This window comes from Conger conger, chromosome 6, assembly GCF_963514075.1.
Source record: "Conger conger chromosome 6, fConCon1.1, whole genome shotgun sequence".
NCBI lineage: Eukaryota > Metazoa > Chordata > Actinopteri > Anguilliformes > Congridae > Conger > Conger conger.
In genome coordinates, this window is record NC_083765.1 from 46337920 (window position 1) to 46410008 (window position 72089).

At 43.2% G+C, this 72089-nt stretch overlaps 2 protein-coding genes across 5 annotated transcripts; one reads left to right on the forward strand and one right to left on the reverse strand.

The window, feature by feature from the left end:
• The first annotated feature begins 4214 nt into the window (after positions 1-4214).
• On the forward strand, positions 4215-17068 carry clgn (calmegin). Its single transcript, XM_061247052.1, has 15 exons — positions 4215-4292; positions 7137-7315; positions 8125-8198; positions 8289-8347; positions 8516-8657; positions 8997-9078; positions 10178-10370; positions 10727-10916; positions 11664-11777; positions 12156-12312; positions 12748-12963; positions 13479-13595; positions 14054-14173; positions 14915-15094; positions 16123-17068. The coding sequence occupies exons 2-15, from the start codon at positions 7142-7144 to the stop codon at positions 16204-16206; spliced, it is 1902 nt and encodes a 633-aa protein (XP_061103036.1). The 5' UTR covers positions 4215-4292; positions 7137-7141; the 3' UTR covers positions 16207-17068.
• A 5088-nt stretch (positions 17069-22156) lies between these two features.
• On the reverse strand, positions 22157-37787 carry LOC133130747 (short coiled-coil protein B). Of its 4 annotated transcripts, none has more exons than XM_061245561.1 (4): positions 37653-37787; positions 25178-25249; positions 24928-25008; positions 22157-24428 (listed from the first exon to the last, which is right to left on the reverse strand). In XM_061245561.1, exons 1-4 carry the CDS (start codon positions 37714-37716, stop codon positions 24286-24288), a joined length of 360 nt encoding a protein of 119 aa, XP_061101545.1. In that variant the 5' UTR covers positions 37717-37787; the 3' UTR covers positions 22157-24285. The 4 variants fall into 4 exon arrangements, with proteins under 4 accessions (XP_061101545.1, XP_061101546.1, XP_061101547.1 ...); XM_061245562.1 differs by lacking the exon at positions 37653-37787 and adding an exon at positions 26617-26773; XM_061245563.1 differs by lacking the exon at positions 37653-37787 and adding an exon at positions 26617-26763 and having other exon boundaries at positions 25178-25246.
• Between the last annotated feature and the right edge of the window lie 34302 nt (positions 37788-72089).

Below are 72089 nucleotides of genomic sequence, written 5' to 3' on the forward strand. Positions count from 1 at the left end.
ATAGTTTTAGAAAATCACTTTTGTTGAATGCTGAATGGTATCTGAATGCCGAAAGTCAGTGGAAATAGAGTGTGTTGCCATTCTCAATCAGCAGAAAGTGTCTTTAGGATGCTACATTGTGCTCTGCTTTAATGTTGTGGATGCATTAATGTTGACACTTTCTGGTATGTATGTATGTAATATTATTATTATTATTATTATTATTATTATTATTATTATTATTATTATTATTATTATTATGCTTAGCAAACCTTATTCTACCATTGGCTTACATTTCCTTATTGTACAGTTGTATTGTAGCAATTAAAGTTATTTTGAGATAATACCCCAGTGCCACATTTCTGAGTTGAACCAGTAAACCTCATACAGGTAAAACAGATGCAACTCAGATGTGCAGGGATGTTTATATAGCAGCTGTACCTTACAGAACTCCCCATATTTCAGAGATACACTAGTTTGCCTTCATTGAGGATTTTCTTGGAAGAATTGATGAAATTCTGATGTTGACAATTCTGCCACCTAATGGCTGTAGAAGACATGTGGATGATATTGGCTTTGGTTTTCCTTTTTTCCAGCAACACATCACAGAAAATTGATTGGATTATATAATCTTGGTGGAATGGTTAGTATCATTGTGAAAGGTATTTTTTAACCCTCCTATTATGTTAAGATTTTATGACCAGTTTTACATTTGGGTCAAATTGAGCCCAACAGTTGAAATAAACACAAAAATATTGTACTAGATAAATTGTGAAACATAGTGTGTCATCTTCTTCATGTCTCCCAAATTACTAGCCTTTACTCCATAAAGATGAAAAACCTGCGAGAAACATTAGAGAATTTTAGAGCCTAAGGAACAGTAAGTCAAAGTTTGGCACCTGTAAGGGAAAGTGCTACCAAAATTACAGAGGGTCAGAATAACACTGCACAACACATTTGTATGGCATGTTGGTACAGGACTTCGCATAGCATTATGTTTATTGCATTTTTACTATTTAATCCCACCAAATTTGAAAATTTGAAAAATCATCCAGTATCAATATAAAAAAGGGTTAACTGGTTTTTAAGAGATGTCAAACATTGAATTGGATCAAATTGACCCCAAACATAATAGGAGGGTTGAATGGGGGACTATGTATAAAAACGGCTGTAATTCATACATGGATTATCCTATGTGGATGTAAATGCCAATCTAAAACTAGAGCTGTCAGTCTGCACTTTAACTTCTAAATCCAGAATTTATACATGATATTTTAACAAAAACAAACTATATGTACTATTTGTATTGTATTTTCTCCCATGAGTAAATACTTGTTATATCATTTTGATCAATGAAAGCTGAACAGATTTTTCCACACACCTTCTAACATCATGGGCATTCATATCACCACTGAATTCACTTTAATTATTGGCCTACATTGTTGTTCTTTTTTTACGCTGAAGATAGTTCTTAATGACATTGGCTGTATGTTTGGAGTCGTTGTCCTGCTGCAGAATAAATTTGGGGCCAATCAGATGCCATCTTGATGGTATGGCATGATGGATAAGTATCTGCCTGTACTTCTCAGCATTGAGGAGACCATTCATTCTGACAAAATCCCCAACTCCATTTTCAGAAATGCAGCCCCAAACTTGCAAGGAACCTCCACCATGCTTCACTGTTGCCTGCAGACACTCATTCTTGTACCACTCTCCAGCCCTTTGTCAAACAAACTGCCTTCTGCTATAGCCAAATATTTAACATTTTGACTCATCAGTCCGGAGAACCTGCTGCCATTTTCTGCACCCCAGTTCTTGTGTTTTCGTGCATAACTGAGTCACTTGGCCTTGGTTCCACGTCGGAGGTATGTCCTTTTGGCCGCAATTCTTCCATGAAGACCACTTCTGACCAGACTTCTATGCACAGATGGGTGTACCTGGGTCCCACTGGTTTCTGCTAATTCTGAGCTGATGGCACTGCTAGACATCTTCCGATTGCGATGGGAAGTAAGCGTGATGTGTCTTTCATCTGCTGCACTAAGTTTCCTTGGCCGACCACTGCATCTACAGTCCTCAACGTTGCCCATTTCTTTGTGCTTCTTCAACAGAGCTTGGACAGCACATCTGGAAACCCCTGTCTGCCTTGAAATTTCTGCCTGGAAGAGACCTTACTGATGCAGCATAGCTACCTTGTGTCTTGTTGCTTTGCTCAGTCTCACCATGGTGTATGACTTCTGACATTAAGCTGTCTTACGAGTTCGGCTGTTCCTCACCCAGTTTTAACCCTCGTACACAGCTGTTTCTGTTTCAGTTAATGATTGTGTTTCAACCTACATATTAAATTGATGATCATTAGGTCCTGTTTGGTACACCTGACTATATGCCTACAAAATCCCTGACTTTGTGCAAGTGTACCTAGAAGAATTGATGCTGGTTTGAAGGCAAAGGGTGGTCACACCAAATATTGATTTGATTTAGATTTTTCTTCTGTTCACTCACTTTGCATATTGGTCATTGATAAAAAAAGAACTATTAACATTACTATCTTTGAAAACATTCTTTACAGCAGTTCCTACCTGCCTAAAACCTTTGCACACTATAAGACATTCTGTATAATACTATATTAAACATTTTATTTAACAAATGTGCTGTTTATGTCCACCCTGCCAGATGTATTTAGGGACAGATGTAAAACATTTTTTCGAAATTAGTTTTAGATTTGTGCAGGGGGGAAAAAACGAGAATGGGCTCCCTCCCATGCACACACAAAGTACACACAAACACAAACACTCACAAAGTGTACCCATACACACAAACACAAACACACACAAAGTGTACCCACACACACAAACACAAACACACACAAAGTGTACCCACACACACAAACACTCACAAAGTGTACCCACACACACAAACACAAACACACACAAAGTGTACCCACACACACAAACACTCACAAAGTGTACCCACACACACAAACACACACAAAGTGCACCCATACACAAACACACACAAAGTGCACACACACACTCAAACACACACAAAGTGCACCCATACACACAAACACACACAAAGTGTACCCACACACACAAACACACACAAAGTGTACCCACACACACAAACACACATAAAGTGTACCCACACACACAAACACACACAAAGTGTACCCACACACACAAACACACACAAAGTGTACCCACACACACAAACACACACAAAGTGTACCCACACACACAAACACACACAAAGTGCACCCATACACACAAACACACACAAAGTGTACCCACACACACAAACACACACAAAGTGTACCCACACACACACACACACACACACAAACCTCTAGGTGGACCCACTAGACCCTGGGAAAGCTTTCCCTGTTGTACCCCCTTAGCTCCACCCATGAGTGTATATGACCACAGGGTGGGCAATGTGGGACATTTTTAGCTAAAGTTAGCAACTGAACTCCCAAGTGGGCAGATACAACAATTTGACAGGGTGGACAGTGTCTTTATGGACACACGCATACCAAATATTTTTATTTTATAATAAAAAAAGAAACATATGGTACAGTCCTAGGCATCCTACTTTTTTAAAACATAAATTTGGTTGGGCGTTTTTTTCATTTGTTTCACACTGTACAATTTTCTCCTAATTTGGTGGCCAATTGTACCCTGTTTGTTTCAATCGCCCATGTATATCGAGGAAACTCCGCTACAACCCTGACCCCAGGTGGCCGGAAAAGATCGACACACCTTCAATCCGCATCGTCTCGAGCTCCGGACTGTTCCGGGGCAATCAGAGGTGCTCGTACGCAGCGAACCTCAGTGCCCCCCTCCCCCCTCCCCTTGAGGGCATAACCTAAGCAATAAATCATTCATCACAGTCTTTCTGCCAACACTGGCCAAGATTGTAAACACTGTTCACACATATAAGGAATACTTTCTATAGCGGATATATGAAGCTGGCAAAAACTGCTTTGGAATATAGGTTGGATGGACAAACATGACAGTTTAATTAACTTGGCATCGTTTTAATTTCAATAATTTGGTACGCAGACAAATTCGTATGTTTTACATACGGATTTGGGTACCCCACAATTTTTATTTTCTTGTTTTTAACTTATCGTTTTGATTGTGATTATATTTCACCTGACAGTTTGTCACCCAATTAACTCGAAGACTCGTTTGTCGCATATACATCTGCGCAGCCGCACTCCCTCCTTACGTGCAGCAGCAGACCATAGAGGCGGGATTTCAGAAAGTATAACGGGTTTAGTCATCTAGCTAGCACAGACATATTATAATCAAGTGGTAAGTACCTCTACATGTAACTGTAAAATATGATGCTGGTTGTTGTCGCGGTGAGATTTTCACAAAGGTAGCTCGTTTCCTAGCTTCAATTTGACATTCTTATGAAATTGCTGGCTAGCTAAGAGTCGTAGTAGCGGAAACGTTAGGTTAGCCTACAGTACGTTTGTACAGTAACATTAATAGCAACCGTGTATAGTTGTAATTTACAGCAGCTGAATGTTGATATTCAATATGGTAAGTCTGTATGTGGTATTACCAAACCTTTCCAGTTTCGTAAAAATACTTTACCAAATGAAACGCCTCAGCAAAAAGCACTAAAGATAGCAATGCTATTTCATTCATTTTACAAGGTGGTCAAGCTTGATAGCCAGCCGCATGCCCGGAGTGGTGCGCACAATGATGGAACTATTATGCAGCTATCGAATATTGCACATACAATTCGTTTATGTGTGTCGAACGCGATTTAGATATATGTCTGTATTTATTTCTGGCCTCGGATTCTCTGACTTAGCGTCCTATATTTAAGAACTCAAAAATATGTTAACGTTACTGAATGTAAGAGCGGGCATTGTAATCGACGTTGCCAACCCTGTGTGGGGCACTTGAGCATGCGCGGTTTCCAGAAGGATGATAATGTGAAGTTGGACACCTTATTAGCTAGCCATTTGATCTTGCTCTGTCTACCCTTTCCTCGCCATCTAAGAAAGTGGAGTTGCAGCCAGTGAAAGGGAGGTAGCGTGCAGCTGTTAGTATCCTAGAGATTTTGTTTTTTCCCCTTCTGCAAGACAACCAAGGTTAGTATAAATGGTATGCTTGCCATGCTGGGTAGCTCTCAATTCATTTTTCGTGCATCTGGCAGCCACATAATAACTAGCTAGCTAACTGACATTAGCCTCTAGCAAGCTAACCATATAGCTATTTGTTTAGTCTGGTTGCTAAGATGGCCATATTCGTGGTAATAGCACAATGTATGAATGACATCCTAACTATCTGCATAGGTTGTTAGCTGGGTGGCCTCCTTGATAATTTAGCAAACTAGCTTGTTGTCATTGCACAGCTTGATGTTGTTGGTCAGATTTTGCTAGCCATTTAGCTGGATATTCGATAGGTGAAAATATCTCTACATCGTGCGATCACCCCCAAATAGGGCCATCTTAGCAACCACTAAAAACAAATATCTTGCTGACAAACTAATATTATTAACATTGTGTTTGCAGCGCAGCATGTGTGTATCATATTAATGTAAGCAGAGTCAAGTTAGGTAATTATGCCATGCGACGGACTCTTGCCAAAGGTGAAATATTTTTATCGGGTCACTGTCATGCTATTTCTCATCTCTGAGTGATTGGTTGGATTTTCGGTCGAGCTAAGATTGTAAATTGTCAAACTGAATAGGTACTGTACATCTTTAGCTAATGTTATTAGACAAACACCGACCGCTGCAGCTGCATACGCATACTATTTTTGCTGTGGCTCATTTGCTAGAAGGGGTGGTTGTTCTCGCTGTTATTTGAAGAGAGACTGTGTTTGTTAGCTTGCTACGGCGGGTTCCCAATGTACACATTGACTAGCATGTTCTGTTCCGCTGAGGAGACCTCCATTACCGTTACCAGTGCTCTCACTCCCTTCTACCGGACAAACCAAAGCCCCCTGGTCATGCCTAATCGGGACTCTGAAAGGTGTGCATAGAAGGCCCGTCGGGATGTGCTACGTGGTCACCCATTGCAAAATATAATCGATAAGTTGATATACAATTCCGTTTTTCGCTTGCTTACTGCTGGCTTTAAAACGTCTTCCCCAGTTACACAGAAAGGCAATTTACATACGCCAGATGGTGTAATCAATACTATTGTCGATAGGTGAAGCAAACACCCAGCTGTGTGACCTGGGTTTGTTGTCTTCGTGAATTGGATACAACGAGGAAGTACAATGCATTTATATGTTCTTGTACAGCTGAGCGTTGGTTAAACATATATTTTAAAATTGGTTCTTAGAATATCAGCGGAGATGCCCAAAGAAAGAAACCGAGAATAGCATTAATTGATGCCTGTGTGCTAATACTTATTGCCATTGCTCCCCATTAATGTCATAGTGTTATGTTAAAAACGGGGATGGTGAACTCTTATTTTGCTCTTTTAATTAATTTTTCGATTTAGTGTCTTCCATTGAACACATGTATTTTCACAATGCATTTTCTGTCAATTATAGCTTTTAGCAGAGTTGATGTGGTGACTTTTTAAAACAGGGAAAAGATGTGACCAATGAATGTCTTAACATGCTGGGCTTGGAGGGTTGTTTCTGATTTTGGCTCATGTGAAATAGCTCCCACCTTTGTGGAAGCTCAGTGTACTGTAATTCATAATGCATGGTGCTCTAATGTTACTGTTTTTCTCTGTCTGAAAGAAAGCCATTTCCTCTGGCCTGAGGCGAAAACGCACACACGCACATGTTTTATGATAAACCTGCAGTGAGTGATGTTGAAAGATGCTGGGATCTGGGCTCTGCAGTCTCCTGTCTGTTATCATTGCTTTCTTGTGTGTGTGGCAGTGGCGTTATCTGTCTGCACACTGTGCATTTGTTACATTAACTAGGCCCTGAAGGTTGAGTGAAAACTTATCCCGGTCATCTTGGATTGTAGCTGCAGCCACAGAAGAGTACTCTCATTTCCATACAGTCTGCGAGCTTGTGTGTGACCCTGCGGTGTGTGTGTGTGTGTGTGTGTGTGTGTGTGTGTGTGTGTGTGTGTGTGACCCTGCGGTGTGTGTGCGTGCGTGCGTGCGTGCGTGCGTGCGTGCGTGCGTGCGTGTGTGCGTGCGTGCGTGTGTCTGCAATCACTCTCCACAGCAGAAATGAAGCTGAGGTGGGCTTGGGCGTGCCTGCTGCTGCTCTCTGTGACGGTGACGATGGTCTGGACCCAGGAGGAAGGCCTCTCCGACGAGGAGGACCTGGAGGCGCGGGTGGAGGAGGACTCGGAGGAGATGGAGGCCGAGGAGCCCGTTGCCGACAGCGACATCTCCTTCCAGGTTAGAGCGGAGCTGACAGGGCCCCTCTGGGGGAAAGCAGGTGGTGTGGGATCCTCCCGGGCTTCTGCATTTACCTTTGGTTGCTCGGAGTTGAAACTGCTGTAATGTGTGTGTGTGTGTGTGTGTGGGTGGGTCTGTGTGTTCGTGTGTTTGTGTGTTTGTGTTGGGCTACTTGCCAGCTTGTCTCTTTATTTATTTACATATGCATGCTTGCACTAAATGGTAAAGGCACAGATTATTTTAGTTATTAGAAAAATGATGATAACTGAAGCCTAAAACCTAAAATATGACTGAGGCTTAATATTTTGACGGATGCACATATTTTAAGAGAGGCCTATGCTTTGTGTTAAATATCAAGTCACCGGCACAGATTAAGCCTAGTCCAAGACTAAATTCTATTTTAATAGAGACTCCATACAAAACTCAATTTATTCCCGAACTAAGTCTGTGTCTGTGAAACCGGCCCAATATAGGAAAACAGTTGTGTTAGCATTGGATACCCTGCACTTCTGCAGTGTCTTCAGGTGAAGCTCATGTCAGGTCGGGTGGAGATCTGTGAAGAGCCATACAGAAGTTGTGTTCGTCTGTTCATAGTTCGTCTGTTCGTCTGTTCAAATGCAGGCTGTGAAAGGAGCTTAATGAACAACAGTGCATCTCAGGTCATTTTAGCCTGGATGTTCTTTCAGATTTACTTCAGGGCTGGTACACTGAGGAACACTAGTGACATAGAGGTGCCTGTGGGTGCTTTGCATTTATTCAGGGGTTGATTCGCTGGAACAATGTTTCTTTACTGTTTCTGAATGACGCAGGTGACGTACAAGACTCCGGTTCCCACGGGCGAGGTGTACTTCACAGCGACGTTCGATGAAGGCTCCCTGGAAGGGTAGGTCTCCTGTACAATCTGAGGGACAGGGACAGCGTGTGCTCCAGTGGGGGTGAAAATAACTCTGCTATTGCAACCTCCAACCTCCAGGTGGCAGGTGTCTAAAACAATGAAAGAAGATGTGGACGATGACATTGCAAAATATGACGGTCAGTGGCAATTAAAAAAATAATCATTTAAAAATGGTGTATATATGTATTATATATGCTTTTACAAAGCCTAGGCTATTCACATTTTTTACTGAACGGATCAGAAGTCAATGTTTCCACGGTTGATTGTGTTGTCATGGAACCCTGGGGCCCCTCTCCTCCATGCAGGCAAGTGGGAGGTGGAGCCCCTGAAGGAGAACAGGGTCCCGGGGGACATGGGACTGGTGCTGAAATCCAGAGCCAAACACCACGCCATCGCCGCCCTGCTGGACAAGCCCTTTGAGTTTCAGGACAAACCCCTGGTACTCCAGTAAGTTCTCCTCCTACAGAAGTACAGGGTTTCTACTGCTGACCCTTTCTGTCTCCTCCTACAGAAGTACAGGGTTCTACTGCTAACCCTTTTGTTCAAAGTGGCAAATGCAATGATACTTAATATTCATTATGACATCTATAGTAACTTAAAATCTGTATTATGATGTCATTTTACTGACTGAAATTGTCAGTACAGAGTATAGACACAAATAATTGCACAGGTGTCTTGCTTGGCTAATGCAATGACAAGGTTTTTCACAGTTTATTTAGAGTTCTCTTGACTGATGAAGCTTATTGAGAAAAGTACAAGTCTGAGGATTTTTGTTGTTGTTTTAAGGTACGAGGTAAATTTCCAAGATGGAATTGACTGTGGTGGTGCCTACATTAAACTTCTGTCTGCAACAGAGGACCTGGATCTGGTATGTGTTTGCGACTTATTTTCACATATTTCTCTATTTTATTTTTATTTTTTTGGAAAGCCTTTCTCACTTTTTGAGGGGTGTGGGCTCAAAATAAAAAAGGCACCTTTTCTGTCTCAGGGCAGAGGACAGATGCTTCTCAATATGTTGGTGTCTCTCCGTGCTCATAGTCTTCAGCAGACCACAGATGAAAGCAAACAAATGTGCTGGATGCTGTGGGTCAGAGGTGGGAAATCCAGGTTCAGAACGTAATAGTCCTCCTCAGCATCATCTGGATTTGCCAGTTAGCATCATTCCTAAGCCAGGAGGTAGATGTAATTAGTGAGAAAAGTGAGTTCATGAGTACTTTATGACCCCTGCACTTCGCCCCTCTGCTTTCAGTGTCCACACTCTCCAGAGCGGCTGTAATAATGATGAGCCTGGATGGCTCACAGTCAGAGCCTACCCTGCTTTCTCTGCTGTGAAACCGCTTCATACACAAGCACACAGCCTAAAACACTGCCATGGGATTATTAGCTGCAGTGACTTTCAGTGATGGAAATACAGCTCCTAGCTGTTGTGCCGTTCCCGGTTTGACTCTATTAGCTGCTGATTGGAGGAGGCTGCCCACTGGTGGATCTCTGTCAGTGAGTGAATGGCTCAGACCGGCCTGCACTGGTAGTGCTGTTCCCACCCTCGTCCTGTTCATGAATGTCAAACAAGAGGGGCAGTGTGTGCCGTTTCAGTCTCAGATATCGCTTAGTCAGGGATGGAATCCCCAGCTCCCCGGGGTCACCTCAGGGGGTTTATGCATATCTTAGGAATATCCTACACTGTAAAAACCAAAAAAAAGGTCATCTCAGCAAGTATTTTAGTCTTCCATTTAGACTTAAAATCTTTTTTACAAACAAAAATTTTTACAAACAAAAATGTTTTTCAATGAGGTGAGAGTTTGGCCATGGGGTAAGAAAATATCACTTGTCCAGTACACAGTAAGTTAAAACAAGCTAATATTTTCTACTTGACAGAGAAAAAATAAGATTAAGTCTCATTACGAGACAAAAACTCTTGCTAAGACAAACTTTTTATTAAAAACCTGCATATTCGTCCCCCTCCCCAGGAGCAGTTCCACGACCGCACGCCCTACACCATCATGTTCGGGCCGGATAAGTGCGGGGAGGACTACAAGCTGCACTTCATCTTCAGGCACAAGAACCCCCTGAACAAGGACACAGAGGAGAAGCACGCCAAGCGGGCTGACGTGGACCTCAAGAAGTTCTACACCGATAAGAAGACTCACCTCTACACCCTGGGTACGCCACACTCCCAAAATCCTTCCTGTTGTCTTCAGTGGAGGAACAGACAACTTTGTCTTTTTTCTACATTACAGGGATATTATTGAAAAATAGCAAATACACTTGATTTTTAAAAGTTTTACCACAATCACTACTCCTTCCTTTTCAACTTCATCATTATTGGAAACACTTTCTAAAAGTCTTCTTGAGAGACATTGTATAAATGGTCAGGGGCCTGGCTTTGTAACGCAGTGGCTGCAGGTTTGATTCCCTGGTTGCTTTACGTGTGCAGCTTCATGAATGGATTGTATGTTTCTAAACTGTGAGCTGTGTGTGTGGCTGTACATGTAAACGTGGTGCGATGTGTCCCTCAGTGCTGAGTCCAGATAACAGCTACGAGGTGTTCATCGACCAGTCCAGTGTGAACAAGGGCAGCCTCCTGGTGGACGTGGTGCCCCCGGTCAACCCCCAGAAAGAGATTGACGACCCCCACGATGCCAAGCCCGAGGACTGGGACGAGCGGGCCAAGATCCCCGACCCAGAGGCGGTGAAGCCTGAGGACTGGTGAGTGCTGCCCAATATTAATAAAGGTACATTATTGGGGTGTCTCGGTGGCGCAGCCTGCAGAGCACTGACCGCATGCTCATTGCGAGCCGCGACGTCGGCGGTTCGAATCCGACCGTCTGACAATTTGTCGCATGTCTTTCCCTCTCTCTCGCCCCCATTCTTCCTGTCTCTATATACTGTCCAATAAAGCTGAAAAAGGCCTAAAAAATATCTTTAAAAAAATAATAATAATAAAGGTACATTATGGTGTATTATGTACAGTGTGCCCCTGATGTTCACAATTAGCCTTTTCAAGGTTTCCCTGGTAAAACATTTTTACTCCTCTACATGCAAAAGTGGTTGGTCGGATATGCCTGTTGTTTAACTTACTCTTAGACTTCATACATGATTCACTGGGGACATATAATTTAACATTTCAGAGCTTCTTTTATTAGCAATTCTAACAAGGATTTATAAATGTAGTCCTGTGTTTTTGTATGACTAGCAAGCACTTTTCAACTTTCCAGAAGTCAGAATAACAGTGGCAGTGTAGTTAGAGAGGTTAGAGAACTCAACTTGGGTTTATACATTTGAAAAGGGTTTGCGTCTTTTGTCTTGTAGCTCCATAAACACTTCAAATGTAGGAGAAATCTCATGTACAGGATCCTTAAATAACTCAGGGTTTAGTTGGTGTTACAGAAAGGAAGTTGAGCACAGACAGGGAGAGATGTGGGTAAAATGGCCGCATCCGTGTTTCCCTTGCAGGGACGAGGACGCTCCGCTCAAGGTTGAAGACCCTGACGCCTCAAAGCCCGAGGGCTGGCTGGACGAGGAGCCCGAATTCATCGCCGACCCCAGCGCGGAGAAGCCTGAGGACTGGTGCGCTATACAATTACCCCCCGAAAGCAACATACCAGCATTTGTGCAGTTACTGTTTTAAAGGGGCCTTGTTTTGGCTAAAGTATGACTGAGATAACTATTGGAAGCACAGTATCCTGACAGTGAATACATTGCAATACAGTACTGAGGAGTGAAATGCAGGATGAACTTTCTGGAAGATCTTTTGTAAAATGCTGTTTGTTGTAACAGTCACTTTTTTTTGCTAGTCAGCTGTGGAACATGGATAGTTGCAAAATGGCTGTGGAACTAGAAAGACCCTTTTGGTTAAGTGCTGAAATTGGGTGGGAAGAGGGGAGGGGCTTTGTGATTGACGACTCGGTTCCGAATGTTTCGTGAGGTCACCATGTCATGTGACAGGGATGAGGAGATGGACGGGGAGTGGGAGGCCCCCCAGGTGCCCAACCCCACGTGTGAGACTGCCCCGGGCTGTGGGGTGTGGAAGCCCCCCATGATCAACAACCCGCTCTACAAGGGCAAGTGGAAGGCCCCGCTCATCGACAACCCCAACTACCAGGTAGAGTCCTCAAAATGCGCCAAGTGGCAACGGGACAACGAGGCTTCAGCAGGGCCGGGGGGTGAGGCTGGGGGGTGAGGCTTCAGCAGGGCTGGGGGGGTGAGGCTTCAGCAGGGCTGGGGCGGTGAGGCTGGGGGGTGAGGCTTCAGCAGGGCTGGGGCGGTGAGGCTGGGGGGTGAGGCTTCAGCAGGGCTGGGGGGGTTAGGCTTCATGGCTGGAGGTGGAGGGGAATCTTTGCTCTCCATCACAATGCAAGTCGCTGATAGCACATGATGGTTCCTTACATTTCAGGGTTAACAAAGCCTCACTTCCTTTGCTTAGGGTTCTGGTATTCAGGAGGTCACCATCCACGTAAGGTCTCCCACGGTATGAGATGGCAGATGCATCCAGTGTGTCGTCATAGTGATCATGTCTCTTGTGTCTCTCGTCACCCAGGGCGTCTGGCGTCCGCGGAAAATTGCCAACCCAGATTACTACGAGGACCTCAATCCGTTCAGGATGACCGCCTTCAGCGCAGTGGGGCTGGAGCTCTGGTCCATGACCTCTGACATCTACTTCGACAACTTCATCATCACCCAGGACAAGGAGGTGGCCGATCGCTGGGCCTCGGACAGCTGGGGGCTGAAGAAGCTTGTGGCCAGCGCCAACGAGGTGGGGCTCCCGCTAAACTAGCATCTTCACGGCTTAGACCGTGTATGCAGTCTTTATTCATCCAGCAGTTATCTAGGCTCCATGACATAATTAGTTTCATAATTATATATGTGTCACTTCTGGTCCATTCATACATTAGCTCGCAGTTACATGTTCCGTAGGCGCACAAGAACAGTCGTCAGCTGTCCTTCATCACCTTATCAATAAATTTGGTTAAAAGCAAACAAATAAAAATCAGAAGTCAGTGTTCTAGAACTCCGTTGCGCCATTGGACTCCATTACTTTCAGTAGTGATTGTTACATCAGTATTAGAATGTTCGGTTAAGAACATTCTAATCTCATACGTGTGATGTCACCTTAAAGGGCTAGATGATTGAGGGAAAAGGCTTGCATGTAATGCAGAATGGGATGCAGAAGCAGCTGTAGGAAACTGCTGTTGAAGGGTCTGGGGCGGGCGGGGATCTGCCATTTGTAAAGGTCACTTCGATAATGAGGCTCCCGCTCTTGTGCCGCAGCCCGGGGTGATATCCCAGCTCACCATGGCAGCGGAGGAGCGGCCGTGGCTCTGGATCATCTACATCCTGACCGTGGGCCTGCCGGTGGGCCTGGTGGTGCTGTTCTGCTGGCCCAAGGTGAGACAGCGACCCCTAGTGGAAAGGAGGCGAAAGGCTTGGAGTCTCTGTTTATGACTTCCCTATTCCCTCAGGCTTGTGTGTTGTACATGTGGTGGTTGTACAGCTAATGAATTGATGAATACATTAATTCAGTGTTTCCCAACTCCAGTCCTCGGGACCCACTTGCCAGAAGGTTTTTGTTGTAACCAGTAGCTCACACACCTGATTTAACTAATCAAGGGCATTGTTGTGGTTTGATTGGTTCAATCATTAAATCAGGTGTGCGAGTTACTGGTTACAACAGAAACCTTCTGGCATGTGGGTCCCGAGGACTGGAGTTGGGAAACACTGCATTAATTGAACGTAAGTTCATTTTCATGAATTGAAAAATAATTGACCTCAGATGTGATGAGAGGAAAATTGTGTCGGGAATGTTTAGGGTTATTTTATTTTTTTTTGTGTACCACGCACTTTAGAAATCGGATGACGACTACAGGTACAAGAAGATAGATAAACCTGGACAAGCGGCCCAGCAGGAGGAGGAAGAGGAGGAGGAGGAAGAAGAGGAAGAGGAGGCTGGACAGCGAGAGACGGAGGCCAAAGGCCCGGACACCGCGGGGGCGGCAGGTTAGTTGCGAGAGCGTCCAGTCTTACCGAAATATCCACTGCATCAGTGCCTCCTCATCCTCCCTACCATCTTAGCCATCCCAAAACCGTTTCTTTATTTTACACTAAGGGCCTGATTTACATGTGCACAACCTTTCAGCACATGCAAAACCAATAACATGACCAATGATGATGGTCATATTATTTGTTTTACAACAATCATTGTTTGTGTTAATAAGTTTTGCCAGTGGTAAAGGGTTTTGCACACTAAAGGTCTTGGGCACAAAGGGCCTGGTTTACTGTTCAGTATTCCACTTCAGCATTTTGACATTTAGCAGACGCACTTATCCAGAGCAGCTTGCACAGAATGCATGTTTACAGTCGGTCCGTTTATACCGCTGAAGAGCACTGCTCAAGAGCACTACCGCAGTGCCCCAGCTGGGAGTCAAACCTGCAGCCCTTCAGCTCCACGCCTATTTCCACAGGCGTTACGTAACACTGCCTCACCTTAGCAGGCCGCTTCCATCCTGGGTCTGTGGAGGAGTGTGTATTCCGTTTCTGTCCTCCCCTTGCACTGCCTCTGCTGCTATTCAATGGAACAGCAACACAAGCCATCGTCCTCTGATCCCTGGCTGCTGCACACTGTAGTTTCACTCCTTGGCCAGCAGGGGCTTCTTACACAATATTGTTTTTGTTCCTTCACTGTTTCAGAAGAAGAGGAGGGGGTGGAGGAGGAGGAGGAGGAGGAACAGGAGCAGGAGGAGGAACAGGAGGTGAAGCCGGCTGAGGCTGAGGCCAGCGGAGCCGGGGGCGACCACATCTCAGAGGATGAGGCCGAGGAGGAGGAGGAGGAAGAGGAGGAAGAGGAAGAGGATGTGAGCAAGTCCATTGAGACTGGGTCTGAGGATGAGGTGAGCCCATGACATGACCGGAGCTGCTGGAAATGGTCAAACAGGAGTGTCTGTCAGGAGGCCCCCACGTTAGATGATATTAGGAATATTCTCTGTATTTAAAATGGCAATTTTTGGTGAAAATACCCAAAGGAAAACATGTTGCCGTGTTACTTTGTTTGGGTTGATCTTTTTCAGCCATGATGCATTTGGCCCTCCTATTCACGTAAGAGGACTGAATTCAGCTTGGGAATTTAACACTCCCCACTAACAGTGCCTGGACTTTCAAAATATTTGCATCTTTGCCTGCTGCCAGTTTTTTGTAGTACTTGGTAGTGAAGCGTCTTGTGTAACATGCTTAACCTTACCACAGAATCTCAGAATTAGCCGCATAATTTAATATTGGGGCCAAGTAATATCCAATGTATTAGTACTGGTATCCTGAAAACTTACCAGGTTGGCTTGGTTTGTATTTTGTTTTATATTATCACCAGAAGGTAATGGGATGAGTGGAACATGGCTGCTTGTTGAAAATTGCCTGGCGAGACAAAGCTGAGCGGTCCACAGAGGCATCCCTGGCTCAGGCCAGAATTACACCGGATGCAAAGCCAGTCAAGTATGATGCATGTAGTGGGCACTCTATGCAGACGCAGAGATAGTCAAGTAGGCTGCCTAGAGTGCGCACTCTGTGCCTGACCACGGCTTGTGTAACGGCTGTAATCCACTAGCCATGGAGAGGAAGTGAGTAGCATACTGCTTTGGCTACATGAGCACTCCGTGTCAGGTGTTTAGGCCTCACACTGAGGCTGATGCTGTGTGCTGTGGTGGCCTGTAGTAGCCTGTAGCGTAGTGGTTAAGGTAAATGACTGGGACATGCAAGGTTGGTGGTTCGATCCCTGGTGTAGCCACAATAGGATCTGCACAGCCGTTGGGCCCTTGAGCAAGGCCCTTAACCCTGCATTGCTCCAGGGGAGGATTGTCTCCTGCTCTGGATAAAAGCGTCTGATAAATGGCATTAATGTAAACACTGTGTCCCTGTGTGGCTGCAGATGAGGGATGCAGACGAGGGCACCCAGAACACAGCCGAGGGGCCCAAACAGGCGGTGAGGAAGAGGCGGGTACGGAAGGACTGAGGGCCCCGGGATGCCACGGGATGCCCCGCCTTGCCCAGCGCCGCTTCTCAGCATGCCGGCTCTCCAGCCAGTGACCAACACGGCCAACCCAAGTCCCATCAGCCACTGCTCCCACGACCCCATCCTCCAGCTCCAGCCCATTCCACCCCAATCGATCAGTCTTCCTCTTCAGACATAGTTCATTTATTGGTATTGTTGGAATGTTTTATTCAAATTGAACCAACTCCTTGAGATTTTTAGAAACGTCATCAAACGTGCTCTCACAAGGTGTACCTTTTCGGGAAGGCGAAGCAGTAACCAAGCTGGCCAGGGTGTTTGTAAGGGGCACTGTTTTTTACCGTGTACAAGACAAAGGGACAGTTTCTACTGTTAAAGCCTTCAAGCAGACTTTTACCTCTAGAGATTCATAATGTTTGTTGAGTAACTTATACATGAAGTAAATGTTAGTTGAGTGTTTTTAAGTTAAGTCTTTGGTCTGGTTCTGCACTGAAGAGCGAAATGCACTGAGAGTCTGTAATATATTGTTCTTACTCTAGGCTCATTTTTTTTGTAATTATACAGTTTAAATGAATTTTAGGGAAGTTTTAAATGTGTAGTTAACCACTGTTTGCTTGTCGTGAGCCAAAAGGTTAAGGATGCAGTGGCAGGAGTCCTTTTCCTTAAGCTTGCAGACGGCGATTTCTAGGAAATTTCTGGAACTAGTACCTTCATCTCAGAGAGCTGGGCATCCTTTGCATTTACAGTGGTGTTCACTTTTTCCAGCTTTTATAATTTTAATGTTCTTGCCAGTTTATGGCAGATCCCTGTTTACAGATTTGCAAATTGTACATTGCTCTTGGAAATAAAATATTTAATACAAACATTTCCTTTGATTTATGCCTGGTCTCTACTGTCAACATTTGAAATAAACTGCATTGCTCTTCAGGTTACTGTTTACAGGTACTTGTATACAAGGCCTATAACTATGTAAGTCCATGTTCACACGGTCCATCTCTAAGCAGCCCATTGCTCATTGATTCATTTTATATTAATCTAGAAAATCAGCAGGTAATATCAGCTAAATAATATACTATCTAAAATAACTGCAGGTGCTTTTGACATGAAAGCTTTTCCTTAGTCAAAAGCATTGTTTTTACCATAATGAAGACGGGGACAGTGGAGTCTCAATGCACACCAAGTCCCTAAGCACACAAGCAATCATTTTAACAGGTTGTTACTACTTTGTAAATTAATCCCTTCTATAAATTCCCAAGTAGGTACTTCTTCCAAATAGGATGATCTAGGAAGTCACATTTGTTGATTTTACAAGCTATGATGCTAAAATGTGCAAAGGCATAAAGAGATGAGTGGGATTGTGCAGCTCTTTTGTTAAGGTACAATCTCCTGTGACAACTTCTGTTCTGGTACTCTAATGTGGAATACAATGTCAGCGGTGAAATTAGATCAAATTGTGGAGCAAATAATGAGGTTATTTGAGCTTTTGTTCAGCTGAGGTGAACCAAATGGTAGCTGCTTTTTGAAAAATAAAATTAGTGGGAAATGGATGCATCAGGTCTTTCACTAAATTCAAAGAGACTACTCTTTTCTCTGTTTTATACTCCCTTTTTCTTTCACTTCAGAATTCTGCACTGTGCTATGTTATAAAGGTGTAATATTTTAATGTGCTAAACTCAACAACAAAATATGTGATCCTTGAAAGTGTGAGATTTCAATGAGATTAGGATGTTCAATCTTACCTGAAGATTCTAATGCTGATGTATCAAACACGACCGGCTAACTAAACAACTAATCTTACTTCCTGTAGGCTATTAATTAAATAGCTTGCTACCATAATACACTTTGTTATAAAAGCAAAATGCTGGTTACTGCGCGCTGCCAAGATTAAACAAGTTAACTCATAAATTAACATATCTGTTCCAGAATTGTAATTAGATCGCTAGCTAGTTAAATAATACTTGGGTGGTGTTGTAAAGTTGTGTTCAAATAAATAGCAGTGTGTTAAAAAAAAAGTGAATAAAGTGCAAATATTTTTTATAGCTTTTAGTTCAATATTTCAAATGCAGTGGAAACATTACACATACAATTCCAAATGAAAGCATGAGCAAATTATTTTTTAGGCCTTTTTCAGCTTTATTGGACAGTATATAGAGATAGGAAGAATGGGGGCGAGAGAGAGGGAAAGACATGCGACAAATTGTCAGACGGTCAGATTCGAACCGTTGACGTCGCGGCTCACAATGAGCATGCGGTCAGTGCTCTGCAGGCTGCGCCACCGAGACACCCCAGCACGAGCAAATTTGATCAGGTTGCATTATTATTTTAAAGGAAGCAAAAAATATATATATATTGATCTGTTTAAAAAAAATGGCAGTGTCGATATTTTTCTCTTCAAACTCTCTTCAAACTGTATAAACTGAAGAATCTTTTCAAGATTTAACTTTAAATTACTGAACTAATATTTAATTGCATAACCATTGTTTTTGATAACTGCCATGTATCTGCATTGCATCGAGTCAACCAACTTCTGGCAGCTAGAAACAGGTATTTCAGCCCAGGATGAACAAACTACATTCTACAGTTTCTGTGAATTTTTGGGTTTTGCTTCAGAAGCTGCATTTTTAATGTCACCCCACAAGTTTTCAATGGGGTTGAGGTCGGAGGATTGAGCTGGCCACTCCATTACCTCAATCCTTTTTGTCTGGAACCAAGATGTTGCTCGCTTACTTGTGTGTTTGGGGTCTCCAAGTATTTTCATACTTGATCCGATCCATGATCCCTGGTATACGAACCCAACACTGTAGTATGAAAAACATACCATGATTTTTGCTCCACCATGCTTCACTGTCTTCACAGTGTACTGTGGTTTGAATTCAGTACCCTGGGTATGTCTGACATACTGTCGACGACCATTAGACCTGAATAGAATAATTTTACTCTCATCAGTCCACAGAATGTTACGCCATTTCTCTTTGGGCCAATCAATGTGTTCCATGGCAAATTTTAACCGATTCTGCACATGCCCTTTTTTCAACAATGGTGTTTTACGGGGGTTTCTTGTGGATAGCTTAGCTTCGATCAAATGTCTTCTGACTGTAACAGCACTTGTAATTGTAGATCATCTTTGATCTTTCTGGAGCTGATGAATGGCTGAATCTTTGTCATTCTGACTATTTTGACTATATGGTTTGTGTTGAAGTTGGCGTGTGTGTTGATGTTGGCGTGTGTTGATGATGGCGACATGGCTCAGGCAGTAAGAGCAGTCGTCTGGTAGTTGGAGGGTTGCCGGTTTGATCCCCCGCCTGGGCTGTGTTGAAGTGTCCCTGAGCAAGACACCTAACCCCCAAAATGCTCCTGATGAGCTGATCGGGGCCTTGCATGGCAGCCAATCGCCGTCAGTGTGTGAGTGTGTGTATGAATGGGTGAATGGAGAAGCATCAATTGTACAGCGCTTTGGATAAAGGTGCTATATAAATGCCTGCCATTTACCATATTCTTCGATCTGTTTTAACAGTAGCTGCTCATTTTCTTCTTCTTGTGTGGGTTTTTGTTGCCATTTTAAAGCATTTGAGATCATTTTAGCTGAGCATCCTATCATTTGCTGCGCTTCTTTATATGTTTTCCCCTCATCAAAAAAACGTTATAATCAAATTACGTTGTTCCTCCAAACAGTGTTTGGAATGGCCCATTTTACTTAGCAATTCAGAAGGAAATATATTTTATGACAATGTGTGAAACATTTGTTTCCCTTCTTCCTTAATAAAGGACAATTAATGACACCTGTTTCTTCACAGAATGAATTAATTCTCTTATTAAACTCCACACTGCTATTATTTTGAACACGTCCCTTTCAATGACTCAGAACAAGCAGCGTGCATGTCATGACAGTTGGGTGTGTTGTTTTTCTATTACACTACTACATCTACAAGGAAAGTATTTGCCATGCAGAAATATCACTACGACTGTCACCACGACAGTGGTTCATCAGGTTACTGATGTTGTACTGCTATTTAAGGGACACATCAGATCTTGATGAACGATTTATTCAAAAGTCTTTACTGATGTGCAGAGTAGAATTTGTTGAGAACAAAATGATGTAACAACGGTCAAAGGAAACCAAAATCATCAACCTGGGTGGATGGATTCAAAATCATACCGAAAATCAACGTAAAAAATGTAAATCACAGGCTGATCCAACTTTCTGTATTTTCTCAGGGCAACGCATAATGTGACTCAGTAATGTGTATGGCCCCCTGAGTGCCTGTACGCACGCCCAACAACGTCTGGGCATGCTCCTGATGAGTTGGTGGATGGGGTTCTGGGCGATCTCCTCCCAGACCTGGATCAGGGCATCAGTGAGCTCCTGGACAGTCTGTGGCGGTACTTGGGGCGTCGGATGCACCGATACAAAACGTCCCATAGGTGCTCAATTGGATTTAGCTTCGGGGAACGCGAGAGCCAGTCCTGATCCAGGAACTGCCTACACACTCTGGCCACATGAGGCCGGACACCTTCACCAGGAGGAACCCAGGGCCCACTGCACCAGCGTAAGGTCTGATAATCGGTCTGAGGATTTAATCCCGGTACCTAACAGCAGTCAGGGTACCGTTGGCTATGACATGAAGGTCTGTGCGACCCTCTTAAGGATATGCCTCCCCAGACCATCACTGACCCACTGCCGAACCGGTCATGCTGGATGATGTTACAGGCAGCATAACGTTCACCACGGCGTCTCCAGACTCTTTCACGCCTGTCACATGTGCTCAGTGTGAACCTGCTCTCATCTGTGAAGAGAAGAGGGCGACAATTCTGGTGGGCTCTTGCGAATGCCAATCGAGCTGCACGGTGCTGGGCTGTGAGCACAGGTCCCACGAGAGAAGAATCAGTCAGGAAGGATAAGGAGAGAGCAATTGTCTATGGCCACCACATGCAAAACCATTACCTTTTGGGGGGTTGTCTTGTTTTTGCATCTCCATTGCACCTGTTGTCACTTTCATTTGCACCAAAGCAGGTGAAATTGATTCACAATCACTTGTGCTTCCTAAATGGACAGATTGATATCCCGGAAAGTTTATCCGACTTGGTGTTACACTGTGATGATTAAGTGTTCCCTTAATGTTTTTGAGCAGTGTATTATATCTGTTGGTCAGAGTTGTAGACAATGCGTTTATCTAAGATAATTTTTCGTTCTGTGAAGGAAATCCCTCAGGCTTAAAGAAAGGGTCGGCTGTTTGAGTTGCAAGCTTTCTGTCTCATCTTTTGTGTTGCTTCCCTATAAAGAGAAGCCAAGTTGAAATGTATTTAGCCCTTTGCATATTACAATAGCCTCCATATCTGCCCTCACTTTGTCCAAGAACGAATCCATGCTCCCAAGACTGAAACTTATGAAATGTGAAAGGGGAGATGATGACATCATATGAAATTTAAGTAAATGTTTACTTAAGTTGATCCCCCCCCCCACTCCCCACAGTTTATTAAGCCTCCAATGTTAAGATTGTTGTTAACTACATACAAAAGCATTTATTTTAATGTTGACATTGCTTTGTCTTTCATTGTAATTATAGAGGTTGGAGGTGCGGACTGGTGTGTGTCTGTGTGTACATGTGTGTATGGCGCCCCACCCAGGTAAATGGCCACCAGCCTCTACTGAAAATTGAAAAATTGAACACAAAGGACCAGTTTCACAGACGCATATTAAGTCTAGTCCTAGACTCATTTCTATTCTGAATGGAGATTCTCCATACAAAACTCAATTTAGTCGAGGACTAGGCTTAATCTATGTGAAACTGGCCCTTTGCCTTAAAATAAGAAAAAAACCTACTCTTGAAAGGGTTAATTACAAAACCTTTTAATGTTCAGAGGAATGGATTTGTGTTTCATATACCGATGCCTGAACCCAGAAGAACTGGTCCCTGTCACTCATCGAGGAGGACCAATCAGAGGACACCCCAGCTCACGCAAAACCAGTAATGTTTTTATTCAAACAAAAACTGTTAAAAGGGCAACACAGTTGTAAAATTTACACAATCTACACACAAGGCAGTCATGTTTAGGATGTGTAAGCATACTTCACATGTCCAGAGGAAAACAAATATGACTGTAATCATATTATATGGCCAGTGTATTAGAACAAAAGCAGATGACAAGATTCTCTTACGAGATCATCCCAGGTTCTCTCCTCAAAAAAAAAGCACCACGGCAACAATACACAGGAAGGCTATTCCTCTCCAGACTATCAAGACTATTAAGACTATTTTTCAACATAAGAGAGGGCGTCGTGAGATCCTTAACCCACTACTGCAATAAATGGAGCCTACACACCCCTACTCCCACTGTGTAAATGTATGTTAATGCACAGGACCATCTGTAATGCTAGCATGGATCAATATCACTTTAAGTCTTTTTATTTATTTATTTTTAAAGCAGTCAATGCCGGGTAGTCTGGAGAGTAATGACCAGAACTTAGCCCAGTCTTACTTCCGCAGAATGTTTTCATACTGTGCTGGCAAGACCGCTACAAACACTCAGATATTATTGTGAAACACTGCTGAAGTTAAGGTCACTCAGTCTTCTGTATGAAATAAATGAACTTTTAACAAGTGCCAACCCTCACTAGTATCCAAGGTTTGGTACATCCAGCCAAATATCAGACTTAATTGTCAAGATCTTATTCTATTCCCACTAAATATCTATTCATGTGGTCAAATTTTATATAAAGGAGGTAACACTAATTTAATACTTTTCCATACATAATTGATAATTATTTTAGAGACCAACTATAGTTAATTCAGAGTAAAGAGTCTGCTTTTCTTGTGAGACTGTGCCAACCTAGTGATTGAGGAAGTCTCTAATAATGTGGACTGAAATAACAGGCAGTTGGGGGTAAAGTTAAACACTATTGACATTTTTGATTGAAACTCAAAGTAAGCAGGGTGTTCTGCAGAACCACCTGACTCTTTTCTAGTCGCTATGATTGGATCTTATACTTTAATAATGAGTACTTCTAGACTTGTGGATCAGTGTTGTTCGGAGAGAAATTAAAGGGACAAATGAACATTTTAAATTCATACGCAGGTACACTTTTGACACTTATACATAAGTACGAGCTACTCTGCCTCACACTGACACCAGTTAAGACGGAGTGTTTTTTTTATTTACTATTTGGCTTTAGAAGCGGTGTCCCCTCCCAATATGTGGCTGACACTGGTGCTGTTGTGCTCACGCTGTTACCATCTGCTCGAACATTCCCAAACTCTCAAAATTTAGATGTTTCACAACAGGAGAGGATGTAATCAGTTATAACATTTTCTGTGCTTTTTCCATTTAGCCACTCACCCCAATACATGAACTTACAACAAAATAAAGTCAGTAATATCACTAGCTCCTAAATACAGCTTAATTCAATTTTATATCAGGTCAAAGGTCTTTGTAAATGTAAAGTCACTCAGCAATAGAATTACAGGGAAAAAGTGACATTTCATTTCAGCCATTTTGTGACTAGCAGAGCAGTCTCCACTGAGTACTTTCGAACAAACAATGACAATTACATACATAGGTTACTATATAACAGCAGGGTCCACTTTGTGTTTACTTTTATACAACTTGGATTGCCTGAAAACAGTCCTTTCCCTTCCAGTTGAGCAGTGTGGCAAAAAATTAGGACTGAATACAGCATGCGTTGAACAGTGAATGCTAAGATTGTTTCTGTATGGGACATAAGAAGTTGTTCATTTTTGAAATTTTATTTTACAGTCTTAAAAAAGTCCCCTGTAAAAATTCTGCCCGTGGGGAAATTTGTACAAACAGAATATTTTTGAGATGACAAAAGAAAAACACATTAAAATCACAGTACCCAAAAAAAATTAACAAATAATTACAAAATAAACAAACAAACTGTAAAGTAACAATAGTCAAAATAACTTTAAAGAAGCTTCATGTGCATTTGTTTAATGAGGGAAAAAGGAGTAATCTGGGGGTGGGGTGGGGGCAGTGGGCTGGATCAGGGTAGTTAATGGGCAGGGAGAGACAGGATGGGGGAGGGGGAGGGGGGGTTGGGGAGGGGGGACGCTGTAAGGCAGCCCCTTACTTTCGTTTGCTTTTTGTGTCGGTGGTCTGAAAGACGCTGGAAGCGGACATGAGGTTCTCGATGTACTGCCCCAGCACCTGGTTCTCAGACTTCAGTTTAAGATTCTCCTCCTTCACCGCGTCCACCCGCGCAGACAGGTCTGTTAAAGGAATGACGGCACAAGGAAGAGCAAGCTGACAAATGAGAAAACCTTTTCCAGTTGTTTGCTTTCCTTTAATATGCCCACTGCTGCGCCAGCTTCCCAGATAATCATTACAGTGAAAAAACTCATTCAGTATTTCCCCAAAATCACAAGAAGTTTTTGCTTGAAAAATGCCCTCAGCTCTCAGAAGGCTGGGAAGCACCCCGTTAAGAGGCCACTGCACTGGGGGCATTTGGACATTTGGTGTGGGCGAACAAACACTTTTCTCAAGTGTTATTTTCAGAGCAGAACCTCTAGTGCCTTTTCAGACCAGACTCACAAACTCAATGTTGCGCAACTGCATGACCAGGTTGTTGCCGTTATACTAATTGCTAACTTAATTGCTACAATCAGATGACGGACTACAAATCACATTCAGACGACAGACTACAAACTGCAAATAGTCAAGAGATCAAGAGAGGGGGGTCTGCAGTTTTGGAAGGGGGCGTTCACTCACCTTCCAGTGTGTGCTGCAGTTCCAGAACCTGGTTTATGAGCCTCGTCTTTTCCTCCAGCTCCACCTGGTTCTCCGTGTCACCTGCACAACAAGAACACACACTCTCTGTTTGTCACATCATAACAGGGCAGGCCTGCCAATAATTCTCCTTTAGTAAGGAAGCACTTAGGCTCTGGCTCGACACAAATGGGGTGCGTTAGCATTAGCCAGCACACAGCAGCTAAGAGGGAACGTCTGAGCGGTCCATTACCGTCCATGTCGCAGTTCATGGCGAAGTACTCGTCCTCCTTTTTCGAATGCAGGGTTGCAGTTCCACCGTCTGCTGTTCGGAGCAAGGGCACAACATCAAGCATTAAAAAGCATCACAAAACATCTAATATTGTATGGATTTACCATTGTCCCCTCTCCAGAAATTCAAAATAGGAATGCTTGCAACTATTAATAAAGAAATTACTACATTATTACAAGACATACTAAAAATATATACACGTGTAAGTTTGAACACATGAACCGTGAACCCTGACATGGGTCTGCTCTTTTACTCGACATTTTCCATTAGCACCAAACTGCTGATGCAGACAAGCAACATGTTTACATTTGACTAAAAAATATGCAATATTTTCTAACTGTGTCTAATTCATAAATAATGGAAAAAACAATGATCTTATGCAACACAAGCATTCTGACCATACACTGTCACTACTTATCCTTGCTGGTTAGCGGCTTGTCCATAACCACGTTTAAACGTGTCTTATTGCTATAACTGTTAACTAGTTAGTAGACTACTGGCAGGTTTGTAATCCAACCAGCACAGCCACAAGCTCAATTGCTCCGACGATAAGATAGCTGGTTTGTTAGAAGAACACAATCAGTAGTAACGTACACACTGCTTTCATATAGACGAAAATATTTATTTCAATACCTTTAAATTATTTACAAATAAAAAGACACGACCTAACCAACAGGGATGTTTCTCCATCACCAGCTGATCAACTTGCTAAACAGTTAGCTAGCTCGCCAAAGGACAGAAATGTCTTCAAATCTAGCTGCCAGGCTACTTTGCCCTTGTTTCACTGGTTACACTTGTTAACTAGGTAGACTAACGGCAATTATCCAGTGCTACCTCGAAATTAATTTGGTTTCTTGGCGATATCTTAGTTTAATGTTCGTGATGATGCAGCACTCGTTCATCAATCTGACAAACGTTAGTGAACAGTTACCTAGCTAGCTATAGTTAGCTACTCATCAATCAGCTAGCACCGTACACCAATGTAATTTTAAATGTAGTTACAAAAACAAAGCAAAACATCAACACAAGGCCCGTGTGCCCTACCCGGGGACCGTAGCTAGCTTGAAATATTGTGAAGCTTTCATTTATAACTGATGCTAACATTAACTAGCTAACGTTAGTCTTGCAATACTCTTAACATTACCAACCATTGCTAGCTAGCTAACGTGGCAGTAACAAATAACGTTGCATGGTCTGTCTGTCTAGCTAGCTAGGCTTACTTGCTAAGCTTACTAGCTATGCGCATCCCAGAACTGCTGGGGATATACATTTTCCTGCTAACGTTAACTTAGAAAGGCCAACGTTAGCTACCAAAGGACATTAAATGTAGCTATATATAATATATGCAGCGAATATACGCTATTTAACGTCACTGTATTAAAATAATTGGTGTTACTTACCCTTCACAGTCAATGAAATGTTAAACAACTGCTTTGGTTGAATCAATCGAAATTGTTACTACCCCGACACTGCGGATTTCCCTGATTCACACACAGGCGCTTCCCACACAGTCTGAACGGAGGTACTCATCGCTCCGCAAGGGGGAGGCAGGGAGCAGTGCACGCAAATACAGCCCGAGAAATGCGGTGCCAAAACAATGACGACATAGCTTTCAGCCACTGGATCACACGCGCCAACCTTGGATGCTTTTCTCCTTTGTTGAATGAGAATGTAGGAACCAGCATTGCACGCGATTAAACCGTCCATGGTTGTAAAACCTAGCTCTACACCTTCATCTATCTATCTCTACGGACCTAATTGCTATTTAAATTCAGGGGAGACCGGGTAAACACAGCCCCCAAAAACACAATACAAAAGTTCAATGTCAAAACAACACCTAGTGACAGCATGATGAAACAAGGAAAATTAATCCAACATCCCATAGAGCACCACCTCCTACAATCCAAAACCATTACATAGTCAACAACCTTTCACTCATGAACATTTATGGAAACAGTATTGCACTTTCTATTCTCTTTACAGTAGTTTTGGTTCTCACTTCTCTAGCTACCTATCCCAGCTCAGCCTGCTACTTCTCCAAGACAAAATGCCTGCCTGTACTGTCTGTCTTCTAATGCAGACTGAAGATGAGTCCTCTTCAGACTGTGCTTTAGTTCCCTTCTCTCCTTTTTTAGAGATTTTGGAATCAGTATTAATTCCAAGCCATGCTTTATTGCCTTGGCCCTCCAATCACAGCCTGGCAATCACTGCTATCCCTTGGAAAAAATTTTCATAGTTTCAGGTTATATTTTTATGTTATGGGTATAGCTGATGGGCAGAAATTGTATATAGTCTGTATTTACTTCAGCATTTGGTTAGCATCTGGTTAGCAACATGCGGTGGTTCTTTAGTCATGTTGCATCTTCACTTGCAGATCTGGGAATACTGTTAGCCATGTCTGGTACTACTGCTCATATTAATCTGGGGAATATACGTTTCTGCCACAGTGTAAGCTGTTCTGGAAAATAGCATCTGCTAAATGTAAAGTAATGCAATGCAAAATAACATTTAATTAGAAGAGAAGCTTATTGCCTGGTTAAATTTTTGATGGAAGGTCTATTGTCTAACCCACAGCATAGAAAATGCACTGGTATACACTCAGTGAGCACTATTCACACCACTCTCTGCAAACTCAAAGTCACTTAGGTCACATTTATTCCCCATTCTGACATCTAGTCTAAACAACAGCTGAACCTCTTGATCACATCTGCATGCTTTTATGCATTTAGTTGCTGCCACATGACTGGCGAATTAAATATTTGCATTAACAAGTTGGTGTAGGTCTACCTAATAAATTGCTCACTGAGTGTATATCATCAATCTTTATTCTTATTCTACGTGGCATGTTTTGAGCACTTTCTGAAGTACTCAAGCTACGTATTTAACAACAAAGGCCTGTGTACCTACAAAACCCTGCTCTAAATCTACTGAATCTATTCAACCAGGATAACTACTCAACCTTTAAAAAACTATTTATTCTGGCAGGATATTGTACCTTTCAAATCAATTTATCCAGGAAGTCAATTTAAGTCAATTTATTGAGGTTATCTATTTTACCTTTCATACAAAACTTTCCAGGTAGGAATCTTTTCTGGTGTGGCACTGGTAAACTAAGTGCCTCATGTTGACATGTTCAAATGATTTTGTGTCCTGATATAATGGGACACTTTCTAAATAACCTGGGAGGGACACAAACAGTTCCTGAGATATTCTAGTCCAGTTCTAGTCCAATTATATTTTTTATCTTTCCGGGTTATGCATTTACCTGACAGAACCTTTGCCAGCCTCAGTCAAATAATAATAATTTCCATTATGTAAAAGGAGATCACAGACCACTGTCACTGCCTTGGTTGAGGATAAACCCAACAGCACCATCTGGTGGACAATGATTTTCAGTTTCAAGGGATGTGCAGTGACCAACATGTACAAAGTGGTGGTGAACATCTGTGTTTCATTAAATGCAAGAAAATTCTGTCATGGAGGTTAAAAAAACGGTGACTAAATTGCTTTATATCACAAAATTACTTAATTGAATTTTCTGTAAAGAATAAGAAATTGGAGAGCTCCAAAGAGGAAAATGATCTTAAATGCTCAGTTTAGGTAGATAAGTATACCTTTCCCACACAAACCTTCAAGTCAGTGTGGAAAGGTCAGTATTCCATTTTGCCAATCATAGTGCAAACAAGCAGATGACAAGAGGGAGGGAGATCAGTAAAATAGGAATTCTGATCCCATGTTTGGATTTAAATATTGCACAACTGGCTGCAGGCCTATGTCTGAATGGAAGCCATATGCCAAAATCAAACAGGTAGCTACCCAATATGGCATCATGCCCACAGGTAAGCTGTGCATTTTGAAGGCAGGCAGGAAAAATGAGAACTACTACAAAAAACAAGATGTCTGTATCAAAAGGATGTCGGTACTATGGTAGCTATACCTTTTGCTTAATTGATCCACCTCGGCAACGGCCTGTACTGTGCCGTGGTGGTCATCACCATCACTTTCAAGCTCACTGAACACAAGGCTGGAGCCAAGGTACTATGAGAGTAGGGGCTACTGACCACACAGGCCTTCATTCCATCATATACTGGGAGCAGCATCATCATCAATAACGACGGACAGCCATAAACAAGCGACTGGGGTGGTCCAATTTCAAACCGCGCTGAGATCATGCCCTCAGCTGACAGATGGCAGTGCTAGCGCTCCCCTTGGAGCCAGACTGCATTATTGACACCGCCCCCCCTCCTCCTTTCGCTGGCGCATGTAGGTACACCACCGCAGCGGCTTGCAGCGGATGTCGCGGACAGCGGCTCGCAACCAGCGTGCTGTAACGCAGCGCTGGACAGATGCCGGGCTCCACTCCCCTGGCAAAACATATTTCAGCAGCAGTTGGTGGCACCAGATTAAGTGATGCGGAAGGCTTAGCGCACGGCTACGGCAGCGCCGTTATGCCGTTTCGAGGATCCCATATGCTCCTCTCTGTGCGAGCAGACTGCAGCGGCGGCGGCAGAGCCCAGCGGATTCATAGAGCCTCGTCCCACCGACAGCACGGATCACTGTCGCGCTGGCAAGTAAAACGCTGTGCCGGATAACAGCATCAGTCAATTAGTGGGTAGTATTTCACCCTATGCCTGTTGAGGTTTATTTCAACCAAGAGGAAGCTGATATTATATATCTTTTTATACCAATTTGTGGAATATTACCTTCTCCCAGAACTAACGATGTTGAATATACAGGGGCTAGTATAATGTTTCCTACAAACCAGAGCTTTTTTGTCTTGGGAAAGCCAGCAGTTTCAGATCGAAGTGGTACCCAACTGTTTGGTGTAGTGCTGTATTTGCTCCCCAAGCAACATGGTCTTCTCTGAAAAGTTCCCAGGAAATTACAATCTAGCGCAATTAAATAACAGCCATGCAAATACTGATAAAGTCTACAGTACTATATAACAGAGTATAACCAATATAAGAAAGCCTATTTATTTAATAGGATGCTACACGTTTTGTTTACATTTTATTGTATTGATGAACCTCACGAGGTTAAGGTTAATGTTCTCAAGAATAGTATTATTTATATTTTTAGTTTATTTTCAAATATCCCACTCCCAAAATTCTAATTTGATCAAAAATTAATTTCAGTTCAATCACTGGATTTTCAGCCTCTTGTTGCGACATCAAGCTACAAATAGAGGGCGACAAAGCACATATTAACTTCTCACAAACAGCTCTCGAAGATAATCGCACGTTTTCCGTGCTGGTCTTTTACCTATAACATTGAACATACCCTTTCTCATTATGCAATCGATCGCAGTGTCTCGGGGGTAGGGGAATGAAATTCTGTTCATGCAGAGCCCTGCAACTAGGCCTAATCATTGAAGATAAAACCGATCATATCATATTAAAGATAGGATACTACAGAATATCGCGTGAAAGTAGCCGACATTTGCTTCCGCTTATTGTTTGTGTGCCTTTAACACGGAGCAAAACAACATAGCAAAGGCATCTGCATAACAGTGGGATACCAGACAAGAGAAGCCAAAGTGCGTCTATGGTCGCGACATTTTCATCGAGCTATTTGTCGACCTCTAGGCTATATAGTTTTGTTTTCATGGTTGTTTACAAACGGTTCCCTTCTGTCAGCGGTTCTTAAGATTGGCGTCTCTGCACTTCACACACCCACGTGGTAGACACGCCTGGTCGCCTCTCTTAAACCTCTCCTAGCGCCCCGCGCGACTTGAAAGCTTTCCCTCGCCCCCACGTACGTAAGAAATAGCGGGAAAGCAGACGTTTGGCATTGCAGTGAGGCGGACCTTTTTATACGCTGAAATATACATTCAGTGGTGAGCACTTTATTAGAGAATTAGACTTACTGTTTTTAGAGTTATTAAGTCGTCTGCTGCTGTAGGCTGTCCACTTAGAGGTTTAATGCATTGTGTGTTCAGAGGTGCTCTTCTGTATACCACTGTTGTAATGCGTGGTTATTTCCTTTACTGTCGGCTACTTGTCAACTTTGACTAGTCTGGCCCTTCTCCTCTGACCTCTCTCACTAACAAGGCGTTTCTGCCCGCAGAACTACTGCCCATGTTTTTTGCACCATTCTCTGCAAACTGTAGAGACTATTGTGTGTGAAAATCCCAGGAGATCAGCAGTTTCTGAGATATTCAAACCACCCTGTCTGACACCAACAATCATTCTACAATCAAATTCATTTAGATAAAATTTTTTCCCCATTCTGGTGTGAACATTAACTGAAGCTCCTGACCCGTATCTGCTTGGTTTTATGCCTTGCACTGCTGCCACACGATTGGCTGATCACATGAATTGCAGGTGTTCCTAATAAAGTGCTCAGTGAGTGTATAAGCAATGAAACCAAACCAATTCCCTGTTTCTCGAGGTGGCAATGGAGAGGGCATCGTATGTGATAAAATCTCCAGAGAGTGATTAGATCAGTACAGTTGTGCGCTTAAAACATGTAAACATTTTTACCGATGGCAACTTGCCTAGGCTAGCAAAATCCTATGCCATTTGCTATTGTTAGTAAGTGGGTCTATCCTTAATCAAAGAAATGTTCAATTAGGTGAAAAATGGACAAGTAGGCCTAAATCAATTATAGCTTTTTCCAGAGGTTGACAGCAGTGTCTGCTATTTTATGTCAAAGGGAATATAGCCTACAGGAGCCACTGTTGTTCAATAGAGGTGGGTGGTAAGCACGGAGCAGTAAGTCTATTTATTTTTCTGTTGCCTGCTTCTAAGAGGGGTAAATTGATGTACAGTGAAATATGAAAAGACATTGCTGCTTTTCAGTAGCCTAACAACCCCATGACGGCTTTACACAAGCAGTCGTCTAGATTTCCTGAAAACGGCATTTCCATCCAGACTAATCCGGAGGTATTTAATCTACATCGAACAGAGACTTGAATGTGATTACTGCGATTCCAGATTTGATTTCTTGTCATGGTAAATAGAGAAAGTGAAGTGACCGCTGCATGCACTTCAAAGGCCACGTCTGTTTTCAGACTGGGTGAATCACAGGAATTAATTAGACTCCATTGAAAAGACTGGACTGGTGCAGATACATAGTACAATAATGCAGAATTCTGGGAAAGTGCTTGATTGAATACAGCACTAAAGAGCTATGAATAGATCAGTCTTATAAGTGCCATTGTGGTCTTGCTGTAGCTTTTCTAAACGAAACTCTCCTTTTGGGTCCTTTTCTAGTTGTTATCTTTTGACCACCAATTTCATATTCTAATTACATGCACAGACAGTTGGTCATGTTAACGTCATGAACAATTTAGACATAACATAATGGATCATTTGTAGCATGGAGGAAAACAAAGCCCCCTTGATTCTAGAATAGAGTCATTTGCCCACAGAGCACAGCTGAATTCTTCTGAATTCAACATTGGCCAGGTATCTGGTGGGCTCAAATTAGATGAAAAGGTTCAGAGCTGGTTTCAGTCCAGTGCTAAACCTGAAGGCCCATATTTGACAGTCAGGTCAATAACCACAAGACCGCATGATGTGGAACACAGCCCAAACAATTCCTAGTCCTAGAGTGGCTCAGCTGCACCGAAGTCTGTGGCTATATGGGATCCTGAAAATTTAAGAACGACTAAAACCGGAGAGAGTCTGGCAGCGTCAGTTGTTTGCCTAGGGTAAGCCTGTAAAATCCTATAGGCTATCAGACACACCGCTCCGGAAAGATCTGGACAAACGCAAGGAGATACAGGCTAAGCCAGGAGAAGCAGCACTGAGCTTTCCCTGGCTGCTACAGCACAGGTGAGTCTGCCGTTCGTCGCAGTGTAAACACAGGAAACCGGGGATAATCACGGCAAGGGAAAGTTGATTGCATAATATATTCCAAATTAGCGTGTTTAATTGTGGGCTAGCAGAAAGGGTGCAGAGCTACCGGCTGACTCAGGACCTCCGTAACCGTGTAGGAAGAGAATCTGCACTAATGTCTGATCTGTGTGTGTCAGCCCCTGCCTCCGGGCATCTTTGGCCCGTCTCATTTACTCTCATTGTCTGGAAAGCTGTACGTGGTTGTGACTCATTTACAAACCTCCCCCCACCCCCCTTCCCCCTTATATAACTAGTGAGGCCCCCATTTTGGCCTGAGTGGTGAAAGTTGCTTCTATTTATGTTGGCTCTTATCATATTTATTGTCAATTTAGCTTTACTACACATTTACTTTGCCAGCCACTCTCCCCCACCCTATCCATGCAGACGGTCTTTAGCAACAGTGTTTGCACCGTAACAGATCTCCATTTACAGAATTCCTGTGGCACGGGGCATTTCAGGTTTACTACCTCACACATGGGTACAATGGGGTTGCTGGTCTAAAGCACAAACCACTGAATGCAGCACTATGTTTTTTTTTTAAAGAAAGATGAAAGTCCTAGTAAACTGATTTGATTGAGAATCAATCACCCTTTCATCTATTTTTAAAGTGACATTTCTGCATACACATCAGATGATAGGACCCTGGTATTTAGAGAAACAACACTGACTATATTTCATGTTCTCATGTTCGATATATAATGCAAGTGGATGTTACAAATGATAATAACACTCAAGATACACTTTTGATAAGTGATGATAGAAGACATTCATCTAGTTTGGATTACTGTCCTGAGACATATTTTTGAACAGGTAAAGCCAAAGTCCAAAGTCTCTTTTGCAAATAGTGCATATTATCACATCCTACTCTGCAGACTATTGCTTTATAGAAGATAATTTTGAAACAGCATTTAGTAAGTAGGGCGGCACGGATGGTGCAGTGGGTAGCACTGCCGCCTCACAGCAAGGAGGTGCTGGGTTCGAATCCCCGTCAGCCGGGGCCTCTCTGTGCGGAGTTTGCATGTTCTCCCCATGTCTGCGTGGGTTTCCTCCGGGTACTCCGGTTTCCTCCCACAGGCCAAAGACATGCAGGTTAGGCTGATTGGAGAGTCTAAATTGCCCGTAGGTATGAATGTGTGAGTGAATGGTGTGTGTGCCCTGCGATGGACTGGCGACCTGTCCAGGGTGTATTCCTGCCTTCCGCCCAATGTATACTGGGATAGGCTCCAGCCCCCCTGCGACCCTGTTCAGGGTAAGCGGGTTAAGATAATGGATGGATGGATGGATGGATTTAGTAAGTATGCACAAACAATGTAACTGCTAATCTCCTGGGATTTCCACGCACAACATTCTCTAGAGTTTACTCCGATTGGTGCAAAAAATTAAAAACTCAGAGTGAGCGGCCAGACTGGTTAGAGCTGACTCAGATAACCACGCTATACAATTGTGGTGAGCAGAAAAGCATCTCAGAATACACAGCTCATCAAACCTTGAGCCGGATGAGCTCAAAGCAGCAGAAGACCACATTGGGTTCCACTTCTGTCAGCCAAGAACAGAAAGCTGAGGCTGCAGTGGGCACATGTTCACAAAAACTGGGCAGTTGAAGACTGGAAATAAGGTAGCTGCTATGGTATACAAATGGTAGGGTAATCCATGGACCCAACCTGCCTTGTGTCAACAGTCCAAGCTGGTGTAATGGTGTGGGGAATGTTTTCTTGCTATACTTTGGGCCCGTTAATACCAATCAATAATCACTTGAATGCCACAGTCTATTTGTGTATTGTTGCTGGCCACAATGTACCCATCTTCTAATGGCTACTTCCAGCATGATAATGTATCATGTCACAAAGCGAAAGTAATCTCAAACTGGTTTCATGAACATGACAATGAGTTCAATGTTCTTCAGTGGCCTTCCCAGTCACCGGATCTGAATCCAATAGAACACCTTTGGGATGTGGTAGAACGGGAGATTTGTAGCATGAATGTGCAGCTGACAAATCTGCAGAAATTGTGTGATGCAATCATGTCAACATGGAACAGAATCTCAAAGGAATGTTTTCAACATCTTGCGGAATCCATGCCACAAAGAATTGAGATTTTGAGAGCAAAGGGAGGCCCTATATTACACTATATTAGTATAGTGTTCTGAATGAAGTGCTCAGTGAGTGTATGTTTCAGACATTAATACAAACTAAGCTGTTGGTTCTATCCAAATATACATATGCACTCATGCTCTGCCATTGTTTTCATGTAACTTATAAATGGTCAGGGTTTTTAGCAATTAGCCTTTGATGACAATCTTTTTCCCCATCATATAGCGGCACATTGATATTAACAGTAATTATATGGTTGCCTTCCTTTCACCAAAAACATGACCTGCTCCATTTTCTATAGTTTTGGTGGTTTTGGCTTCACAACAGTCTAGATAGTAAAACCTTATCTGATCACAGGAGTGGGTTTAATTGACAACTAATAATAATTGCCATAGCTACTAGCCAGTCAGCTTTTTGTATGAGAGAGAAAGAGAGAGAGAGAGAGGGAGGAAGGGGTCTCTGAGCAGGCGCTGCTGATTCTGCATGCTATTTTGTCTCCAGTCTATGGGTCGTGTAAAGCATCACATATATTCTCCATTTTTACATTTTATGAATAGTGGGGGGCACAGAAACAGGTGTCTGTAAAAGTGCAGGTTGTGTGTGTATGCGCACAGAGCTACTGTTTGTGCGCCCCTCAGCACTTGCCGCCCTCGGCTGCCTATGTCGCCTCTGCTGCTGCAAACAGAAGCTATTCCATCCACAGTGCATAATATTACTGGTGTCAGAAATGCAGTACATTCAGTGCACCTACCAAGTGCAAGATATACACAAGAAGTCTGAACCAGTAATCAATGACAGGATGTATGTACTATGTATGTACTGTATATATGTACTATAGTGGATGGATGGGCTGGAATTTGCCGCATTTTCCAAGGCGAGGAGCTTGTCGTCAGCGCCCCCTGCTGTCCCTCCCTGCGCGGTTGAGCGGCGGGCGGCCTCTGCCCCTGCACTCGACGCGCCCGCCCCTCTCCGCAGTCACGCCACTTATGATATTACCCCTTAATCCAGCCTCTCCCAGCTCTAATGAGAGACGCAGTGGATCACATTCCGCCCCACGCTGTCTTTTTCCAATTACAATTTGCCTGGGCCCGGGGGAGGCCTGGCTCTGCTGAGGGAGAGAATGTCATTATGTCAGGATGGCGTTTGAGGGAGCGGAGGGGCGCGGGGCGGCGCAGCGTCGGACGGTCCCCACGTTCCGCCGGGCGGGCGCTGCCGCGGTGCCTCCCAGGCCTCCGTTGGGAAGATGAATGATCGCGGGCTGCGGGCTGTGGGGGAAGTGTGGCAGGGCCCCACCGGCCCTGTTGGACACTCAACCCGCCTGCTCAGCTCAGCTCAATCAATGCACTGTTCCCAACACTTTGAGTCTTTCTCCCCAATTTCGACTCCTCAATTTATGTATGTATCAGCTAACGGCTGCTGATCACACCACAGTTCCCAGCTGACACAGACAGGAGTAGGAGGACTCATGCACAGCTTATGGACCCATGGGCACCCGCGTGACCAGCAGGTGTCGCTGGTGCATGATAAGGTGTTGTCCTCCCAGTCTATTGAAACCCTACCTGCCCTCCTTCCCTGAGTGATGGTAGAGCCAAACTGTTTTCCTCACTAAAGGGCCGCTAACCACACAGCCTGGATTCAGCACCGGACCATGGGGCCCATCCATGCACTGGAACATTTCCTTTACACGGGGAATTTGACCCTTTTTTGATCCAGGGACCCCCCCATCCAGGTCCAATGGCATCCTGGGGACTTTCATCAAATGTTAAAAAGGTATTTTTTTATCGATATGTAGTCATTGCATATCAAGTCTGGCCAGGTCTGGCCTACAGTGCCTTCAAGGACCCCCAGGGGTCTACAGACCCCCTGTTGAGAACCCATGCCTGAGGCTCTGATGCCTCCAAAGCTGAAATATGCCTCCTAAGTTCAATGGGAAATATCAGGATAGCAGCAAACTGTAGAGTAGGCCTATGGACTTTTTTCCTCTGAATGGATATTTAGAGCAAATTGTGTTTTCCCTCCCATGCGCCTTTTGCGTCCTTCACAATAAAATACCCTCTGAGGCTTTCAACAGCTATAAGTACAGGATTTCTTATTAGTTTTTACAACAAGCACATTTGTCGACACTCACAAAAGGACTTGTGAGGGTAGTGTGCCGACTGGAGTTTGCAAGGCAAACCAAATAAAACATTGGTAAAGACACTGTTAGTAGCAGTAACAAAGATGTGAATTCTTTATACTTTATATTTCTTTGGTTGAATCTAAAGACTCTTTCCACATATATTATTTATAAAGCGCCTGGACGTCCTGAGCCATATCAGGAAGTAACACAGAGTGTGTCGTCTCTCCCGCAATAAAAACAGAAAAAACCTCTCCCGTAGTTTCTCTTCAGTCTCTGGAATATTTATGATTTGAGGCCTTGTTTGTGTCCAAGAACAACCTTTGAACTCAGCCTCTCCCAGATCACATTTATTTTGGCTTGGCATCGCTCGCGGGGCACGCCCTTACCTGGCTCGTCGGCCAGAGAGATGTTGGTGAAAGCCCCGTCCTCCTCTTCCATTTCTCCCTCCATGTTGGCTCTGCGGCTCTTTGGTCGCGAGGAAGTCCAGCTGTGCTGCTCTGTGCTCGTGCAGTGCCTGCCAGCTTTCCCTTCCGTCTCAAATTCCAGGGCCTCCCACCGAGTCGCTGCTTCTGCTGAGCCACGCCCGTTAAATTATTCAAAGCTCAGAGGAGAGCACCCAAAGCACCTGTACCTGCTCTACCTGACGAGTGGCTCTGGTGACACGCCGTTGCCACAGGAACAGTGACAGCAGCATGAGAGCACGGGATTAAGAGGCAACAGCCAACGGTTCAAAGGTCAATGCTGCTTTGGTTAAAGATATATACAGACGTCCTTCTGTATGGAGGGATATTAACAGTGAGTCGGCAGGTGTTTTTAACAGAGGGGGGTAGCTGCAGAGCGCCCAACCCAAGCCGGACAGGCCCACTGCACAACAGTCTCAGGTTCAGTTTTTCAAGCACACATCCTTTGCCTGGGGAGGTAAGTTTGTACTTGTTCCATTCATATTGCCCCATACTTACTGAAGCAATTCAGGCTTGCACGATGCTCATAGATGTTCATTACCCTCGATTCAAACCCGTAACCTCTTGTTTACCTGAACAGTATCTGTACTAGAAACCTATATACCTCCCTATGTAAGCTATGAAAAGCCTGCCTGCCTGTAACCAAAATGACTTGCATAGAATCTGGAATGGCTTTAAAAAATGAGGCCCTCCTGTAGTGTCATGAGGGATGTATCAGGGCTGGGAGATAAGTGACATTAGTAATGACACTTCATTTCTCTTCCTAACAAGAGAGTAGATATATCAGGAGAACATTCTCAGAAACCATTTATTACTATAGAGACCAGACACTCCTTCCTGGTTCTGCTATGGAGTTCCTGTTACTACCTAAGAATGTGAGAAGTGAGGAGTTCCTGAGGAGTTTGGCAAAGTTTTCTGTAGCCTCTCAAGCCCTCACCTTAAGAAAACAACAATTCTAACGTTACAGGATTATTTCTGTCACACGAGGCCCAGCTTCATGTGCAGCTGCATGTGGCTTTCAAGTGTGTGCTTTTTCTTGAACGACACAGTTTTCTTCTCAGACACAGTTTGCAGTGTTCAGTCAGTGCTAAAACGAACTCACCACACAGAACTTTTGAAGAAATGGTGCGTTGTTTGTTTGGCAGAGAGTTAAGTTAAGGACACATTCTGGTTATATACAGGCATCTATGAGTACCATCTGATCCCTGAGGTTTAATCCCAGTTATAAATGTCTGTTCCATTGAACCAGACAATTTCCTTCTCCTCATTAATTCTTCTCACCTCTTACAGCAGCTATGAGCCCCCACCCCCCACCCCCCATCACCCTCACCTGTAATCACACAGCCCATATTAATTAAACCGTTGAATTTCAAATGCTTCCCTTCCAGTAGGCCCACACAGGGCAGGAGACTCTCAGCCCATTGGCATTCTGCAGAGGTTCAGTTATTCAGCCCACATTCAGACTCCGTTTACCTCACGCAGCGCACTGAGATACAGACAGGGGAGGGGCTGTTTAGAAGGCCCAGTAGCTGGAGGGAAGGCGGTTTTGCGATGTAAACAGCCTTACCATTATTTAACCACCTCTGCCCTGTGTGGAGGGTCTGAGAGCGAAAGGTGCTATTGTAGGCTACTGTATCAGCTTCCGGTGAGCTGAGGGCGTTGCTGTCTGTGAAGCTCAGGAGTCAGACTGAGCTGTGGGGAGGTCTTTGATCGTGGCCGATACAAAAGCCGCTTCAGGTATCTCCTTCCGCCATGCTCTTGTTTGTTCTTCCTCAGAAGGACTCTTCATCCTCACCTACTGCGCCTCTCAGCGCTGGCTTGCTGAATGTTTGTGATGCACAATGCCGGACAGAAGTGTGGAGCCGCTTTGACCATGCACTTATTTCATTTGTCTGCCGGAGTGAAGGGGACTGGTTCTTCTTCAGTTAAGCCATGCCCCCTCTCACGCCTGCATGGAGGCGTGTCTAAAATCCACTCCCTAGCCTCCAGCCAGACCTTGTGGGCTCACAGTGTCTTCAGATGGGACTTCCCACCTACCAAACAAGGTTCCGCCCTCTAATCAGGGGATGCAGTTGGGACTGCATCCATACAGTTGAGGCTGCAGAGGTGCACTTGGAACCCCTGCCATGCAGAGGGAAAAGCCGGGCCTGCATCCAGGAAGTTGTGCGGCAATGCCCTGTCAGGTAGATACCGTGTTCAGCACTTAGTGAACCCGGTAGAGTTGAGCGTGCTGTGCTGGTCTGCCTCCACATCTCAGTCCTGCTTGTCTGGCACTGCTGGGACAGACCGGAGCCACTGGCCAAGCGTCAATCAGAGCTTGTTGTGCTGCTTACTGCAGTCTACAGTGGACCAGTGTTTCACAGCGAAGAGAGGAGAGGAGGGAGCCAGCAAAGGCCAATGTGACTCCCCCTTAACCCCCTTAACCCCCTTTACCCAATTAAGTGTGTGGTCAATAATAATATGTGATTAGAATGTTCTTAACTGCACATTCTAATGCTGATGTAACAATCACTACTGGTGATTGAAAGCAATGAAGTTGCAGAACACTGACTTAGAAACATTCCAAACAAAACTTTTCAAAGGATTAATAAGTGGCACCTAAACCAAGCAGTTGAGCATCTTTTAGCATGCAAAGTTTGTGTGTGCATACAGTACTGTACAAAAGCACCTGTATAACATTCTGTACAGATAAGATTAAAAAATAATTCAATGAAAGGTCCTAAATAAACGTACTATACATTTTACATTACATTTGAGTAATATGGCAGAATAGTTAAAAACTGAATCAAATCAATATTTTTTGTGACCACCCTTCAGCATTAAAACTGCATCACTTCTCTATGATAGTCAATGCTGTCCTGCAGTTCTATAAGACAATCAGCAGGGAGGTTGTTCCAAGCATGTTGGAGAACTTGCCACAAAAAAAAAAGTAGTCAATTGCTTACAGTATATATTATAATACAAAATAATACAAAAATGTATCTGTAAAATTAAATCTTTTGGAAAATGAATATTTGGAAATCTCAAATGTGTTCTTTTATACTAACACACTCAAAAAAAATAAACATATACATAAAGTCGAGGGTGCCTAAGACTGCACAGTACTGTATATTTCTTCTTAAATTTATGGGATAAATACATAAATAAGAAGAAGCTAAATAAAAAGCTCATTCCCTGTCATGTTTCCAGGTGGTTTGTCCCTGGGACACCAGTGACAGCGTCTAAATGAACGCATGGATTTGGATAAAAGTACGCTAGTGACACTCCTCCTGTCCTTCTGTCCTAACTAACATATTCAATTATGAAATTACAATGCAATTTGCAGAACTGTGAGATATTAAATGTTAAATAAAAGCAGGGGCGTTATCTTGAGTGTTATAATGTGGGGCGTTTCATGAAATGTCACAGTCACACTCTAAGGGAGAGCGCATAATGCCTGAAAGGCAGTGAGAATTGGATCCTCGTACAGCAGAGCAGAATTGAAGAAAGGAATCAGCCTGGACGCCCTAAAATGGACCTGCGATGTATTGTGTCCTGATCTCTTTCATTACATTGTCCTGAAAACTGTGTTCTCCCACAATGACAGTACGTATTCACTTGGATGTACTTGGAGGTTAGTGTGAATAAGCGTGATAATGAATGTGAATGACAATGATAGATAGTGCAAATTACATTAATGACATGCAAATGGCATTCACGAAGATGTGCTCACAGTATATGGTGCCGATGAAATGCATGAGCTCGACTGAATCAAATCTCTGACCTGCCTGTTAATGGCAGACGATATACTACAATGCCAAGGTCACTTCTCTCTCCCAGGAAGACCCAAGAACCCTGTGGCAAGAGAAGGTTATACAAGAACTGCAACAGACACCGTTTATAGCTCACCATCCAGTCTTGATATGAGGATCCTCAGTTACACTAGAGGAGCTAATCAAGTTCTCAGTGTACCCCTCCCAATTTCCTCCCCTGCCGCTTTGGAATCTTGCACACCGGGTGGGGTAGTTTGAAGGCAGGGGAAGTTAGGAATGAGCTTTTCTTCAGCCTCCAAACCAAAGATGAGGCAGACTCCTCCCAGCCAGCCACAGAGTTGGCTCTGAAGCAGAAACACACTTGAATCAGGACAGTTACCCAGGGACCTACAGTATGTCACAGAACTCAGGAGCTATGTTTTACCATTACGGGCATATTTGTCCAAATAGAGCACCATACTAAATGACACACGCAATACATCCATTCACCATTCATGTTGCACAATGCAGTAATCCAATAATAATCAAAAGTGAAAGGAACGCCGTGTAAATCATTGCAAATGTGAATATTGAGTGTCTGTCAGGGATCAGATCACAAGTCCTGTAAGAATGTCAGTGATTTTACAATTCAAAACTTTCCCATTTCACAGAAAGCATAAATAATTGCTTTTCAAATATAGCCTGTGAAATTATTATTGAAAGATACACATAGACCAAATTTTGTCCCAGGATCGGGAATTTCAACTGGCAACGCCTGATCATCATAATCTTATAAAAACGGTTATGTGTAAGAAAATATACTGTGCTCTTGTTAAAGGTACAATAGGTAGGATTTTTGTGTTAAGACGTTGTTACAAGACCATTTTCACTTCCTATCATTGAAAAAGGCTCACTGACATGTTGACACACCCTCTACCTGCGCTACATCAGCGCACTTACAGAGAAGGGGGAGGGATAAACTGTGTTGTGGTTTGAAGGTGTTTGTTGCTGCTATTCCTGACCATTAGAAGTCCGAAATGACCTATTGTACCTTGAAGTATATTGGTACAGAATGTGAAGAAATTAATAAAAGGTGTGAGGAAATGAAGTGCACTCCACATTTAAATGTTCAGGAGGTAGACAGACGAGAGAGGGATTAATGATCATAAGGGACTGCCGTAATAACACTCCTAGGGGCTGCTGCGTAATGACACTTGTTGTTTACCTTTTTTCACATGTCACCAGCCTGGGAGGTTTAAATGTGCTATATGTGTGTGTGCATGTGTGTGTGCACACGTGTGTGTATGTGCATGGGGGGTGGGGCTGCACTTGTGGGAGGGACACGCAGAACACAAGAAGGAAGAAAACATTTATCACTCTATCTCTGACAATGATGTTTTAGCATTTTTAAGATTATTTATTGAAACATATCCCAACACTGGACTCAATGTAGCATAACAGCATAAAAGCATTGGATTTCAGTGCAGTGTGCCCTGTGTGGTATGGAGGTGGACTGTGCCAATGCCAACCCGCCAGAACATTTTACTAAACTGGACAACATGCCCGGCTGGAAGCTTCGTTACATCACAAGCAAGATGGTGTCAGAACCAATGGTTACCTGGGGGGGGTGGTTCATTCAGATGCAAAATAATGCCAAACTAACAGTCCTTTTTTATCAATTACTTAGACTGAACATTATATTGCCTGGTTGGGACCAGTAATTGGACTTGTAGCTACAAATAATTTGAAAACTGGACATTCCGTTTGAAAACTGGGTATCTGGCAACCATGCCAGCTGCAGAAATGCTCTGAACAGTCGCTGGGATTGTTGCTCGTCTCATCAAGCGAGACAAGTTCTTCTGTCTGCACCAACTGTGCATGAGGTGCACTCGCCCAGAGCATCGATCGTACAGCTTAGCTGGTGGACCAAGGAGCCAGACTAACGGAGGACTGTTAGCACGTTAGCACATGCTGCAGAGGAGAGCACGTGCTCACCTGCAATCTCTCAATGAAGCCAGAAAACACTGCAGTGATAACATGGCCCTATGAATATAAATATGACTGAGCATTAGAAAATGAGAGTTCACAGATTATGGCTAAATAAATATTTGTTTGCCTTATTTTCACTGCTCTGTGTCATCAAATTTTCCAATTATGAGATCTTACGAATGACCTGAAGATGATATGAAGCAAATGTTGCATTCTCTCTTCAAAACAATAACTATAATTAAAATGTGGTTTCTCACAGAAAAATTTGGATTAATTGTTGATGAATGTAATTAAAATAACATCCTTACACATACACAATTGGTCAATGGACAATTTAACAATTTGCACACACTTGTGAATGTATACTCTGAAACATGTACAAACATATAAACAAATGCACACCACATGCACACAAACACACAAACATGCACACACACATATGCATCTGCCTCCACACATACACCACACACACATGCCTGCACACACACTCCACACACGTGTCTGCACGCACACACTGTGTCAGCCTGTCAGCAGGTCAGTATCGCAAGCATTGCCAGGGACAGTCTGTCCGCCTTTCAGAAAACATGTATGTGAACGATAGCACCCCCTGCTGGCCGGGTGCAGTGAGGGCGGATGACAGCCCATACGGGCGGGGTGTGGCAGTGTGTGAAGGCAGGGAGACGGAATGATAACCTCTAACGAAGCACATCCGCGTCTTTCCCTCCTCCTGATTAACCGTCCCCCTGCGCTCAGGTGTCAGTCACGCCTCCCTAACTCTCCGAACACAGAGTCCCTGAGCTCAGACTGACAGCCAGCCACCAGAGGAAGGACGCCGAATACATGTTGTTGTACAAACCCTGCTACTGCCGTCTCAGTAAATCTCTTCCTTACGTTTTATTGGCTCGTCTGCTGCATGCCTTGGAGAAGGTGAAGGCAGTGCTTCTGGTTTCTGTCCATACCTTCCAGGTTCGGCAGTGATGTGAGTTATCCCTCAACCCGGGTGGACCGTATTCAGGCGAAGTGTTTGGCCTGTGTTGTTTGAGCTCTTTCAGTGTGGCTTCCACAAACAGTGTTTTCTTTAGCCAAGGCCGGGGGGTTATAGCAATATACACTCTGTTGTTTGAACAAAAAGCACATTTGGAAGGAATTCACTTACCTGTAAAGCCTCAGTAGAACAGGTATTGATGTAAACGCAATTACGCGGAAGTGAATTTACACCCTGTGACACAGAGAGCTTATCACCAATTAAAGCACTCTTCAACAAAGCTCTGGAATTAGTTTTTAAAACACCCTCACACAGAACATTGAAGACTACACAGAATATCAAGTTTGACAGGAGCGATGCATCAAACGGCCATTTTCTCTGGGTTTATGACAGAAATATGGTCACATCATATCATTTCCCCCTGTCCTGGTGTGACTGCTCTCCTCCGTGTGCCAGCTTCATCTGGTTCCTGACACATCACTGCCCATTTCTACGCAACCACGTCGCTAGTGGTACTTGAGAAAGGCTTTGCAGAAATGTCACGCTGTGTGCTGGTCCATGTGGAAAAAAATATTTCAATAAACTATAATTCAATAAACAGTTCTATTCCAATAAACATTTGTTCTGTGTACTCCCTGTTGCTTTTATTTATCCTGCTAGGGTACAAATCCATCAGTTGCCTCACAGACATACAGACAGATAGATAGATGGATAGATAGATGGCTGGACAGATGGATAAACTGGAAGGCTGAATCTGTGACTGACTGACTGACGGACAGTCGCTGTTATGGGTGTTCTCTGCATTCCCAGCCAGGAGACACACTCAGGTGGCTCAGGTCTGGGCAGGGGCTGCACTGGGACCAGTGGGAGGTTGTGGCTGGCCTGCTTCAGTAAGGAGGGGGCAGGGTAGCAGCATCTGGCAGTGGCTCTCCAGCTGTCCACAGCGCTCCTCCAGCTCCTGAGCTGCTGCTGGCCCAATCCCTGCTGACCCCTGCAGACTCCACACTGGCCAATAGCACAGCACGGCCATGTTAACCCCTACCTGCCCACTATTGCACAATACTGCCAAAGCTGCTCCCTCTCTCTCTCTCTCTCTCTCTCTCTCTCTCTCTCTTGCTGGACTACACACACTCTCCCTTCTTTATCTCGTACTCTCTTTCTGACACACTAACTCACTCATGCTCTCTCACACGCGCACTCCTTTCTTTATCTTTCATACTCTCGCTCTCTTTCTCCCTCTTCACACCCTCTCTCTTTCTTTCTCTGTACTCTCTGTTTTAACAGAAGGAGACATGACTACACATAATAATTGCTTTAGGTCAAGGTTCGGCTATGTAAAGACGCTCATTAGGTTGGAACTGGCTGGCAGAATTTGCACTGTTTGCATAAGAGAGTCCCTTGCTATTTGGAGGACATGTACACATAATAAACAGATTTTAAAGGGATATTGAGCCTTGTTTGTTTGTAATCGTCATGGCTACCTCAGACCAGGAGTGTCTACCTAACCTACCATTTTGTGGTGGGCTGTGGTGCATGAATGGAGCTGTGCCAGTGATTGTACCTTTGAACACCTGGGTTCGGACAGCCTACGTACACATGATTCTCAAAATGTAGTGTCTTGATGGAAATGGCTGCCTCACGGCTGGCTCATTGCATCTTTGTTAAATATAACCTACGTTTGAGAGTGAGTGTTTGCGAGTGTAGTCGAACAGCAGGACGCACAGTTAAACTACCTCCTCTTGTCTTTGATTTAAAAACTACTCAATCCTGTTTAGCTTTTTTTTGTTCCACGTTAACAAAAAACACAATGTCTTTGATCGGCATCTTGTGATCGCCCATCTCTGTTTCTGCGGCGTCTTTTCTTCCTTTTCTCCGTTGTGCAGTTAACAGATGCCGGATTTGGCAGCGGGCTGCTGAGCGCTCAGGTCGGGAGGGGACCGGCCCATCTGTTGGTGTGTTTCGCTGGTGCTGGAGACCCCACAGAGCCCATGAGAAAGCGCACGGACCTACGAGCTCTCTGACGGTGTCCCGCCAGCCAGCCACGGGACAGTGGGCGTGGCCCAGGGACACGATTTTCGCAAGTGCGCGCACGGGTTCTGTGCGCTCCTCACGTTTCGGCAAACCCACCCCTTAGCTGGAAAGAAAACCCAAACTCATCAGCCATTGTTAACTTGTCGAGCATTTGCCATATGATATGATTTTTTTATATGTTGTTGTCGCTACCTTGGAAACGATCAATGCACCACCTACGGGAACATAACAAAAGTAGATTTCAGAGCACTGGGGAGACGGGAGCAAAATTGATTTCTAAAGCATTATCTCTGGTACTTGGTAAGAATTCCTTCTTGCACTGTTCACTGTTGAATACTGCTAATTAAAAAACACAAGTCTATTAAATGTATCTTCTCTCATATACAGGAAGAGGAGTAAAAGCTGTGCATTGTTAATTATAAATCTGGATGTAATGTTTCTGTTGTTGTTCTATTGTTGTTCTCCACAAACTACATCGTCATAACGGCAAATGGCAAGTGTGGCTCACTTGGAAACGTTTATGCACGGAGTTACACTCCTTCAGGGTCCTGTCTGTGTCAGTTTATTTTGTTAATTTTTGTTATTTTTTTATTTTGTTCAGATTGTTTTTACAATGAATGTTTTTCATTTACACTGTGTTAACTGTATTGTTGTCATATTATATTTTGGGTTTTGGTATTTTTACCAAATTCAAAATGGGTACAAAAAATGTTTGTCTTTGGAACTGGTTTTACTTCAGAAGAACTGGTTAGAGAAGAACCTTTTAGATTCCTGCATAGGCCCCAGTGGTGTTTGGAGTGATGAATACTGGCGGAGCAGAAGACTTTGTGTTTATCGGTCTCGACCTGTTTTCAATACAGTAATTAATTCACAAGACAGTCAATGCCATCAGAACATTATTAAAAATGGTGGACACATGTTGATTATACTTCTCTAGCCACACTCACACTAGATAAATATTAATGGCAAAGATGTGCAATCTACATATTGTTTAATGTAAACCATTTTTAAGAGCAGGTTTTTTTTTTTTTTTTTTTTGCCTTTTAGCAGATATCTTTTGCAATACCTTTTTAGACAGGACCTATGCTGCCAGATTTACGATGATTTGGGGCATGAGTATGAGGTCAGCCTTCTTTATTTCATTTGGTGGTTCTTTGTGTGCGTGTGCTAATTAGCACTGCATCTCAGCTTGCTCTAGAAGTGGCCCTTCAACTAGAGGTTTTTAAAAAGTCAGACAAGTTGTGACATCAGAAATAAATAATATTCATGTCAATTAATAAATTACAACAAATTAATCCTTGCATGAAGATACTAGACCAAGGTTCCGCAGACCTGTCTGACTTGGCTTTAATTGCCGAGATAGAGAAGAATCAACCTTCTGAACCAGACGTTTTGTTCTTTTTCATAAGCAGTACAGTAATGAGACATTTGTTGTAAAAAATATGCTTTTATTTGAATCAGATTGTAATGAGATCCAAAGTTTAACAGCGTATGGTCATCCTGAGCAGTTATTTTACTTGGGATAAAACAGCTTATTAGTTCCGTGGTAGCGATATAATTTACATTGAAAGCATTTAGCAGACACTGTTATCCAGAGCATTCTTCACATCCGTTTAGACAGCTCAATATTTACTGATGTGATTCAGGTGAATTATCCTCAACAGGTAGGGAATTTCATAGGGAATCAAACCAAGACTGTGCCATTATGCTTTGCCAACACCCATGCTAGGTGAACAATTGCTTCTCTACCGAGAGCTCACGCATCAAACTGCAATGATACTTGTCACTCATCCAAGTATTTCGCTTCTTGAGTGTGAAATGTTGATAAAGATTCAATACAGTGAAAGATCAGGAAGTAGCCTTGTGAATATCACTGGCTAGTGAACACTGCCAGAGGAGTGTTCCATTGTTTCTGTTTTTTTATTTGGTTGTCCAAGGGTTTGCTGTCAATGACCAATTACCAATTACACTGAGAATAAAGTTCACCATCGTGAAACATCCTCCAAATGTGTTTCTTTCTTGTGGCTACCTAGCTCTGAAGTCTTAAAACTGACAGTTTGGTCTAAAACCTGCAAAGAAAATGACATTGTTTAGTACCTGAGAAATTAATTTATGAAACATGTCACAGAAAAAATCCTGAAATGTATACAGACTTGTATTCTACTGTGATGAAGAAGCATGAACTGGACTCTCTGAAAGCTATGTTGACAAAGAGCCAAACGCTACAATTTTGGGCCTGAAATCCTGTGAATTTTGGTCTCGAACTGCAGAATCTCTGAACCCCACAGAGAAAAGAGAAGTCTGGAGGAACAGAGGAACAGACTTTGTGAAGGGATAGATTCAGAGTTGCCAGGACAATCCCAGGCACACGGACAACCTTTTTACCCTCTATTTGTATGTCCACAAGAGAATCTCCTGAAAGCAGGGTAATTCAAAAAATCACTGTTAGGTATGATGGGTGTTTGCTGTGAGACATTTTAAATAAGACTGAGTTTTATCCATACAGCAGAGCCAGCTTCCGCATGTTCATATCGAAGAGTGTTGTCTTAAGTCCAGTTTTAGGAAATGCAGGGAAAATAGCCATTTTGTGAGGGTGTCAGTTTATGGGGTATGTTTGACATAATGTTCTGTATTGAAAATATGACATGATATAAATCATAGAGCAACGGTTGGTTTCTGCATTTAAAAAATGCTCCTGAAACAAAAAAGGAAAAACAACTAGTTCCATCTTACTTCATTACCTATTTTGAACTACCTGTCAATTACATGATTTTTATATTTCATAATCACATAACTGTAAATAGTGGCGGCACGGATGGTGCAGTGGGTAGCACTGCCGCCTCACAGCAAGGAGGTCCTGGGTTCGAATCCCCGTCGCCCGGGGCCTCACTGTGCGGAGTTTGCATGTTCTCCCCATTTAAGAAGAGATCAACTAAAACTGAGAAATAGGTGACCATGTTATCTCTACTAAGAGCACTGTGTGAGCCTCTTATTATAGTTCAGGGACCTTGTGGACCTTGTCGCTGCTAAAGCTGCAGCTCCTCTCCCACTGCTGGGTCTCGGGTTCGAGCAGCCATTCCTGTTCCTCCTTTCGGGTCTCTCCACGCTCACGGATCCGTCCGGATCGGGGCGGCAGACCTGACCAGCCGGGAGAATCAGACCAGGGTGAGAGAGAGAATCAGACCAGGGTGGCGGATTGGTGTCACGCCTGCCGGTCTGGAGCCAGTTCTGGGGGGGGCAGGGGGAGCGCAGATATCAGGGCCTGATCCTCTCCGCCAAGGCAGCGGCATCCTACCATGTCCCAATCTGCCAGTTCACCAGGATGAAGCACCGAGCACATACACTCACACACACAAACACACACACTCACACACACACACACTCACACACTCACTCACACACACACACACTCACACACTCACACACACACACACACACACACACACTCACACACACACACACACTCACACACACACACAAACACACATACTCACACACACACACACACACACTCACACACACACACACACACTCACACACACACACACACACTCACTCACACACACACACAAACACACTCACACACACACACACAAACACACACACTCACACACACACACACACACACTCACACACACACACTCACACACACACACACACACTCACTCACACACACACACAAACACACTCACACACACACACACAAACACACACACTCACACACACACACACACACACACTCACACACACACACACACAAACACACACACTCACACACACACACACACACACACACACACACTCACACACACACACACACTCACACACGCACACACACACAAACACACACACACAAATATCCACAAATATTTCAAGCCAAGTAGCTAAAGAAACTTTTGATCTGTTGGTTTGCCTCTCACAATAGATGTCATGACTAAGTGTGGTAAATTTACAGTAAACTGTAAATTAATGAATGTTTTACTATATTGGAATCCCAGAATCCCACATTTTTACTATGTAACATAAAATAATATATAATAAAGAAACAAATCACAAAAGCAACAGTATTCTTCAAAGGGTTTACAGTATTTTGACATTTGTTCTCACAGTGCAATATACTGTAATTCAGAAAAGAAAAATACAATACAATCAATTACTCAAAGTACATTACAATCAATAACAAATACATACCAAAAAGCAATATTTTCACTATATACAGTAATTTGCACATATATTGTCTGCCTATCAGTATCAGAAGCCTGGCCCATCCATCCTGTCCTCTGCATTTGGCTATAGATTTTCATCAACATCACTCCAAATGTTATCTCTTGCTATACACTGAGGAAAACATCTCTTTGCGTGCCTTTTCCAGCCCTGGATGTGTTCCACTGTTATGTCCATACACCCAGCAGCCATTGCATCTAGAAGTGACATCTGTTCATGTGGGTGGTGGTCCTAAACCTTCACATATACCTTCATAAACTTCATATTGTTCCTTGTCTCAATACCATGTCCAACCTTCACATATACCTTCATAAACTTCATATTGGTATCTGAGCTCCTTGACACCCTCAGAGTTCCTGTCAAAGGGGACAGTGTACAACTGTTTCATCCTGAATGGTTGTAGTGTCAATGTTTGGAAATATGTTGTTGTCTGCGATTATGTTGTTGCATATTTCTAACAGCCTGATGCTGTTATTGACAATGACCATCCCAACTATTGTATCCTCCTGTTAAGGCGTAAACATTCTTCCCCTTCCCCCCTGTGTGACTGTGTGAGGTAACCGCTGGGTCCTGTAGTGAGTCAAAGACAAATGTGCACTGATACATCTGCTTTTTCTGGAGACTTCTGAAATCACAGTACTGCTGTAATATACACATCAATTGAACTTGGTTTGGTTGATGCTCTTCCGCGACGTCTTCTTCCTCTGCCTCTGGCTGCATCCATTTTCCCCACCAAGGCTAAAGAATGCAAATGCCAATCCAAAGGTGGCCCCTTTTGTATATGTGGTAACAGGGCACAAACAACAAACACCTTGGTAGGTTGTTCACTGAAATGACAGCCAGATGTTTCAGCAGTACATATACAGCAGTAATAGTGGAAAAATCTCTTCAGTGACAACTACATCTATATTTTCCCTATATACATGCACATTTCAATGCAAGTATGATCACTTTTGTATAGATTGTAACAAGGCTGCAAACAAAAAAATTTAATAAACTGAATAAACTTTCTGCTCAAATCAGAATGATCTGTCTTATGTATTTCAAGCATATAGTTTCATTTTTCAGAATTTTTCAGAATTTTATTGGGTTTTGAACTGAAAGTTAACTAAATGTCTAAATGTCTCTAAATGTCTGCAAAGTATCTAAATGTCTGCAAAAGTTGCTGTATTTGTACAAACATTTGCTGGTAGTGAACACTGACTGAGAGAGGTATTCATGAATTTTGGAAGAAGTGGTGATTGAATGCCTTTAGTATGAAAGCAATGCAAAAATATCCACAGTTTAGTTCACATAGTCTAATGATATGGTGAATGTGTTAAGTGTTTTGAAAAAGTGGACATGGTATTGAGACAAGTGTGAAAACGATTGTAAAAAACTGTAATTGTGTCAAAATTACGTGTGTGACTTCAATATCTGCGTCTGTGCTTAGTTAATGATCTTTCTCACAGCTACAGTGTATCAGGTGCAGGGTGCTTTGTTGAACGTATAATACATCATTGACAAAAGCTCTGCATTCTGTCTCATTCAAACGTCAATATTGGTCTGTCCCTGAAGCCTTACAGACATCTTCTCCTCTTTAATAAGCAAACTGTTGAAAAAACAGGTTGAAAAAACGAATGCAGACTGGATGCAGTGTGGGTTCCATAGCCAGTTCATGGGCTAACCCTCAGAATTCATGATTATAGATTTCATTTGGCAGAATGACTTCTTTTTGGTTGACGGAATACCCCTGTCGCTGTGCAAGGGTAGCCATTGTTTACCCCCCCCCCCCGGCCCTGCCCTGTGGAGGCCGGGTGGTGGCTGGTGGCTGGTTGCTGACGGGGTGTTGATGTTGGCCCATTCGCTCTGTTTGTTGGCATTCCAGAGGCTGGGAGAGGAGCGGCCTCCATGGAGGTTCTGTCGGGTCAGGAGGCCAGCCGCGGGTCAGCCGGTCACGATGTTCGCCTTCCTGCCTACGCCCTCTCTGCCACGCCCCGCCCCTGGACATCCTTCTGCCCCCCAGTGGACCGCTGTCCCCACCTGTCCCCCCCCTCTGATCCCCGCTTATCACCGGGGAGGGGCCTGGAGCCACCCTGCTCATCATGTGATTTTTGGGGGGTGGGGGGATACTAGAACTCCCACTTGAGCAAAAGCTACAGTAAGAAATTCTTCAGCAGAACCGCAGTGCTTTCTGTTCAATGTTGTGGATAAGGGTTTCTCTCTCTCACTTTCTCTCTCTCCCTCCTTCTCTCTCCCGAAGGCCTTTTTCTTTGAGTGAAAGGAGCACAATGCATGAAAATTGACCCCTTCAGCAACCAGTGCACAAGTCAGTGATCAATCAATGTCAAGACTAACTAGAGGACATTCGCTCTTAAACACCTTTACTCATTTAAATGCCTACTGTTATTGCACAGCAGATATTTTATTGTGTTTATTGTGCTTTGAGATTTCACATTTGAGACTTAATTCCTCTAAAATAATAATTATGTAAAGAACTGGAAAAGACTGCTTAGCAGCCAAAAGAACAGGTTTTTTTATGTGGCCTGCAGTTGTGGTTCATTGGATGTCAGCCCTCTCCACATGCCTCAGTGTCCACCCACTGAAACATGCCTTTTCCCCTCCCTCATGCTTTCTCTAAAATATCCAACAACAGCATGCTGTCTAAGCCCATCGAGTGCATTCGCACTGCACCTGAAACAGTCTCATAAAATGTTTCATTTTTTACACACTCAAAGGGCTAACTTGCAAAGGTGATCTCTCACTATTCTATTCTTGTATTGGGCAGGGCCCCATGGTTTAGAGTAGATCAGCTGTACTGTACGTCACTGAAAGACAGCTGGCAGTGGCAGAACTGGCTTTGTAATGCCAGAGGTAGGGTGTGTTCAATATGACCTGGGCTCCCTGTGTTTCTGCTTCATTATCTCATCCTGACAACATGCCAGCCAGCTGCAGGCTACCTTTTGCAGGCAGTGAGAGATACTGTACGCCAATCATTCCCCAGGCACCAGGGCCATGTCTGAATCAGCACACTTGCCTACTATTGAGCATACAAGTTTTATACTCAATAGTAGACAACTACAAATAGTAGTTGTCTACCTGAACAACTTAGATACTCAATAGTAGGAAAGTGTCTGTATGGACTGCAGGGTGTGTCACTGTCTTGGAGGAAGTGCATTAGGTTGGATAGGGGCCTCAACTATGGTTCTTCTGGTGTTCACTTGAAATCAGGGCTATGCTCTAAGGTGCCATGATGGTTGCAGTTGTGACAGAACGCAACGAGCATTCTCACATGCTGGAGCATAATCTGGCATCAGCAAAGCTAGGATTGGCATAAGCAGCTTTCAGACTTTTTTAAATTTATTAATTTAGTTATTTATTTCTTTTTTAGCTCCATCCATTTACTGATTGAATCACTCTACAAATATTTAAGAACTGCTTGGCTGCCCACTTGAGTGATTTCATTTAACTTGTTTTTAATATCTTTCACCATCACACACAATTAAACCGGATGTGCTGTTAAAGATAGCAGCTCAGGGAATCTTCTGTTTAATACTCAGCCCTCTCATTTGCCAAGAGGTGAATAAACTGCATTTCAACAATCTTAACATGCACACAGTACCAGGCCTCGCCTTTGAGGGGCTCTTAGCAGGACATGACCCCCGCCCCAACACAAAATTATAAATAATATATACATAAAATGCAGAATATTTAGGGGGCCCCTAAAAATCACCAGATTGTGGGGCCACAAGAGGCTCACATAGAACACTGGTGGGTTATCACAAATCTTCAAATTGTGATTTTCATGTGCCCATTGAAATAGGATCAGAAAATGAATGAATCTCTGCCCAGAATCAAATATGAAAATAATGTAAGAACTTAGAACCACATTATTTTCAATTATTGTGACCTGGGTGCCTGTGTGATTTAAATCTAAATCTAAAAAAGACATGTTCTGCATTTGCCACAATGTATGAAGCAACTTTACTCTACTGGCTTGTTAAAGCATTCAGAAATTTAACAGAGATTAGGTGCTAAACTGCCACACACACGGCTGCTATAATTGGACAATGCTTTTAAAAAGATCTTTATTGAATACTGACTGACACTCCTAAACTTTATTTTCTGTTCGGGTGAGCGTGTGTAATTATAGTTTCTGGAGCTCTGAGGTGTACTTTTGTTTGGTGCTGTGGGCATGACGTGAAGGAAGACAGACTGTTTGAGTTAAGTGATGGGATTGCACAATAGAATTTGCAATAGTTAAGCTGTGCAAGTGTTTAATGTTCAACAACAAGATGTGCCTTCACTGTTCTGCGCTGCGCTACACTGCTGACAGCTGATGGCTGCGGCGTGATTTGTCTTCCTCTCCAAGAACAGATGATAGATCCGGAGAAACAGTAAGGGACACCAAATCCTTTAGATTGGAATTTGGCAGAAGTACCTTTTCTGCATCTCTTGTTCATGCAGTGTATGCTGCCATGGCATTGGGGTCTAATTATTTTTTATTAGCAAGAACAATGGAAATTCTTATTGTGTCCAGTAAATCAATGATATATTTTATGCCAGTGAATAGTTTTTAACCCTTTGAAGAGTCAGGTCTTTGGAATGTTTTTATTTTTTAGAACCCCACTGCTTTCAGGTACCGGTCATGATTGTTACATCAGCATCAGCATGTTCAGTTAAAGACAAGCTGAAATCAAAATGCAGTTTTTGCTCAATTTAGTAAGGAAAGGATATTTAATATTTAATATCCTTTCCATGCAGCTGCATGCATCCACATTTGACATGCCCCTCCGCATTTGATGTCAGACAAATCGACTCCTTGCCCTTGAAAAGTTTCACTCGCATTTACGTCATATTACGGAAGCCAGCTTTAAGAACATTTAAGAACATTTAAATCACATTTTTGAGATCTAATGCCTTAAAGCATTAACAGGGGTGTTTCAAGCTGGGAAGATTCAAAGTGAGTGCATCACTGGGGTGAGGTTTCTGCATACCCCTTGGGAGAAGCATACCCCTTGGACAGGTTGATAAAATAGGGACAAGAATATGTCATCACATTTCACACAGAAACCAGACGGGAGCTCTACCAATCACAGAGGATATTGGTGATAAGAAATGACCCAACCCCAGTGGTGCTTGTAGACACTCCCTGGCTGTGCTTTGGAATGCAGGATCCCAGTGCCTGAAAGTGCGCACCAATCACCATCAGCTTTGTTTTTTCTCTTCATGCATGATCGGTGGAGCACCTTTTTGGTTTCTATGTGAAAATTGACCACACAGTTTTAGCTTTTTTAAATTCAGCAATCACTGAATCTAACTCACCAAACTGTAAAGGTTTATGAATAAGAAATGCAACACTTGCCATTAAGTTGGGTTAAGGAAAACTGCTGATTGAATGCAGGCTTCTGGAAGTTATGCATGAGTCTTACACAATCACAGAAAACGTTGTCTTTGAGAGCCCTCAAAGGATGACGTCAGGACCGCTCACTTACAAATGTAGACATTAGTGGGTAACCAACACAGCATTACAGCTCAAATGCTATGCAGTAGCTAACAGCCTCTCTGTGACTCTTGTTTTCATCTTTTCTGGACAACAGTCAGACACTGTTTACAGACATTTTAATGGGTGAAAGGGAAAAAAGAACGGAGAACAGATAAGTTGTTGTGAGGCCAATTGAGACAAGCAACTCCTGACTCCTGCTTCTGCAGTGCCAGTCCAGGATTTGGATAGAGCCGTTAATGTCACGGTGTTACTTTACGATCTTCACAGGCATTCTCCGGCCTCGCGGACACAGACCGACTCCAGCTCGTTCTCTGTTCTCAGGTCGCTCCGTGCCATTTCCAAGCTGAAGAGCTGAACGTTGCCGATTTCTTTTTAACATTATGGATTGCTAAATAACGTCAACAAGCAATGCGCCTCCACATTATGAATCAACAGTCAGAAATAATTGCAGGTGTCAAGAATTAATTTTGATTCTGACTTTTCTGATGCTTCTTTTTTAAATTCTGGGATATTGATACAGATTATATATCACATTAAACAACTTAAATAGGTCTTAATGGCCTGTTTGCTGCTGGAGAAATGTATAGATTCAAAAACATGAATATATCATGTTAAGATTTGCACTGGAGTTCATTTCAAAAACATTATATGTGATGGAAAACAAATATATTTTTATTTATTTTAGAATTATATTGGAGACTTAAAGCATTTTATCAATATTGATTCATTATTCTAGTTTGAAGTTGCAGCAGACTGAATTTCACAGATATTGTGCCATAGGCCTACTTGGTACAGTTTCTTTTCAGGTTGTTTTCAAAACAGCATGACTTAGCAAAATGAAAACAGTAATTTGCTGCGTAAAAGCGATGCGTAGTCTGTGTGGTCATGCCATCACCTCTGTTGGGATGTTGTTGAAGGAGATCCACGCCCAGCTCGCTGGCCGACAGCATTGTTGACTTTACATAGCAGGGCCAAACTTTGCTGGGATGACATCAGGGGATGAACAGGTCAAAACAAGCTTCACCCTATTGTGCCCTGGTCCATATTAAATGCTGTACCGGTGACATCATGCTACAGTCTCGATGCATGCACTGCAATTTACAACTGGAGATGCTTCATGGTTAACAAGCTTAACATTTGGTAGCGTTAATATAAGAAATGTGAAGAATCTACTTGCTAAATAATAACTGCAGGGTCAGCTGCTCATACTCTTTCCAGAGAAAATAACTAAGCGAGTGAAAGAGCAAGTATAAAGTTTGCTTTTTTGTCACATATTTCTGTCAGAAGAATGCACCAATGGAGAAATTCTAAGTATGAAGTCTAATGTGATAAAGGACACAATTCAGAATATAATTGACCTTAAAAGAATACTGCAGTCTGCCTTACCTCTGCTTAAAGCCAAGTGTACATTGCCCCTGGTGAGTTACAAGTTTAGGATGTATAAATCCAGGTTATAATGATAAATGGTTGGCATTTATATCGTGCCTTTATCCAAGGCGCTGTACAATTGATGCTTCTCATTCACCCATTCGTACACACACTCACACACCAACAGTGATTGGCTGCCCTGCAAGGCACCGATCAATAATGATACCAGGTGACTGGGCTCCGAATGAAAGGAGCCCTCAAAACATTCTGAGATCTTTTTATGAGTGTGTGTGTGTGTGAGAGAAAGTGTGTGTGTGTGTGTGTGTGTGTGTGTGTGTACTACCATATAAACACCAGAGTTTAATATCGCAATTAAAATAATGAAATCACCCACAGTCATTACCTTTCTGTAGTATGTGAAACTTAAAGTAATAAGCAAGTGAGGCATAACAGAAACATAAAAGGTAAAAAAAACAGTTATGACGTTGCGTATACTCAAGAGATTGAAGGTATTTACAATGTAAAGCACACGTCTGTCTCTTCCTAATGTCATTTGCATATCTTTATCAAAGAACATGGACAGACATAATGAGAGGACCAAATGCATCTAATTATGCCTTTATTAGCATGATCACCACAGCCCTCGCGGTGCTCTTTTGTGAAGACGAGCTGCTTGTTTCTCTCTCTTCCCGTTCGTTAATGGGCTGAAAGAGGGGAAAGGTATGTGTTTTCATTGCTGTTAGCTGCATTGAAAAAGCCTCATCATTTGTTTAAGAGAACGGTCTTTTATAAAAAACCCTGGTACAATACCCACTCAGAAGCACTGAGGACATTTCTCTTCTATTTTACTCTCTTTCGGCCCACCTATGCACCCCCACCCCCACACAAAACCAGCATCATATTCTCCCCTCCATGAATCTGTCCCTCTCTCTTTGGAGTTATGTTCCTCACAATGCCCCCAAAATGCAATTATGCCCCCTTGGGAAAACGGCAATTCTTCTCTCTGTCGAGGTCTGATTCGGTTTTGAATTTTCACATGGTTTTTGAGCACACACTGAACAGGACCATAGTTCTCTGGTCCTATATCCATTGGCAAGGGAGGTCCTACAGGCAAGGGAAATAACAGACTTTCTGCTCTAAACACATCTGTGTTGGTGTGGCTGTGTATTACGTGCTTCTGGAAACCAAAAGTAGAAAGATGAAGCTGCATATTTAAAAAATGTATTTTTCATTCATGACACTTCTAGATGAATGATGAGCAGACTCTTCCACTTGCATTTCCTGGGTCTGGAGTGTTTGTGGTCTGAAGACAATGCAACCCAACATTTTGTCCCTTTAAAGGACTCATGGATACAGATGTAGGGGTAAGGGTGGTCCATTGCATCCCATTATGCGAGACTGTCACCTATAGAAGCTGCCAGAAACTGATCACATGCAATAACCAGGGCCCAGTATTTCAAAACGTTTTATCCAGATTAGAATTATCCAAATTTTGAAATCTATTTTTTCTATCAGAGATTTGTCCCAGGTTTTCAAAAGATTTTCAGATAGGATCATTCTGATACCTCAAGATCAGATGAACAAAATCTAGATATGCCCCTAACACTCATTTAAGGCAAACAGATATGAGAGGAAAAAGTGGAAATGACTTTGCATATTATGCATCTGTATTAGTACATTAATACACAGGCAAAAGTCAGTCTTCCGAATTCAATGTCCTACCGAAAAGAATTCCACACAACTGTTTTGCATAATGCTTGTACCGATCAAAAGAACCTAAGTAAAGAAGGTTCATGACAGCATGTCTCATTGACCATCCAGCTGGTCCATCTGGATGCTGGCGTAGCATTTTCATCGGAAGAACTGTGAAGTCCTTGTTTTTGCAGCTACCCATTAGCCTGCTATTTTAGAATAAATAACAGAATCTACTTTCAAATAACAACAATGCAAAGCATTTAAACATTCTTAAGGCTTGCAGTTTTCTTTCGACCACTTTTATTTATGTGGGGCTCTTCTTGAAATTATTTATTGGTCAATCTGTTTGTGTTCCTATTAATGCGCAATCATTGAATAAAACAATTCATTAAACGTGTGCCATGTGTCCCACATGTCCCTACATCAATATTAAATCCATCCTGAATCCATCCTTTCAGTGGAATCAAGATTAGCCTGATATTCACTTACAAAACTGTCCAAATCTCCACCGTAGAATTTAGAGTTAAAAAACAACAAACATCAAAAACTACGTAGGATTGGATAATCCCAGATTTTAGGATCAGCATCACAGTTTCTAGTTTTGAAATACCCAATTTTGAGATTTAATTCTGTCTGATTACGGAAATCCAATCCAAAAAGGTTTTGAAATCCTGGGACCAGCACTTGAACAGAAGACAGTTGTTTGTAGTCTTCCAACAATAAATGCGGACATTCTTAACCCTGAAACAAGGAGCAACTGTTGCAGAAGGATTCTATTTAATTGCTTTCATTGGTGTTAAATTTAAATTAAAATCCAATTAACCTCCACTTAATCAGATGAACCATTTAGTTGTGTGCTTTTTTTTTCACCTGGAGGGAGATACTTTCATACATTCCAGATGAATCACAGCTAAATATCTGCATTGTTCTTTCCTTTATTTGTTTCCAAATAATTCCAATTGTTTACATTGTAAAAAAATAAGACTTTAGCTTTTTGCATATATTTTTTCCCTGTACATTCAGTGAGCACTTTATAAGGCATTTATTAGACTTAACCTCTATGTCTATTGTTATTGCCCACTTCTGTGTGGCTGCAGCACTGCACTGACTACAGCAATGGATGGTTTATATCCAAAACAAAAGCATTCATGTGCAAGCTCTGGAGCAGGCCAAAATAAATGAATACATCTCTTATCTCAGCACAAACCTCTCTTGAACCAAACAACAGCTGCCAAGGCCAATGTCTTCATTGGGAGAACATGTTGGCATGCTGACCTTGGAAGAATATAAATTTGAAATGTAGTATGTGTGTGTGTGTGTGTGTGTGCGTGCGCGTGTGTGCATGCGTGTGGTTGCGTGTGTGTGTGTGCGTATGTGTCTGTCTCTGTGACAGACACATAGATTCCACCCCAGGATGACCAGTGAAAATGAATTAGGACAATCAGCGCTGTGACTGGTCTTGCTGAAGTGACCTCAGCAGGCAATTCTCCTTCATGCTTCTGTCTGCCACAGTGGTTTCAGGGCAGTTTTGCAGGTTTGAATCCCTGGTGTTACACTGCACAATTACCTTAAATATAGCAAACAGTTCAGCAAACGCTTATTGAATGAAACCAGTGCCAAACAGGATGCCCTGTTGTAGAATACTTCCTTCCTTAAGAAAATGACTGAGCAACTAAAGCCAAATGATGTCTATAATATACAAAATGCACAAGCTGTAGAGCTACCATATTAACGATGTAAATTTGAATATACAGTATCTACAGTGGTGTGAAAAGGTGATTTCTGATTTTTTTGCATGTTTGTCAAACTGAAATGTTTCAGATCATCAAACAAATTTAAATATTAGTCAAAGACAACACAAGTAAACACAAAATGCAGTTTTTAAATGAAGGTTTTTATTATTCAGGTAGAAACAAAATCCAAACCTACATGGCCCTGTGTGAAAAAGTAATTGCCCCCCCTGTTAAAACATAACTTAACTGTGGTTTATCAAACCTGAGTTCAATTTCTCTAGCCACACCCAGGCCTGATTACTGCCACACCTGTTCTCAATCAAGAAATCACTTAAATAGGACCTGCCTGACAAAGTGAAGTACACCAAATGATCCTCAAAAGCTAGAAATCGTGCCGAGATCTAAAGAAATTGAGGAACAAATGAGAAAGAAAGTAATTGAGATCCATCAATCTGGAAAAGGTTATAAAGCCATTTCTAAAGCTTTGGGACTTCAGCGAACCACAGTGAGAGCCATTATCCATAAATGGCGAAAACATGGAACAGTGGTGAACCTTCCCAGGAGTGGCCAGCTGACCAAAATTACCCCAAAAGCACAGCAACGACTCATCCAAGAGGTCACAAAAGACCCCACAACAACATCCAAAGAACTGCAGGCCTCACTTGCCTCAGTTAAGGTCAGTGACATGAAAGAGACTGGGCAAAAATGGCCTGCATGGCAGAGTTCCAAGACGAAAACCACTGCTGAGCAAAAAGAACATTAAGGCTCGTCTCAATTTTGCCAGAAAACATCTTGATGATCCCCAAGACTTTTGGGAAAATACTCTGTGGTCTGATGAGACAAAAGTTGAACTTTTTGGAAGGTGTGTGTCCCATTACATCTGGCGTAAAAGTAACACTGCATTTCAGAAAAAGAACATCATACCAACAGTAAAATATGGTGGTGGTAGTGTGATGGTCTGGGGCTGTTTTGCTGCTTCAGGACCTGGAAGACTTGCTGTGATAAATGGAACCATGAATTCTGCTGTCTACCAAAAAATCCTGGAGGAGAATGTCCGGCCATCTGTTTGTGACCTCAAGCTGAAACGAACTTGGGTTCTGCAGCAGGACAATGATCCAAAACACATCAGCAAGTCCACCTCTGAATGGCTGAAGAAAAACAAAATGAAGACTTTGGAGTGGCCTAGTCAAAGTCCTGACCTGAATCCTATTGAGATGCTGTGGCATGACCTTAAAAAGGCGGTTCATGCTCGAAACCCCTCCAATGTGGCTGAATTACAACAATTCTGCAAAGACGAGTGGGCCAAAATTCCTCCACAGCGCTGTAAGAGACTCATTGCAAGTTATCGCAAATGCTTGATTGCAGTTGTTGCTGCTAAAGGTGGCCCAACCAGTTATTAGGTTTAGGGGGCAATCACTTTTTCACACAGGGCCATGTAGGTTTGGATTTTTTTTCTCCCTTAATAATAAAAACCCTTTTTCACACTACTGTATATATCTATATATCTAGGTCCTCATCCTCATTCCTGGTCCTGGAGAGCTCTGGGGTGCACTAAATTTTGTTTTCAGCCTCATATCGTCAACCAATTCAGAGTCAAGAAACCAAAACCAGGTGAGGTGAGTTATTTATGTAATTACCTGCTTTAATTGATTAATTCAGTTCTGAGGAACAACAAACATCAGCATACCAAGACCAGCATATGAGGACTGGTGACCTAAGATATGTAAAAATGTGCAGAAAGTTCCATGGTGCAGAATTGAACCCTCAACCTCATGGGGGCAGTTCTATTCTCCTAATTACTGATCCTGGCACCCACTAACAAAGATGGCCAGTGGAAAGGGGCAAACAGAAGTACTATTTTGATGTACTCTTTAATGCCGGGAGAACAGGTGTCACGCATCATTGTCACAGTTTCAGGGAAAATGCCCAAAGTGTTTCCAGGATCAACAAACTTTTTCAAGATTTCAAATATGTCCATAAATATCCAGCCATGGAAATTCAAAACCTAAATAACCCTGCATCATAAGAATAGCTTTTTCACTACCACATGGAATGTGTGCTTTAAAACATACCATGCCCTCATAATATCATTGTGCAATCTTTTTTTATATTGAACAGCTGAACATATCTTGCTAGTTATATTGTGTGACGTCATTTCTCTGCAAGAACACCCCATTTTGGGATGTACAATCAACAATGTGGCGGTGCGATTTTTCGGCACCTTTGTTACTCGGGTGAGGATAAGGCCAGAGAAGAGAGGGGATGCAGGGTAATCAGAGAGAGGATGATGGGTAATGGCTTTCACAGAGCAGGGATATCACTCCTGTCCATGGTGACACCACCGGCGGGGAGAGGGCAGGCCTGCCAGTCAGAACTGGCTCCAGGCGGGCAGCCTGCCTGCATGCCTCCTGCCTCTCTCAGCACTTCAGAAGGAAGTCACAGTGCCTGTCTGCTCCTCAGGACCACCGCCACAATGTGCCCCTGCTTCTGTCTTAAAGGGCCTCATTAATTCATTCGTCTGGTTCAGATCGTTTGTGGAATACCAAGAAACATCCCCACCCCTGTGTGCTCCTATCGCTGAACTACCTCCTCTCTCCTGACTCCACTACCTCAAACACCCCCCCGCCCCCCCTCCCCGCCCCCGTGCACCTATCCCTGAACTACCTCCTCTCTCCTGACTCCACTACCTCAAACATCACACCCGAGTTTCACTGGAGCTGGCAGGTCATTTTTTTCTCAGGAACATGAAACGAATGTTAATTTTCCCCCAGGGAGAGAGAGAGTGTGTGCCAGTGAGTGAGTGTGTTTGTGTGTGTGTATGTGAGTATGCATGCGTGCGTGTGTATGTGTGTGTGAGTATGCATGCGTGCGTGTGCATGTGTATGTGTGGGTGTGTATGTGTTTGTGTGTGCGTGTGTGAGTATGCATGTGTATGTGTGGGTGTGCGTGTGTGGGTGTGCGTGTGTGTGTGTATGTGTGTGTGTGTATGTGTGTATGTGTGTGTGAGTATGCATGCGTGCACGTGTGTGTGTGTGTGTGAGCATGCATGCGTGCGTGTGCATGTGTATGTGTGGGTGTGCGTGTGTGGGTGTGCGTGTGTGTGTGTATGTGTGTGTGTGTGTGTGTGTATGTGTGTGTGTGTATGTGTGTATGTGTGTGTGTGTGTGTGTGCACAGGCAAGCCGGGCACAGCAGTGGCAGCCTGCCTCTGTTCGTCCACGTATCAGTCCCACTGGTTCTCGGTCCTAACGTGGGCATCATGCGTCAGCGAGCACATTAAATATTTAATGGGAGTCTCGCGCAATATCCCAGCAACCTGCTGGCAAGCATGGACACCCTGTTGTGGGCATTTCGGGAGGGAGGTGTAGGTGTATACGCATGTAGGCTGTCCCTTTTATTTTTAACCACGAGGGAGGTGTGCTTCCCTTTCTCATCGCCTCCCTCTAACTGGAAACGCATTTCAGCACTCAAGCTGTGCACTGGATGCCGTTTTTACACATTTGTGTGGATTTGTGTGAGGACTTTATATTATAAATTTAGATATTTTCACTAAAACCTATGACCAATCATGCTTAAATCACACCTAAGTCCCTTGTCTGGGGTATCATAAGTGAGCAGTACATTTTTTTTTTTACTTTTTTTTGTTGGGTTGGAGTATCAAAAATTACCAAACTTAGCTTGATCAGGTGATGCAATATGCCCCTGAAACTGTTTCCAGTATGTTGGAATACCAAATGTGTTCTCTGCTCCAGATGTCAGAATCTCAGAAACTCATTGCAGTGGCCCTTTCCGTTGAACATACACTCACTGAGCACTTTATTAGGTAGACCTGTACACCAGCTTATTAATGGAAATATTTAATCAGCCAATCATGTGGCTTCAACTAAATTCAGAAAAGTATTCAGACATGGTGTTTTTCAGACCAAATGTCAGAATGGGGACGAAATATGATCTAAGTGACTTTGACCGTGGAATGATAATTGGTGTCTGATAGGGTGGTTTGAATATTTCAGAAACTGCTGATCTCCTGGGATTTCCACACACAACAGCCTCTAGAGTTTGCAGAGAATGGTGTGAAAAACAAAAACATTCAGTGAGCAACAGTTCTGCAGGCAGAGCCACATTGTTAATGAGAGAGATCAGAGGAGAAGGGCCAGACTGGTCAAAGCTGACAGGAAGGTGACAGTAAGGCAAATAAGCACACATTACAAGAATGGTATGCAGAAGAGCATCTCTGAACACATAATGTGTCAAATCTCTTTAGTGGATAGGCTACTGCTTTGTTTTTTTGACAGAAATGAACTTGTTTTGAAAATGGATTCCACTAAAGTGTCGACAGTGATTATCACTGCTTGTGACTGGCCCTGAACCAAAAGGCCCTCTTCCCCCCTTTTTCCCGAAAAAAGTGAGAGGCAACAGGTGGAGATCTGAGCGAGCGCCCTGGCCTCTCGATCCCTCGTTTGCTGCTAGTCCACCTTTGACCCCGGTCGACATCTCACCGTCTGCCGCCGTGTCTTCGCGTCCACGGGTGATTATCTCCCTTAGCAACTCCTGACAACCCACTAAGCTAGGAAGCTAGGGCAAGGGGGGGGGGGGCTGCCCCTGCCTGGCCTCTCTTTGAAATAGGGGGGGGGGGGGGGTAATAGAATGGTTTTCCCTGAAAACCTCTCTATATCATCCAGTAACTGGTTCAACAACCGACCATAGGACTCCCAAATTAGCCTGACTGTCCCAAACAATGAACCAGTGAAATAATGACTGATTCAAGAACTGACTGTAGGACTCTTCAAAATCAGCTTGATTCCTCAAACGGTGTTGACAAAAACAATGCTGAAAATAGGAGTGGTTTTTGGACTTGGTTCAGAAAGCTCTTCCGACAGAAAAGCAACAAAATGTGAAGTTTATGAGGGAAAAAGTGGACCTGACATTGAACCAGGCATTATATGGGGTGTGACTAATTAAACCCACAAATATGCATGCACCAGAGGACTGAGATTCTCTATCAGATCTTTTATTTGATCTGTCTTCCCAAAACCACAGCTCTGTTTTCGTATGACCTATTTTCTTTGCTCCTATTTCTTTGGGCCATCCCAATGCTGAGACATCCTCAGTCAATTTGGGAGGGTGTAGGGGAGAGTGGGGTAAGTTGTCACATGGGTAAGATGTCACACTGTACATTCACTAGAAGCACTACCTTAAAAATAGAAAAAATTGAATAGCTTTTTAGTGCATCATTTTCAACTTCCTGTGTACCTGTGGTCAAATGTAAAAGAATTGTGTTTCACATTTTACGTAATAAAAAGTTTTTAGGCATTAATGTTTTATGCTGAGTAGGAGAGAGAATGAAATGTATTTTGATACTTTTGTTGGAGTCCTATGTTAAGCTGACTTTAAGATATAGCCAACATTAGCACACATTTCAGTTTCGGGCAAGTTGTCACATGTATCTATGTTTCACTATAAATTGACACATATTATTGACACAAATTATTGATCAGCTACTCAGTTTCAGCAACTCGGGTTCTCATAATAGTACTAAGGTTATTGTAAATTGATTATTATATACTGTATAATGTGACGACAGGAGGGGAAATAGAGATGCTGTCCACCAGGTGGCAGCACTGGCCCTTCATGCTGATATGACCATCGCTGTGATTAATTGTAATCACTGTAGTTGTGGCCAATTACCTCATTATAGGGCTACATAAAAGAAGCCTGATTTTCAGGCCTAGAGGAAGACATTCTTGGGTCTGACTGGAGGTGGGAAAAATGGCTGGGTTCTGAAATGAAATAAGAGAGAGAAGATATGAATATAATACATATCAATCGCAATTGTGCCCAACAGCATATATGTGCCCAAGACTTTCATCTGCTATGACATTTATTCCATTGTGATGCATTGTGCTTAAGAAATGTAAGAGAGTGAAAAGTGACAATATGCCCTGCTCTCCTCTAAAACTGTACACTCAGTGAGCACTTTATTAGGTAGACCTGTACACCAGCTTTCTGCAAATTAAAATATTTAATGCAAATATTTAATCAGCCAATCATGCGGCAGCGACTATATGCATAAAAGCATGCAAACAAGGCCAAAAGATTCAACTGTTTTTCAGGCCAAATCTCAGAATGGGGAAAAAATGTGATGTAAGTGACTTTGGCCGTGGAATGATTGTTGGTGCCAGACAGGGTAGTTTGCGAATCTCAGAATCTCTGCCTATCTCCTGGGATTTTCATGCACAACAGTCTCTTGAGTTGGCAGAGAATGGTATAACCACACATTACAACAGTGGTGTGCAGAAGAGCATCTCTGAACACAAATAACCACACATTACAACAGTGGTGTACAGAAGAGCATCTCTGAACACAAATAACCACACATTACAACAATGGTACGTAGAAGAACATATCTGAACACAAATAACCACACATTATAACAGTGGTATGTAGAAGAACATACCTGAACATAAATAACCACACATTATAACAGTGGTATGTAGAAGAGCATCTCTGAACACACAACACGTCAAACCTCAAAGTTGATAGATTTGTTATCAGACAACTGCGACTGAACGTTTGCAGTCACCTTGATCTCACCAGGGCAAGGTAGGGTGATGTTGAGCCAGAGTATCTGAGGCATTCCACTACACCAGGGATACTGAAATCTGGCTGTCAAGGCCCACATTGCTGCTCGTTTTTATACTCCCCCCTAATCAAGACCAATTTAACCAGGTCAGTTAAATCTCTGTCCAATCAGTGGCATTAATCAATCAATCAGATAGATAAGAAAACCAGCAGCACTACTGGCTTGGAGGGCCAGATGTGAGAATCCCTGCAGTCTCTAAACCAACAATCTCTTGTAAGTTGCCAGGCATCTAAAGGTGAGCAGTTGCTGTCAATGAGCCTGTCCTCATTGAAAAAACTCAAGTGTACAGGAAGCATCCCTCTACAATGAGAGCTAGGATGTTGGAGTTGTAAAAACATAACTGCGTCCTGTTGGGTATTACATTATTGGCATTTGGCAGACGCTCTTATCCAGAGCGACGTACAACAAAGTGCATACCCATAACCAGGGATAAGTTCGCTGAAAGACCCTAGAGGTAAGTACAATTTCAACTGCTACCTGTACAACAAAGATAAGGACAAGGGCCTTTTTTTTTTTTTTTTTTTTTTTTTTTTTTGAACAAACAAACAAACAAACAAACAGAGCAAAAGTCACCAAAGTTAACTATCCAAACACTGCTTACCTAGCCAACTAAAAATACCGATACACAAAGCAAGTCACAGAGACAACAATTAAGGTTCCCAGGGAGGTAGGGAGGGATGGGGAGAGGTGCTGCTTGAAGGTATCAGGCAGTAAGACTGACAGAGAGGAACTCCAGTAACAGCTGAGCTGTAGACTGTAGAAATAACATCTTCAGGTCCACAGATAACAGCCTATGATGAATCTCCTTTCCATTGGATAGTTTTGCATACATGACATTGCTGGGATACATGATTTATAGTTTTAAGATAATGGAAAAACTCAGTATGGGATGCACTTCAAAGATCCAAAAATACTGCCACCACATTGTAAACGCAGTCAGTGGCATGTAACCAGCTGCTAAGAATTTATCTTTACTTAAGCCGCACATACTGTATTTGTTCATTTAAACTGTTCATGTTTATTACTTTGCATATTTGTCATATAACACAAATCATATAGAGAATGGTTCAGGATGATAAGAGGCCTAAAGGGAGGTCTATAAGCTACTCGAGTTCAACACTCCTCTGGGCACGACTAATGCACCACACAGACCTCTCCGCCCGTAGTTCAGAGAGAAGCTCTCTGATGAGGACAGCTTGCCTTCTGCTCGTTTGCTGAGATTACAGTGTTTTCCTGTGGCTCGTCTTCTTTAAATCGCACTTTCACCTGATTTTCCCCCCAGGCTGCTATCCTTAGGCTTCTCTCATTGGCTGCCACGCAGCGGAGGACCCGTCTGTCCGACGCGTTCGCGGGGCTACTTCTCGCTCAGGAATGCAGGCTTTGTAGCTTTGAGCATTCACAGCAATTAGCCAACTAATCCATTTAGAGCCTGCGTACATGCCAGCCACCGGTTGTCAGTAGAAAGGGGAATAATAACGTTTGCTTACACGTCTATCCCCTTTCTTCGCCTCTGGAAATGCTCGGAGAATGCGGGCCTGCTGCTTTCTTTGAGCAGAAAACCAAGAAAGCAAAACAGGGCCAATGAGTTATGACTGTGCATTAAACAAAGTCAGGAAATCATTTGCAGTATCTATTAGATTTTTGAAGGACTGCAATACCAATCATTTGACAATGCATATACAATGCATCCATTGTGTAACATTATTAAACAACATGTAACACATTTGGAAACAAAATATAATTGTGGCATGGTGTATGTTGGTGCATATACTGTTGGTGTATGTCGGTGTGTATGCTGTTGGTGCATGTTGGTGTATATGCTGTTGATGTATGTTGGTTTGTATGCTGTTGGTGTGTATTGGTGTATATGCTGTTGGTGTGTATTGGTGTATATGCTGTTGGTGTATATTGGTGTGTATGCTGGTGTATATGCTTTAGGTGTATGTTGGTGTCTATGCTGTTGGTGTATATGCTTTTGGTGTATGTTGGTGCATATGCTGTTGGTGTATATTGATGCATATTGATGTGTATATGGTTGGTGTATATGCTGTTGCTCAATAGTGATCTTTTCTGGGAATTTATTTACTTTAGTCATGCTCCTCCTTCCAATTGTCACAATGAATAATCAGAAGACATTTTATCTTTGAGAACAAATAAGGGCCTTAAACATACATTTACTACAGACTACAGTTCCATCTGGAAATGGGGCAGACATTAGCCTCTGCATTTTCCTTAATTTATTTTATTTAATCGCATACTTCTCCTTCAAGTAGCTGGTTTACTTTATGGCTTTTATGAACAAGTTCTATGGCTCAATGTGTCTGGCTCAACTTGAAGGAAACCTTCTTCAATAGCTGCTTTTAGGGAGTCGAGCTCACTTACAAATTCAACTACTGCACAGGGGCTGTTTGGAAACATGTACCAAATGTGCTCAAACTACCGTTTACTGATACATAGAAGCCCTGCCTTTAAGGTGGAATCACCCCACAATAATCCATCAGTCCAGCTGCTGATAGAAAACACGGTTAGCTCCCTGGCATCAAGTTTGAGGTTGACGTGAAACTGAGCCTGGATCGTTTTTTTTGGGATTAGATGCGCTAATCCATAATCTTCGGGGAATATTTTACTCAGGCCGTTTACGTACAAGGTGACTATCTGAGGAGGTAAGAGAGTGAGAGAGAAGCGGTGAAAAGAGCGAGGAGGGAGGAGTGCAGGAGGGGGGTAGGGGCATTTGTGGAGTGAGCAAGCTCCAGAGAGTGCAGTGTGGGGGCGTTAGTGGTGTGAACGAGCTCCAGAGAGTGCAGTGTGGAGGCGTTTGTGGTGTGAACGAGCTCCAGAGAGTGCAGTGTGGGGGCGTTTGTGGTGTGAACGAGCTCCAGAGAGTGCAGTGTGGAGGCGTTTGTGGTGTGAACGAGCTCCAGAGAGTGCAGTGTGAGGGCGTTTGTGGTGTGAACGAGCTCCAGAGAGTGCAGTGTGGGGGCGATTGTGGTGTGAACGAGCTCCAGAGAGTGCAGTGTGGAGGCGTTTGTGGTGTGAACGAGCTCCAGAGAGTGCAGTGTGGGGGCGTTTGTGGAGTGAGCGAGCTCCAGAGAGTGCAGTGTGGGGGCGTTTGTGGAGTGAACGAGCTCCAGAGAGTGCAGTGTGGGGGCGTTTGTGGTGTGAACGAGCTCCAGAGAGTGCAGTGTGGGGGCGTTTGTGGTGTGAACGAGCTCCAGAGAGTGCAGTGTGAGGGCGTTTGTGGAGTGAACGAGCTCCAGAGAGTGCAGTGTGAGGGCGTTTGTGGAGTGAACGAGCTCCAGAGAGTGCAGTGTGGGGGCGTTTGTGGTGTGAACAAGCTCCAGAGAGTGCAGTGTGGGGGCGTTTGTGGAGTGAACGAGCTCCAGAGAGTGCAGTGTGGGGGCGTTTGTGGTGTGAACGAGCTCCAGAGAGTGCAGTGTGTGGGCGTTTGTGGTGTGAGCGAGCTCTAAGGAGGGGTGTCCCTGCTGTCGGGAGTGCAGTGTGGGGGTGGTGTGCGCACAACATTCCAGGCATTCTTTCAGCCTAAGCCGGACAGACTGGGCAGGAGCACCAATTACAGCTCGCCCCCCTCTCCTCTCCACGTGACGGCCTCCTCCCCCGTGCACATCCACCACCACCTCCTCTCCCCGCCCCCCACTTACACACAATAGAGCTCTTTAATATTGTACGTCCACCAGCTCCTTTTACCCTGCCATGACACCAATCTCCAGACCCAGCTTATAAAAGAAGGAAAACCACTCATGTCCTTTCAATGGAACTGGCTGAATTAAGCAATGAATTAAAGACGGCGAAGGTTTTACACACAACCATTACTTTTTTTGTCACAACGCTCAAATCTTTATTTTAGAGAGGACTTCAGCATTTGTTTGTTCTCTGGCAGCTCAGCTGAATTTTGGCCGTGTTGGCCTCCTTGAGATTCCTCTGGTTTTGACTGTGGGGATCAGGGCTTCCAGGTAAAATTCCCATGCCAGGACAAAATAATATCATAATGACATTATATAATTCCTGGGCCCGGGACAATAATATTTACCACAAGTTCACAGACCATTGCCCCCTGCCCCCCTCCTCCAGGCCCGGCGGTCCCCTCTGACGGCAGCCCTGGTGGTAAGTAAACATACTGCCACTTCCCGGCTCTATTTTACTCTCCTGTGAGGTCAGCTCTATTCACTGTGAGATCCTGAGACCTCGAACACCGCCCGTGACCCACTCACCACCTCCGCAATCAGAGGCCTCCAATGTATAGCGCACACGCATGCTCCCACAGGCACGCGATTACAATTACATTACATTACATTACATTATTGGCATTTGGCAGACGCTCTTATCCAGAGCGACGTACAACAAAGTGCATACCCATAACCAGGGCTAAGTGCGCTGAAAGACCCTAGAGGGAAGTACAATTTCAATTGCTACCCGTACAACAAAGATAAGGACCAGGGCCTATTTTTTTTATTTTTTTTA

Bases quoted from the DNA above. Each gene is read 5' to 3' on its own strand.
- clgn (XM_061247052.1), top strand. From the start codon at position 7,142: ATGAAGCTGAGGTGGGCTTGGGCGTGCCTGCTGCTGCTCTCTGTGACG. The intron at 8,199-8,288 runs GTAGGTCTCCTG...TCCAACCTCCAG, and splicing joins GATGAAGGCTCCCTGGAAGG to GTGGCAGGTGTCTAAAACAA. The intron at 11,778-12,155 runs GTGCGCTATACA...GTCATGTGACAG, and splicing joins GCGGAGAAGCCTGAGGACTG to GGATGAGGAGATGGACGGGG.
- LOC133130747 (XM_061245561.1), bottom strand. From the start codon at position 37,716: ATGGAGGGAGAAATGGAAGAGGAGGACGGGGCTTTCACCAACATCTCT. The intron at 25,009-25,177 runs GTAATGGACCGC...CTTGTTGTGCAG, and splicing joins CATGAACTGCGACATGGACG to GTGACACGGAGAACCAGGTG. The intron at 24,429-24,927 runs GTGAGTGAACGC...TTCCTTTAACAG, and splicing joins ACTGCAGCACACACTGGAAG to ACCTGTCTGCGCGGGTGGAC.